At 41.6% G+C, this 72,089-nt stretch overlaps 3 protein-coding genes across 3 annotated transcripts; all 3 read left to right on the forward strand.

Annotated features, from left to right (window-relative positions):
• The first annotated feature begins 4,357 nt into the window (after positions 1-4,357).
• LOC133068872 (PRAME family member 8-like) lies at positions 4,358-7,187 on the forward strand. The gene is made up of 3 exons (XM_061159803.1): positions 4,358-4,644; positions 5,079-5,651; positions 6,614-7,187. Exons 1-3 carry the CDS (start codon positions 4,358-4,360, stop codon positions 7,185-7,187), a joined length of 1,434 nt encoding a protein of 477 aa, XP_061015786.1.
• Positions 7,188-21,745: 14,558 nt separating this feature from the next.
• LOC133068873 (PRAME family member 8-like) lies at positions 21,746-26,863 on the forward strand. Its single transcript, XM_061159804.1, has 3 exons — positions 21,746-22,032; positions 22,437-23,009; positions 26,290-26,863. The coding sequence occupies exons 1-3, from the start codon at positions 21,746-21,748 to the stop codon at positions 26,861-26,863; spliced, it is 1,434 nt and encodes a 477-aa protein (XP_061015787.1).
• An 18,102-nt stretch (positions 26,864-44,965) lies between these two features.
• On the forward strand, positions 44,966-47,412 carry LOC133068874 (PRAME family member 8-like). The gene is made up of 3 exons (XM_061159805.1): positions 44,966-45,252; positions 45,665-46,234; positions 46,839-47,412. Exons 1-3 carry the CDS (start codon positions 44,966-44,968, stop codon positions 47,410-47,412), a joined length of 1,431 nt encoding a protein of 476 aa, XP_061015788.1.
• The last annotated feature ends 24,677 nt before the right edge of the window (positions 47,413-72,089 follow it).

Raw genomic sequence — 72,089 nt, forward strand, 5'->3', positions numbered from 1 at the left:
CCTGGAGGATGGCATCACAATTCACTCCATTATTCTTGCCTGCAGAATCCCATGGGCAGAGGAGCCTGGCAGGCTACAGTCCATAGAGTCGCACAGAGTGGACAGGACTGAAGCGACTTATCGCAATATGTTATATCACATGGTGCTTGTCATTCTCCTTCTGACTCACTTCATCAGTATGATCATCTCTAGGTCCATCCATACTTCTACAAATAGCATTATTTCATTCTTTTAATGGCTGGAAAACATACACATACACACACACCACATCTTCTTTTTTCATTCTTTTGTCGATGAGCAGTTAGGTTGTTTTCATATGTTGGCTATTGTTAATAATGCTGCTATGAACATAGGGGTGTGTGTATCTTTTTTTCTTAAATAATTTTAGTTATTTAGTTATTTTTCGCTACACTGGGTCTTCTTTCTTGTGTGCAGGCTTTCTCTAGTTGCTTTGAGGTGAGGCTATTCTCTTACTGTGGTATGTGGGCTTCTCATTGCAGTGGCTTCTCTTGTTACAGAGTTTGGGCCCTAGAGCCCACAGGCTCCAGTAGCTTCAGTGAGTAGGCTCACTAGTTGTGGCACATGGCCTTAGTTGCTATGCAGCCTGTGGGATCATCCCAGAACAGCAATTGAACCCATGTCCCGCACATCACAAGGAAGATTCTCAACCACTGGACCTCCATGGAAGCTCCATGTATCATTTTGAACTTTAGTTTTGCTTGCAATGCAGAAGACCTGGGTTCATCCCCCAGGTTGGGAAGATCCCCTGGAGAAGGGAAAGGCTACCCACTCCAGTATTCTGGCCTGGAGAATTCCATGGACTTTATAGTCCGTTGAGTCGCAAAGAGTCAGACATGACTGAGTGACTTTCATTTTCACTTTTTGTCTGGTTATATGTTCAAGAGTAGGACTGCTGAATCATACGGTCACTCTATTTTTAGTAACTTGAGGAAACACCATACTGTTTCCCTAGTGGCTATACCAATTTACATGCTCACCAATAGTGTGAGAGGGAAAACAGTTTCTTATAGTAGCTGTGATCCCTTTGAACGATCCCCGGCTTAGACTCTGAAATTTCTGAATTTCCCTAAAATAATGTGAAGCCTTTCCGTCAGTTCTTCTCAATATTTAGGTTGTCTGGAAACTTGGGGGTCCTTCGGATCCCCTCAGCTAAATATTCTTTACATAGAAATTGGCAGATGAATCTATCTGAAAATAACCTTGGTTCACCAGTCAAAGAATGGAGAAAATTTGAGTGAATTTTAGGTGTTCCCTGAAGGTTATCTGAAGTAATGAATGAAAGGTGCCCGCATTGCTGTTCACCCAGCTTGCATTTGATAACAGAGCTATTTATGATTATCATTGTTACTAATCTCACTCTGTTGCAGGTATTTATAAAAGCGATGGATGGCCTGGGACTTAACATATCTATTGAGTAGAATCCAATTCAAACTTTTTTTTTTAATGCAAAGTCCATTTATAATCCTGGGAGAAGTATGGTGAAAGGGATCTTTGTCAAAGTGAACAAGGAGGTGACCACTCTTCAAAGTGTCCTCGCCTTGGTGGCCAGAGGTATATGGGAAAAGTTTGGGCATCAAATAAATGGGATGGGAGAGAGGCGTGGGAAACTCTGAAAGATGGTGAAAGGGTCTCCCTTTATTTCCAAACTTAAACTTCAAAAGATTCTCCCTGTGGTGCAGCCTGGGGTGGGGTCACTCCTGATTGTGGCAGAACCTGAAACACCAATACAAGCTTCTGCATTTATTATGGGAAAGGCATTGTTTTTTTGTTTGTTTGTTTTTACTTTTGCATCTTTTCATTTTTATTTTTATTATGATGATCATTTAATTGTAGTTTTGTGTGTGTGTGTGCTGGGTCTTAACTAAGACCCAATGGGCTTAGTTAACCAGTGGCATATGAGATATTAGTTCCCAAACAGGGATCAAACCGATATTTCTTGCATTGGAAGGAAGATTCATAACCACTGGACCACCAGGGAAGTCGCTAGAAAGGTGCTGGTTTTAATGAAGAGATAAACACATTTTATTTCTGTGCCTTTGATGTTACCCTGATCATCATCTATATTGAACTTGGTTAAGTTTGAAGAATTAGCAATTACCTTTATATAGTTAGAAAGATCAATTCTAAAGGAAATCAAGCCTGAATATTCACTGGAAGGACTGATGCTGAAGCTGAAGTTCCAATACCTTGGCCACCTGATGTGAAGAGCTGGCGCATTGGAAAAGACTCTGATGCTGGCAAAGATTGAGGGCAGGAGGAGAAGAGGGCGACAGAGGATGAGATGGTTGAGTGGCATCGCAAATTCAATGGACATGAGTTTGAGCAGACTCTGGGAGATAGTGAAGGACAGGGAAGCCTAATGTGCTGCAGTTCATGGGGTGACAAAGAGAAGAATACAACACAGTGACTGAACAGTAGCAACAAATCAGAAAGGAGCCAGTAAGATTATTGTTGGCTTCCAAGACCCCTAGAAAATGACTGGGGCTATTTTCCATCTGGAAGGTGTCCTCAGGAAGAAAAAAATTTATGAAAACCTCTCCTGATAGCACGTGTTCCTGGGTGACAGGGTTATTTGCCAGTGACCCACACTTACTTTTCTCTGATGCTTTGTTCTCAAAGAGCTCATAGTGCCCACCTTCAGTGACTGTCAGTGTTGGAAATGTCTGATCCCAGGACTCACACTCCTCCCTTTTCTCACAACTGAGATTTAATCTTTTTGTGTGGCTTTCTGGGCTGATCCCAAATTTCTGGGAGTAAACACCCTCAAAGATGACACTGTCTTTTGTGAGCCACCATCTTTTACTTTCTAAATAGCACCCAGAATAGCATCTTTAAATCTCCCTCTTTCCTAAAAGAAAAATATATATATTTATTTTACATTGTTGTAATCATTCACATGGTCCATCTAGGAATGCCCAGATCCAAACTGTCCTGACACACTCTTATATCTCACTGAAATTTTGACCTGTCCACCTTCAGAGAAGGTTTGGCTTGAGCCTAGAAAATCGCATCCCCCAAAGCTCTTCCTTTGCTACCTGAATAGGCTCAAAATCCCCTGTGTTTCCTACATAACACCTGAGTGAAAAGCTGATACAGGGGTGCATGTATTTTGTTTACTTTGGGAACAACAGGATTGTTTTTATGAAGCTTTGTTAATTGAGAGACATTTTGATAGTTTTGATATGGGCAAAGTTCCCCCAACAATGATGCTTTCAAGTTATGTTTTTTCTTGTTCAATGACTGAAACCAAAAATTCCTTGCCCAACCAAACCCAGGAATATAATTGAGCATATTGGTCAATATCAACCAAGATTTATGGAGTGAATCCATGAATGAGTCTTTGATTCCTTCTCCATCATTCTCTATGTTTCCTGTATGTCTATCTGTTTCAATCACCTAAGGTGGAGAAAAATGAAAATCCAATCAGGATCAATACCAAGGGCTGTCTATAATCTAATCAGGTACCACTTTCTGATTGTGTTAATTAGACAGGGATGATGAGATCAGAAATGTCTATAAAAGTCTCAGCCTCTGAAGAAAGGATGCAGAAAATTCTTGCCCTAGAGTCACTGGCTGGATCTTCCATAGAGTCTGTGGTCTGAGTCCCACACCAACCACAATACACTAGTAGGTTATTGTCAGTACTATTCCTATATGGTGTTAACTGACCTTACAAGTAGCCTGTAACTCCAGATGGCATGGAGAGTTTTTTTTTTAATTATTTCCTTTCAGATGAGATTTCAGGTTTCCATTTACCTCTCAATGTTGTTTTCCCTGAGTGCCAAATATTTTGATTTGTACTGTAGTTGCAATAATTTTTAAATGTCTTTACTAAGAAGATATTTGTAATAAAATGTCTGTAGTATTATCTCTCAAAATTTAAAATACTTCTTTTATGTACGCATGACATTCATGTCATGAGTATTTCTTTCATCTTTACCATCCAGCTTAACTAAGATGCAGACTACTGCTTCACATGACAGTCCTCTTTCCATAGACTTAAGGCTCTAAATGACCGTCTAAAAGTCTTCCCCAAATAAAGTTTGCGGTCAGCTTTCAGGACCTTGGTACCTTTCCCAGTGGGACATGAATTAAGCAAAGCAGCAGATGGATTCAAATGTGCTAGTGGTTGAAATGCTTGTTCTGAATCCAGCAGGGGAGAAGTTGCAGCCCTGTGCTCACTGAGCCCACGGTGTCATATGGGCCAAGGAAGGTACTTTCTCCCTTGCCAGTGCACAGACCTTGGCCTCGAGTAGGTTCTTCTGAGGGGTAGGGAGACAGTCTAATGCCTGTTTACTGACAGTTTACACAGTATTCCTTTTGGCATAGAGTCAGCATGAGTGTACGGACCCCACCCAGCCTCCTGGACCTGGCGGGAATGCACCTGCTGAGGGATGATGACTTGGCCTTTTCTGCTCTGGAACAGCTGCCTGTGGAACTCTTCCCACCCCTCTTCACAGAGGCCTTCAATGGGAGACACACTAACATTCTGAAGGCCATGGTGCAAGCCTGGCCCTTTGTCCGCCTGCCTCTGGGGGGTCTCATTGATCTGCCTCATGTGGGGCCCCTACAAGCAGTGCTGGAAGCCCTTGATGTCCTGCTTATTCAGAAGGTTTGCTCCAGGTGAGTCTGATTCAGGTAACCTGGTAAAATCCTGGGTGTCTCAGAGGAAATACCTGGGGTGAGGAAAACTGGGTGAAAAGAGATGGACCAGAGGGATCTGAAGAAGGCAATGTAGAAGCCTAGAGGCCTTGCCTCACCAAGGGAAACAAGTTTGGGAAGTGTAGGTGTACCTACAAAAATAAAAAGAGCCTAAAAAACATGCCACACCTCCTTACAGTGATGCTAAAAGTTACTAGAAGTGGAGAGCCAGAAAGGAAGGGAGGGAAAAGGGAGATGGAGGAAAGTGAGTCAGAGAGGGAAGAAGGCATGGCAGCAAGTGATGTCAGGAATCTGAAGTTACAGCACAGTAGGGTGTCTGTTTTCAAATTTTCAAGCTGATGTTTCATTCTGGGTGGATTTTAATGCATCCCCACCAATCTCCTTTTTCTCAATAGGAGATGCAAACTGCGGGTGCTAGATTTGCGGGACACTGGTCATAACTTCTGGAGCATGTGGTCTGGAGCCAGTGCTCACAGGTGCACAAGCTCAGGAAGAGCACCAGTGCCTGAGCCCAGGTCAGTGACAAAGCAGCATGTGGCTCCACTGAAGGTTTTTATAGACCTTTCCTTGAAAAAAAGGACCTTGGACAACTTCCCCACCTACCTCCTTAGGTGGGTGGAGCAAAGAAAAGCTTCCATCCACCTGTGTTGTAAGAAGCTGAAGATCTCTGCAATGCCAATGGACAATATTGTGAAGGTCCTGAGCATGGTGCAGCTGGATTGTATCCAGGAGGTGCAAGTGAGTTGCACATGGAATCTGTCCACCCTGGCTACATTTGCTCCTTTCCTGGGCCACATGAGTAATTTGCAGAGGCTCCGTCTCTTCCCCATCCAAGTATCTGCCTTCAGGAAGCAGGAGCACGATCTTGCTGTTCAAATTACCTCCCAGTTCCTGAGGCTGGGCCACCTCCGGGATCTCCATTTGGAGTCTCCCTCCTTCCTTGAAGGCCGCCTGGACCAGATGCTCAGGTGAGTGGGGACCACTGGCTGGGTAACATTGAACATAGCATTAGAATATCAAATGCACTCTCTCCTGAAGTGTAATATCCTGTAACCACACAAATCAATTTGAGGCTAAATTGGTGTAATGGTTCTTGAAAGAGACACTCCACTGTGGAGATACAATTTATTGACGGGAATGGTTAATCTAGCACTGAAGGGATTATGGTTTCTACCTTCAGCAGAGGTGTGTATGTTCAAATCACTTAAAATATAGGAAATAAAGAGGGCACGGAAGTGGGGAAACCACAGCAGACCAGACCAATTCTGAAGAGAAGCTCTATGCTCACCAGATTACTAATCAAAATGAGTCTGTCTTAAATACCCTGTCTGTAAAAGATTTTTATCTTCTGCTCCAGATAAGTTAATTAGAATAAGGGAAAAGTATGATTCTGGAGATGATGTTAATTGAGCTGAGAGAAAAGGATAGTATAAAGTGGTAGAAAAATTAGCAGAGCTGTAAGCCCCTCTAGACAGGCATCACATTTGATGTTGTAGGATCTTGTATGAGTTGCTTCTTTATGCATATCTCCCTAAAGCTTCAGGTGGCCAGAGGTATTGGCCTCTGAAGCCCAACTTTGCACTGAAGGAAGCCTTAGCTGAAACCATTTTCTGTCTGATCACCTAGTACTAAAAATCTGTGTCCAGTTGTCCTCTGAGCACATTCTAGGGCATTCCATTATATTCATTCATCCTCATAAGGAAGTAGAGTATGTTGTAGTCTGCTTGATAAATGAGGGAGAGACCGTTCAGTGTTCTATGAATTGACTCAGACACATAGTGAAGTGGACAAAATTAGCCTAGAGTGATGCTGGGCAATCAATGTATTGACCCTCATCAGAGGGTCAGACTTAACATTAGCCCTGTAAAAACCATTTGTCTATCACATGTATACATTAGTTTTAAGAACTAATTTCTTGGTTTCTCCCCAGGTGCCTGACGACCACCCTGGACAACCTCTCAATAACTAACTGCCAGCTTATGGAATCAGACTTGACCCACCTGTCCCAGTGTCCAAACATCTGTCAACTAAAAAGCCTGGAACTGAATGGTGTCACCCTAACGGACTTTAATCCTGAGCTGCTTCAAGTTCTGCTGGAGAAAGTTGCAGCCACCCTCCAGGAACTGTACTTAGACCAGTGTGGGATCAGGAACTCCCAGTTTGAGGCCATCCTGCCGGCCCTGAGCCGCTGCTCCCAGCTCAGGTCCTTCAGCCTGTGTGGGAACCTCCTCTCCATGGCCGTCATGGAGAAGATGCTACGACAAACCGCTGGGCTTTCCTGTTTAAGTCAGGAGTGGTATCCTGCCCCTCAGGAGAGTTACAGCCCTCAGGGTGTTCCCCTGGATGGCAGGCTTCCCCAGCTTCAGGCTGAGCTGTTGGAGATTCTGAGAGACTTAGGCCAGCCCAGGACTGTCTGGCTTACATTCAGCCCCTGTCCTCACTGTGGTGATGACATATGCACTCACATGGAGCCCATTATATACAGCTGTACTAACCCTGCCTAGGTGGTTGCCTCTATCAGAAGTTTTCTTCTTGGCACTTGGAAACTGAAATCTAGGACATGGGCACATCATGAAGTGAAAACAGAGCTATGGTTTCAAACGTCAGCTCAATGTGAATGGGAAAAGGAAGGGTGATCCAGTGAGGGTGCAGGATTGCAGTGGGAAATGTAGAGTCTGGGAGGTGATGGGACTTTCAGAATGATGGGTTTATAGCATCAGAAAAATGAATCTCATTTTCTGGAGAGAAATTTTGGATGCACATATTTTCATTGTCCCTGAGGGGATGATTGTAAAATAATGGTCAGAAATAAAGAAACTTTCAGTGTACATGGACTCATGCCCTTCATGATATATTATTCTGTTCTCTGTTTCCACCTCAGAAATCTCCAGTGACTGATGGAAGGCAACACACCAAATTGTCTATGATCTGAAACCCTACTATTCCCACTAGTTCTCTATTCCATCATGAGCATCTTTTATCTCTTTACTTACTTCTGTGGCTATTCAGTGGATTGATACACACAATTAAGTGGGAACTACTCAGAGGCCAATGAGCCACTGGAGTGAAGAGTTCTTGGCAGGATCATCACTGCTGGCTCAGGCCGTGGCCCTGGACACGAGCAGTTCTCATGTTCTCCTGGTGGGTTCATAGGTCTCAGTTCCTGGTCTTTCTGTGCTAGGAAAGGGCCTCACTATGCAAGTCAAGGCCCTCAGTTCTGGAAAGCATCATCCACACTGCAGATGAGCCAGAATCCCTTGTCCTCATCAACCCATGCTTTTCATGAGTGTGAGTGGTCCTTCTTGAATTAAACTAGTGTGACCAGTAAAGACATACAATGTCCTTTGATCAAATACTAAAATCACACAGGCATATATCATGGTTTTAGTATTTCTAAACCACATTAAGAAATTATATCCTGGACTTCCCTGGTCGTCCAGTGGTATGAATCTGCTTGCCAATGCAGGGGAAAAGGGACTGGTCCACATGTGCTGGAGCAACTAAGTCCATGGGCCACAACTACTGAGCCTGTGCTCCAGAGCCTGTGAGCCTCAACTACCGAGCTCACATACCTCAACTACTGAAGCCTGTGAGCGCTAGGGCCCTCAGGCCCCAACTACTGAGAGGGCATGCTATAAATACTGAGTCTCACGCACCCAGAGCATGTGCTGCTCAACAAGACAAGCCACAGGTCCATGCACCCAAATGAACAGTAGCCCCCACTCACCACAACCAGAGAAAACTAGGCACAGCAACAAAAACCCAACTCAACCAAAAGTAAAAACTAATTAATTAATTAAAGAAAAATAAATTGTATCCTTTTGTGGGGTAGGTCATGTCATTGAGAGATGGACACTATTCCTATAACACCTATTATCTCTCCCAAATAGGGAAGACTAACACAACATGTTTTATCATCAACTTATCAGCCTATATGAAAGAAACACTTCTTGTATACATCTTATCCCTGATAGTCAACTCTCCCTACCCTCAGTTCCACATCCTCAGATTCAAGAGACTGCAGATGATGTAGTGTTACATTTACTATAGTAAAATATCCACAAATAAGTGGATCTGAGCAGTTCAAAGGCACGATGGTCAAGATTCTTCTGTATATTAGGGGAAGGGGTTCACACCATTAAGAGATGGAGTCCCACAGTCTGCTATCTGCAAGTGAGAGAACAAGCAAATCCAGGTTTATTACTCAGGCCAAGGGTTAGGGCTGAAAACTGGGGGAGCTGATGATGTAACTCAAGGCTAAAGGCCTGAGACCCAGGGGACCACTCGTGTAAGTCCTAGCATCTCATGTCTCAAAAGCCAGAAGCTGCTATGTTCATGGGCAAAAAGAGAAAGAGGGAGAGAAGATGCTGTCTCGTTCCATTCAGGCCCCCAGGAATTGGATGAAGTCCACACACATTAGTGAAGGCAGATGTCTTCACTCAGTTGATGGATTCAAATGCTCATCTCTTTCAGAAATACCATCTCAGAAACAGCTAGAATCAATGCCACATACAATTAACCAACACAGAGACCGTAAAAAAAGGGCACTCAAATGAAGGCTTGTTGCTGAGGATTCTGGGGGCTGTTTTTTGTTGTTGTTGTTTTTGTTTTTGGCTCTGTTGATGGAGTGGACCTTGGGCTGGGGAGATCTTAGGCAAGAGGCACCACTTGTCCATTAAGTGGAGGTAATAATGAAAACACAGCAAATGGAGTTCCTATAGAATCGATGAGATGATGCATGTTGAGACCTTGGCACTGGACCTGGCATGCAGGAGGAGCTCCGTAAATGAGTCCTTTCCTTCTTTCCCTCTACTAGCCCCAGGATTCTTCATTCCTCATGATTACCCTCTATTCCTTCAACAAGAAGGAAAGAAGAAAGGACTCAGCATTTAAATGAGGACACCAATAAATCAGAATTCACCCAAGCTGCTTTAGCAGCCAACACAAGGACAAGCAGTGGGAGGTCATAGGAAAGATTCCACTCCTCTCTAGTGATGGACATACTGAGCCTCAAGACTCTTAGGCTACTGCTGGGAGATCAAACCAGATGACTCCCCTGGTGACTCAATCGTAAACATCCGCCTGCCATTGCAGCAGACACAGTTTCAGTCCTAGCATCAGGACAATCTCTTGGAGCAGAGAATGGCAACCCACTCCACTGTTCTTGCCTAGGAAATCCCATGGACAGAGGAGGCTGGCAGGCTACAGTCCATGGGGTCACAAACAGTCAGACACGGCTTGCCAACTAAACAACAAGTGTAATGAGCTGGTCTGTAGTGTCAACCATCTGTAACATCAACTGTAACGTAAGTGGTCATCAAATTGAATTCACCTATTCCTGTCCGTTTTAGTTCACTTATTCCTAAAGTGTCAATGTTCACTCTTGCCACCTCCTTCCACTACCACATCCAATTTGCCTTGATTCCCGGGCCTAACATTCCAGGTTGATCTTTACAACACTGAACTTAATTTCACCACCAGACATATCAACAACTGAGTGACTTCTCTGCTTTAGCCTACCCTCTTCATTCTTTATGAAACTGTTTCTCTGCTCTTCCCCAGTAACATATTGGACATTTACCAACCTAGAAGATTCAGATTTCCAGAGAATACCAAGGCAAGATAAGAAAGACTTCTTAAGTGAACAATGCAAAGCAATAGAGGAAAACAATAGAATGGGAAAGACTAGACATCTCTTCAAGAAAATTAGAGATACCAAGGAATATTTCATGCAAAGATGTGCAAAATAAAAGACAGAAATGGCAAGAACCTAACAGAAACAGAAGAGATTAAGAAGAGATGGCAAGAATACACAGAAGAACTATACAAAAGAGAAGTCTTAATTATCAGAAAACCACAATGGTGTGGTCATTTGCGTAGAGTCAGACATCCTGGAGTGTGAAGTCAAGTGGGCCTCAAGAATCATTACTATGATCAAAGGTAGTGGAGGTGATGGAACTCCAGCTGAGCTATTTCAAATCGTAAAAAGATGATGCAGTTAAAGTGCTGCCTCAATATGGAATGAAAGGGTTAATAGCTAGGCAGGTCTCCCTAGGGAGGCCAGAGGTCCCCAGGCCTCAGGAGGAGACAAAAGGGCAAGCATCCGATACTTTTTTTCTACATTCCTTTGCTCCAGCTTTAGCCACATAGGAGGCTCCTTTAATTCTGTGTTGCTATGACCTTAATCGGTTCTGCCTGAAAGTAACTTTTTTCCAAACTTGAGCTGTGAACTGCCCAAACAAGTAATACATCCTACTCACAGGAAATGTTTATCTTAAGCTATGTTAATAAAACTATGTATCTTGTTTGGAAGCCTGTTTTCCTTCAAGACTTACACAATATCTCTCCCCCATAGACACCTCCTCCGGAGAGGACTCCCCTTGTGCAGATGTGTATGTTGTGGGAGAGAGCTGCACCTAGTGCAACTCTCTCAGCCTTGAGTTGTTTCTTTTCTCTACGATCAACAGCTTGCTAAGGAGTGTGAGATGCCTTGGTAAAAACTGGCAAGGGGGTACTTGCCCACCCCCTTCTGATGTCTATGTCAGAAGTTTTCTCTATCTTTCTTATACTTTAATAAAACTTTGTTACACAAAAGCTCCCAGTGGTCAAGCCTTGTCTCTGGCCCCAGATCGAAATCCTCTCCTCTTGAGGCCAAGAATCCCCACATCGTTCACAGTTCACAGCCCCAACCATCTTGGGGGCTCGTCCAGGATCCCAAAACAAGGTGTAAGCTTTCATCTATCACCAGCAAATTTGGATAACTCAGCAGGGGCTATAGGACTGGAAAAGGTCGGTTTACATTCCAATCCCAAAGAAAGACAATGCCAAAAATTGTTCAAATTACTGTACAATTGCACTTATTTCACTTGCTAGGAATATTATGCTCAAAATCCTTCAAGCTAGGCTTCAACAGTACATGAACCAAGAACTTGCAGATGTAAAATCTGGATTTAGGAAAGGCAGAGGAAAAGGCAGAGGAATAAGAGATCAAATTGCCAACATTCGTTGGATCATAAAAAGAGCAAGGGAATTCCAGGAAAAAATTGCTTCATTGACTATGCTAAGGCCTTTGACTGTGTGGATCAAAACAAACTGTGGAGAATTCTTAAAGAGACGGGAATACCAAACCCCCTTACCTGCTTCCTGAGAAACATGTATGCAGGTCAAGAAGCAACAATTAGAATTGGACATAGAACAATGGACTGGCTCAAAATTGAGAAAGGTGTATGTCAAGGCTGTATACTGTCACCCGCTTATTTAACTTTTATGCAGAATACATCATGCGAAATGCCGGGCTGGATAAATTACAAGCAGGAATCAAGATTGCAGGAGAAATATCAACAACCTCAGACATGCAGATGATACTACTTTAATGCAGAAAGTGAAGAGGAACTGAAGAGGCTCTTGATAAGGGTAAAAGAAGAGAGTGAAAAGCTGGTTTAAAACTCAACATTCAAAAAACTAAGATCATGGCATCTGATCCCAACACTTCATGGCAAATAGATGGGGAAAAAGTGGAAACAGTGACAGACTTTATTTGCTTGTGCTTCAAAATCACTGTGGTTGGTGACTGCAGCCATGAAATTAAAAGATGCTTGCTCCTTGGAAGAAAAGCAATGACAAATCTAATTAACATATTAAAAAGCAGAGACATCAGTTTGCTCACAAACGTCCATATAGTCATAACTATGGTTTTTCCAATAGTCATGTAAGGATGTGAGAGTTGGACCATAAAAAAGGCTAAACACCAAAAAATTGATGCCTTTGAACTGTGGTGCTGGAGAAGACTCTTAAGAGTCCCTTGGACTGCAAGGAGATCAAACTAGTCAATCCTAAAGGAAATCAACACTGAATGTTCATTGGAAGGACTAATGCTGAAGCTGTAGCTCCAATACTTTGGCCATCTGATGTAAAGCGATGACTCATTGGAAAAGACCCTGATGCTGGGAAAGATTTAGGGAAAGAGGAGAAAGGGGCAACAGAGGATGAGATGATTGAATGGCAACACTGACTCAATGGATATGAGTTTGAGCAAACTCATGGAGATAGTGATTGGCAGGGAAGCCTAGCATGCTGCAGTTCATGGGGTGGCAAAGAGTCAGAAATTGCTTCAACAACAAATAAATGCTTGTTTAGTATAAATAGTTGTGCTGTGATCTATATAAATATAAAAGGTATAAACTGTGTTTACAAATTATAAAGAAAGTTTTAAAGAGTGTATGTGGATATTTTTGAAAAATGTTCAACTTGGTTTGGAATCTCAAAAGAAAAGTATCTTTAAAACTGGTTTTAAAGATCATTCAAAGAGAAGAGTTTTTTCTTTAAAAAATATTTAGAATAATACTATTTCAGAGCTATATTAAAATTGTCCATTTTTCTTTTATAATTTAATTTTAATTGAAGGATAATTACTTTGCAATATTGTGATAGTTATTGCCATACATCAATAGTAATTGATCATAGGTTTTAAAGTAAACTTTAAATTGTAGAGTTTTGTGTTCAAAATAAAACTCAATATAAGGTAAGGGAGTTTCCCTTTAAATCCTGCTCCCAGCACATGCATCACCTGCCCAGTTATCAACATTCCCCACTGGATTGGAATCTTTGTTATAAATGGTGAACCTACATTGACCTATCATTATCACCCAAAGTAGACAGTTTATATTGAGGCTCCATCTTGGTGTTGTGCGTTCTAAGAATTTTGTCAAGTGTATTCTACAACAGATTGTAGGATCACACAAAGTATTTGCTCTGCCTATTTATCTTTCCTCCACCTCTGTAATAAAAAAAATCTGATTATTTCACTGTTCTGAGTTTGCCTTTTGCAAAATGTCATGCAGTTGGACTCTACATATAGTGTGTGTGTGTGTGTATATATATATATATATATATATATGATTATGCAATGAAAAGAAGGGTATCCTACAGTATTCCACAAAAGTGATGGATTTTGAGTGTATTATGCTAAGTGAAATATATCACAGAAAGATAAATACTATATGTTCTCACTTATACATGGAATCTAAAAAATGAAATTTTAATTCCTTTTTCAATGGATGCTTCTTAATCTCTGTCTCTTTACTTCTTCAATTCACTGTAGGTTGGCTCTTGATTTTCAAAAATGGTGATAGTTTTATTTTCATCACTGATCATGGATAACAATCAGATAATAGAAAATGTTCAATATAATACAGGGTTGAGTGGAAATATCATAAAAATTCCCTGAACTTTGTAATCACTGATGCTTTCACCATAATGATCACCCCTGTACAACTCAGCATGCTGATCTAAGACGCTCACAAGTATGATTTACAATATTCTGTTACTGAACCAGTTTCTTCTGCCTGGCCATCAGCAAGCCAAATATCAAAATTCAGAGGTTTGCAGGAGGGAGAAGTTTCATTTACAAGGTAGACAAGAGAGGAGACAGGAGAACAATTTTGAGATCTATCATTTCAAAGTCAAGGGAGCAGGGATATTTATCAGAGAAAAGTATAAGAAGATTGGAAGATCAGGGAAAGGTGAGTGAAGGCAGGAAAAAGGTGTGACAATTGCTGCTCTTTGCGGGCTTCTCTGAGTTACATGCTACTTCATAGGATACATGTTCAGATGAGGTGACTAGCATGATCTGCGGATGAAGGTTTTGGCTCTCTCCTATTGAATGGTCATCCACTGTGCACAGGTACAGGCTTAATTGAATGGTGGATGGTCTTGACTCATTTGAACTGGACAACACTAGATCCATGACCTGAAAAAAATAAATTACCATTACTATAATGACCCATTTCTCAGAGTTGATATCTATAGGGAGGGGTTTAAAGGGTTTTTGTTTGAGGTATGGGAAGTTATCAGCATATGCAAATTGCAGGTACAATGAAAAGAAGTTTGACAGCTGAAGGCAAGATACAAAAGATCTTTATTTTATTTTTATTTATATTTTAAACTAAATGTATTTATTATTTTATTTATATTTTATAAATTATGTATTTATTTTTGGTTGTGCTGGGCCTTCAATGGTCTCTGGATCTTCACTGCTGTGTGTGGCTTTTCTGCAGTTGTGGTGAGCAGGGCTACTCTTAGTTGCGGTGCAGGGGTTCTCACCGTGGTAGCTTCATGCTCTAGATGCACTGTCTTCAGTAGCAGAGGACCCAGGGTGTGGGCTCTAGGAGGCAACAGCTTCAGTAGTCAAGGCACACAGGCTCACTGATTGTGGTGCAGGAGCTTAATTGCCCCTTGGCTTGAGGAATCTTCCCAGACCGGGGATTGAAGCTGTGTCCCCTGCATTGGCAGGGGGATTCTTATCCACTATACCACCAGAGAAGTCCAAGAGGAAGGTTTTAAATAAGCTGTTCCATTCTCTACTGTTCTGAGGCATACCCAAGAACATCTATTAGTTACTACTTCCTGTTAACCCCATGAGGAGGGTTTCATTTACACAAGTGTGAAAGTGAAGTCGCTTCAGTTATGTCCGACCCTTTGTGATCCCATGGGCTGTAGCCCACCGCTCCTCCATCCATGGGACTTTCCAGGCAGGAGTACTGGAGTGGGTTGCCATCTCCTTCTCCAGGGGATCTTCCCAAACCAGGGATCACACCTGGGTCTCCCTCATTGTAGGCCAATGCTTTACCATCTGAGCCATCAGGGAAATCCTACACAAGAATTGGATGCATGTAATTTTCACTTCATAAATTTCTTCTAGGCTTAGTGGATCTGGGAATATAATACATATTTATAAGACATGACTTGTAATAATGAATGAAAGAATGACTATTATATTCCTAAGGAATTTTATGTAGTGGATTACATTATAAAGTTTATCATATGACATGTACTTTAAACCACTATGGACAGCACTAACTTCTCTCTTTTTTCTTTTATTAGTTGGAGGGTAATTACTTCACAACCAGCACCAACTTCTTAATGTGTTCTGTGTAATTTTTTTCATGAGAAAATGATCATGAGCCTACAAAGACCTTTCACTCCTGTACACTCTTTCTATTCCATTCTTAGTCAATTTAGCCTATTATAACAGAATAACATGGACTGAGGGGCTTAAACAAAGAAAATGTATATCTTCTTATTCTGGAGCCTGGATAACTGTGATCAGGAGGCAGTGAGGTCCAGGTGGTGGAGGGAACAAGCTTCCTAGTTTCCTCATTTGGTGGGGAGGCAGGGAGCTCAGGTCTCTTCATCTGGTTCTAAGGGCTCTAACCTGTAATGGAGCTCCAACTCTACCTCCTCATCAAAACTTAGTTACCTCTTAAGCGAGTGAGTGAGTGTTACTCAGTCATGTCCAACTCTTTGTGACCCCATGGACCATAGCCCGTCAGACTCCTCTGCCCATGGCATTCTCCAGGCAAGAATACTGGAGTGGGCTGCCATTTTCTTCTCCAGGGGATCTCCTGGTCGGGAAGATCCCCGACCCAGGGACTGAATTCTGGTCCCCCACATCGCAGGCAGATTCTTTGCTGTCTGAGCCACCAGGAAGCCCAGTTACCTCCAAAGGTAACTTCAAATGCCATCACATTGGGGACTAAGGCTTCTTGATATGGGCTCAAGATGTCGGGTGTGTGTGGTTGTGTATGGGAGGTGGAGTAGGAGATGAAGACTGATGAAACATTGATGATGAAACTGGTGAAACATTCAGTTCATAGCAATTCATCATCATATATAGAGAACAAGACCCCATTGGACCCGTCAACACTCCAATGGCCATCCTCCTCTTTTTGTTTCCCCTGCAGCCATATCCAAGTGTCCTGCAAACTGCCACTGCTATGCTGGCTCTTGTGTCTGTCTACCTCTGTGGGTCTCCAACACAACTGCTCTATCCAAGCCAGGATACAGATTGAGCTCTCTACCTGCTCCTCTTTCCCGCTCCTTTGTCCACTACAACATCATCTCCAAGCAAACATCATAGGGAACAAGAAAGAATTCATCAGATCATGCAAATCTTTCAAAGGATCAACTCTTCATTCCAAGTCCCATGTGACCTCTGTGTTCTCTCCCTGCCCATCATCAGTGACTTGTCTGTTTTCAATTTGGCCACATACTTCACTACATTAGTGTCTGCACAGTCTACCCAGTGCCCTAACACAATCCTTTCAACAGAGAACATCCCTCTTTTGACCAAAATATATTCAGGCTCCTGAACCGTCCTCTAGGATTGTCTGTGGATGCTTTTCTAAAATCCTAGTTTGAGCAAGAATTCTAAGCCAGTTCATTAAGTATTTCTACCATTGATAATTGATCACCCCTGAAAAATCTGATCAAAATTGCTTACTTCCCACCACTGGTATCTGATCATGCTGGGCTGTCTTCACCAAGAAATCTACTAGCAAGAAATCTATTCTGGTTCAGCCAGAATCCCTCCCAAACCTAATGTCTCCTCTCAACAATTTGCCAGCCCAGAAACACACTACTTCTTGGCTGTGAATCCCTACTCATATCTGGTGAATTGTGAGTGAAACCCAGTTACATGACGGGGTATCTTTTCCTCTATTGCCATAGTCCTGAATAAAATTTGTCTTCACCACTAAAACCTATGTCTGTCTCTGATTTTCTTAGACACAATTCCCTCAACAGATTGCTGCTCATTCAGGAAGGTCCTTCAGAATTCCCCTAGATTCCCATAAGTCCTATAATAACCAACTTGGAAACTGACCACTATTGTAGACTTCAGATTAGCCCATGAATTTTCTTCAGAGAATTCAATTTTATTTTTTTTAATTAAGTAATTTATTTTTATTTTGGCTGTGCTGGGTCTTCATTGCTGTGTGTGCTTTCTGAGGTTGGGGTGAATGGGAGATACTCTTCATTGTGGTGCTCAGGTGTCTCATTGTGGTGGCTTCTCTTGTCTTGGAGCACAGGCTCTAGGGTGCACAGGCTTCAGTAGTTGCTTCCCATGGGCTCAGTAGTTGTAGTTCAAGGGCTCTAGGGCACAAACTCAGCAGTTGTGACTCTTGGGCTTAGTTGCCCTATGAGTTTTATGTGAGATCTTCCTGGACCAGGAATCAAATCCGTGATCCTGTATTGCAAGGTGGATTCTTAACCACTGGACCACCAGTGAAGCCCTAGATTATTTTTTTTAATGTTTTTGAAGTATAATTGAATTACAATGTTCTGTTTAATTTCTACTGTCTAGCAAAGTGGTTCAGTTATATACATATATTATTTCATATTTTTCTCCATTATGTTTATCACAGGATAATATAGTAAGACCTTGATGTTTATACATCCTATATATAATAGTTTGCATCTACCAGTCCCAAACTCCCAATTCTTCCCTCCCTCACACTCCTCACCTTCGGCAACTTTAAGTCTACTGGTTCTTTAAATTTGTGACTTGTTTTGTGAAAAATTGAAATTGAAGGTCACTCAGTCTTGTCCAACTCTTTGTGACCCCATGGGCTATATAGTCCATGAAATTCTCCAGGCCAGAATACTGGTGTGGATAGCCTTTCCCTTCTCCAGGGGATCTTCCCAAACCAGGGGTTGAACCCAGGTCTCCCACATTGTGTGCGGATTCTTTATCAGCTGAGCCACAAGGAAAGCCCAAGAATACTGGAGTGGGTAGCCTATGCTTTCTCCAGTGGATCTTCCTGACTCAGGAATTGAACTGGGATCTCCTGCATTGTAGGCAGATTCTTTACCAACTGAGCTATTATTTGTGTCATGTTTTATACTCCACATATAAGTGTTATTGTATAGTATTTGTCTTTCTTGTTCTGATTTACTTCACTTAGTATGGTAATCTCTAGGTCCATCCACATTGCTGCAAATAACATTGTTTCATTATTTTTAATAGCTGGGTAATATTCCATTGTATGTATGAGTGCGTATATATATATACACACACACTTATTTTTTATTCATTCTTCTGTCGATGGACATTTAGGTTCTTTCCATGTCTTGGTTATTGTATACAATGATGCTGTGAATATAGGGGTGCACATAACTTTTTTACTATTAGTTTGTCTGGGTATTTGCCTGGGAGTGGGGATTGCTGGACCAGACAGCAAGTCTATTATTAGTTTTTGGAGGAAACTGCATACTGTTTTCCAAAGTGGCTGCAACAATTTACATTCCCATCAATAGTATAAGAGGCTTCCCTTTTCTTCACACACTCACTAGCATGTATTAAGTAGCTTAAAAGTCCCTTTTGTTTATCTCTGGACTGGAGGTGCTAACTGCAAGGGAATGAAAGGTGAGCCTCTCGCTTCTTTTGGATCTTGCTCCTTTTGGATCTCATGGAAGCTGTAATTCTATAGGAACATCCCAAGCTTAGACTTCTCAAATTCCACATTTCTGCTAACATCAAATGAAGCCTCTCAGACAGTCCTTTCCAATGTTTAGGTTTCCTGGCAACTTGGAAGAGTCCTTCTCATCCCATCAGCTAATTATTCTCTGGACAGAAATGGGTAGATTACTCTACTTAGCAGTGACCTTGGCTCACTAGCCTAGAATGGGGAAAATCTGAGTAATATTTAGGTTTTCCCTGAAGGTTATCTGAAGTAGTACATAAAAAGTGCCGACATGGTGCCTCACTCAATTTGTATTCCATAACAGAGATGTTTATGCTTATCATTGTTACTAATAAAAGGGACTGGTGGCCGGGACTTTAAAACATTTATTGAGTAGAATCCAGTTAAACCCCTTCTTATGCAAAGGCTATTTACCATGGCAGAAATGTGGTGAAAAGGATCTTCCCCAAAGTGGCCAAGAAGGGGAACACCCTTCAAAGAGTCTTCACCTTAGTGGCCAGTAGTATATAAGAATTGTTTGGGCATCAAGTAAATTGGGTGGGAGAGAGGCATGGAAAATTCTTGGAGATAGCAGAAAGGGTCTCCCTTTATGTGTGATCTTAAACTTCAAAGGAGTTTTTGTCTGATGCAGCCTAAAGTGGGAGTCATCCCTGAATTGGTAGAATGTTAAACATCAATAAGAGCTTCTGTATTTAGTGTAGGAAAGGTGCTGGTATTTCTGACAAGGAAAATAGAACTTTATTTCTGTACCTAATGGCATTACCTTGATCAGAATTTGTGTTGAACTTAGCAAAGTTTGAAGTTTGAGGAAACAGTAATTATGTAAATTCACTTGGAAAGGGGCCAATAAAATTACGTTTGGCTTATAAGAACCCTGAAAAATAGTTGGGGAAATTTACCCTCTGGAAAATGTCCTCAGTGAGAAAAATTAACAAACAAACAAGCAAACCTCTCCTGGTAGCAGCTGCCTCTGGATGGCAAGGTTATTTGGGAATGACCCAGGTTTATTTCTTCTCTGACTCCAAGTTCCCAAAGAGCCCACAGTGCCCACTGCCTCTCAGTCTTGGAAAATAAGCCTTGATCACAGGATTCACACTTCATCCTTGTCTCACATCTTAGTTTTAATCTTCTTCTGCAGTTTGTTGTGCTGAGCCCAGCTTTCTGAGGAAAAAACAAAACAAAGCAGTAAGGTGACACTGTCTCTTCTGATCCACTCTCTTTTACTATCTTTTTTAAATTTTATATTTTATTTTTCGTTGCGCTAGGTTTGTTGCTGAGTGAGCATTTCTCTAGTTGAGGCGAGTGGGGGCTACTCTTTAGTTGAGGTACATGGGCTTCTCACTGCTGTGCCCTTTTGTGTTGTAGAGCATGGGCTCCAGAGAGCATCGGTTTCAGTACTTTCAGTTTCCAGTTCAATTGAGTTCAGTTCAGGCGCTCAGTCGTGTCCGACTCTTTGCGACCCCATGGGCTGCAGCATGCCAGGCTTCCCTGTCCATCATCAACTCCCACATCTTGCTCAAACTCATGTCCATTGAGTTGGTGACACCATCCAACCATCTCATCCTCTGTCATCCCAGGCTTTAGGGCAAAGGCTCAGTAGTTGTGGTACATGGGCTTAGTTGCTACTTGACTTGTGGTGCCTTCCCCGACCATGGGTCAAACCCATGTCCCTGCATTGCCATCAGATTCTTTACCACTGAGCCATAGAGAAGCCGTCTTTTACTACCTTAATATCACCTAGAATAATGTCTTTGTGAATCAGTGAATGGGTCCTTGATTATCCAGCAATCCCATCATCCTCTGTCTCCTGAATGTGTATCGGATTCAATCAACTAACCTACAGAAATATGATGATCCAATCGGCACTCGGTAACCTAATCAGGTGTCCTTTACTGATTGGCTTAGTAGTGGGACAGAGGGATGATGGGAATAGAAAGGTGTTTAAAAGTCTGAAGCACTGGAAAAGAGATGCAGAATCTTCCTGCTCTAGAGATACCAACTGGGTTCTCCACAGCATCTGAGATCTGAGCGCCCCACCAGCCCCACCAGAGCAGTAAGTTACCGTCCTCATGAGGACACCCTTTTTTACCCATGATTAAGTCTTGAAGGGTGGCATGTATCTCTGGATGCAGTGAGAGCTTTCAAAAAATTGTTTCTCTCACATGAACACATTTCATGTTTTAGTTTTGCCTAGCAGTGTAGTTTTGCCTCAATCTCAAGCATTTTGATTTGTGCTTTAGTTGATATCAATTTAAAATGACTTTACAAAGGAGGTATTTTTAATGAAAAGCATCCATTTTGGAATTTTATTTCATGAAATTTAATTTAAATATTTTGAACACAATGATATTCATGTTAGAGGTAACTCAGGTTGGAGGCTGTGCTAGTCCACATGACTCTCACTAATGTAGGGCTCAAAGAGATTATTTGAAACTCTTCCCCAAATAAAGTTTGGAGTGAACTCTCGGGCTTCTTGGTATCCACTTTCTAGTGGGACCTGAATCATGCAAAGCAATGGATGTTACTAAACAGGCTAGTGACTGTCTATTTTCTTCATTGGTACTTGTGAGAGGTTTGTTCTGAAACCAGTAAGGAAAGAGTTATAGCTCTGTGCCCATTGAGGCCAGAGTGTCACATGGGCTGACTGAGGCATTTCCACCCCTGCCAGACCAGTGACCTTGGCTCTGAGTAGGTTCTTCTGAAAGGGTGGGAGAATGTCTTAGGTGTGCTTCTGCTTGGCCTGAGATGGGTGCCTTGTGCCCTGGCAGTTTCTACAGGATTCCTTTTCTTGTAGAGTCAAGATGAGTGTCCGGAACCCATCCAGACTCCTGGACCTGGCAGGAAAGCACCTGCTGAGGGATGATGCTTTGGCCTTTTCTGTTCTGGAGGATCTGCCCACAGAGCTCTTCCCACCCCTCTTCATGGAGGCATTCCACGGGAGACACATCGAGACCCTGAAGGCCATGGTGCAAGCCTGGCCCTTTGTCCGCCTGCCTCTGGGAGGCTTGATTGACATGCCTCATATGGGGCCTTTACAAGCAGTGCTGGAAGCACTTGATGGTTTGCTGGCCCAGAAGGTTCGTTCCAGGTGAGTGTGTTTAAGGCACCTTGATAAAATCTTGGATGTCCCAGAGGAGATAGGTGGGTTGAAAACAGGTGGGTGGAAAGGGTTCTGAAAATGGTAATACAGAAACCTTGTTGCTAAAGGAAGTACCTTCTGGAAGTTGAAGAGTGCCTGTAGTGAATGGGAGCTTAGAAGAACATTTCCCACCTCCTCAAAGAGCCTTGATATACTAAAGTGGAGAACCAGAAAGGATAAAAGGGGAAGGGGCATGGAGATAGTGAGGCAGAGAGGGTAGTGAACAAGGCAGCAGATGATATCAGAAATGTTAAGTTACAGCACAGGTGGGCAGGATGTTGTCAAATTGTTAGGCTGTTTTTTTATTCTGTGTGGATTTTGATACATCCTCATCAATTTCCTTGTTCCTCTAGGAAGTGCAAACTACAGGTGCTAGATTTACGGAATACTGGCCAGAACTTCTGGAGCATGTGGTCTGGAGCCAGCAGTTATGAGTGCTCAAGCTCAAGAATGGCACCAGTGGCTGAGCAGAGCTCAATGGCAAAGCAGCACTTGGCTCCACTGAAGATTTTTATAGACCTTTGCCTGAAGAAAAGGACCCTAGGTAACTTTCTCACCTACCTTCTTAGGTGGGTGGAGCAGAGAAAAGCCTCCGTACATCTCTGCTGTAAGAAGCTGAAGATCTCTGCAATGCCAATGGACAATATTGTGAAGGTCCTGAGCATGGTGCAGCTGGACTGTATCCAGGAGGTGCAAGTGAATTGGATTTGGCATCTGTCCACCCTGGCCACATTTGCCTCTCTCCTGGGAAAGATGAGTAATTTGCAGAGACTCCGTCTCTCCCCCATCCACCTGTCTGCCTTCACAGAGCAGGAGCAGGATCACCTCGCCCAAATCACCTCTCAGTTCCTGAGGCTTGGCCACCTCCAGGATCTCCATCTGGACTATCCCTCCTTCCTTGAAGGCTGCCTAGACCAGATGCTCAGGTGGGAGTGGACCACTAGCTGGGTAACATTGAACACAAACCTAGAATGTCAAAAGCATTGTCTCCTTTGTTGCACTCTCTTTAACTGTGATATCCCATAACCACACTAATCTAGGCAGAGAGTTAAACTGGTCTAGTGGCTCTTGTGAGACACCCTGCTGGGGAGGTGCAGAGTATTGACACATACTCTTTGCATCCCAGGGTTTATAATTTCCTCCTTTTGTGGAGGTGTCTATGTTGAAATGATAAAAATAGGTAAGTAAAAAGGACACTGAAGTGGGGAAACTAATCAGATCAGAGCATTCCTGAAGAGAAGCTCCATGTTTACAAGGTTTGTGCCCTCAGTGAACCTCTTCTAAACTCCCTATCAGTTCAGTCACTCAGTCATGTCCGACTCTTTGGGACTACATGAACTGAAGCACACCAGGCCTCCGTGTCCATCACCAACTCCCGGAGTTTACTTAAACTCATGTCCATTGAGTCAGTGATGCCATCAAACCATTTAATTCTCTGCCGTCCCATTCTCTTCCCGCCTTCAACATTTCCCAGCATCAGGGTCTTTTCAAATGAGTCAGTTCTTTGTATCATATGGCCAAAGTAATGGAGTTTCAGCTTCAACATCAGTCCTTTCAATGTATATTCAGTACTGATTTCTTTTAGGATGGACTGGTTGGATCTCCTTGGAGTCCAAGGGACTTTCAAGTGTCTTCTCCAACACCACAGTTCAAGAGCATCAATTCTTAGCACTCAGCTTTCTTTATAGTCCAACTCTCACATCCATACATGACTACTGGAAAAACCATAGCTTTGTTGGCAAAGTAATGTCTCGGCTTTTTAATATGCTGTCTAGGTTGGTCATAACTTTCCTTCCAAGGACCAAAGAGCAAATGTCTTTTAATTTCATGGCTACAGTCACCATCTGCAGTGATTTTGGAGCCCCAAAAAATAAAGTCTGTCACTGTTTCCACTGTTTCCCCATCTATTTGCCATGAAGTGATGGGACCGGATGCCATGATCTTGGTTTTCTGAATGTTGAACTTTAAGCCAACTTTTTCACCCTCCTCTTTCACTTTCATCAAGAGGCTTTTTAGTTCCTCTTCACTCTCTGCCATAAGGGTGGTGCCATCTGCATATCTGAGGTTATTGATATTTCTCCTGGCAATCTTGATTCCAGCTTGTGCTTCTTCCAGCCCAGTGTTTCTCATGATGTACTCTGCATATAAGTTAAATAAGCAGGGTGACAATATGTACTTAATGTACTCCTTTTCCTATTTGGAACCAGTCTGTTGTTCCATGTCCAGTTCTAACTGTTGCTTCCTGACCTGCATACAGGTTTCTCAAGAGGCAGATCAGGTGGTCTGGTATTCCCATCTCTTTCATAATTTTCCAGTTTGTTGTGATCCACACAGTCAAAGGCTTTGGCATAGTCAATAAAGCAGAAGTAGATGTTTCTCTGGAACTCTCTTGCCTTTTCAGTGATCCAGCAGATGCTGGCAATTTGATCTCTGGTTCCTCTGCCTTTTCTAAAACCAGCTTGAACATCTGGAAGTTCACAGTTCACGTATTGCTGAAGCCCAGCTTGGAGAATTTTGAGCATTACTTCACTGGTGTGTGAGACAAGGGTAATTGTGTGGTAGTTTGAGCATTGTTTGGCATTGCCTTTCTTTGGAATTGGAATAAAAACTGACCTTTTCCAGTCCTGTGGCCACTGCTGTGTTTTCCAAATTTGCTGGCATATCACGTGCAGCACTTTCACAGCATCATCTTTTAGGATTTGAAATAGTTCAACTGGAATCCCATCACCTCCACTAGCTTTGTTCATAGTGATGCTTCCTAAGGCCCTCCTGACTTTGCATTCCAGGATGTCTGGTTCTAGGTGAGTGATCACACAATCGTGATTATCTGGGTCATGAAGATCTTTTTTTTTATGGTTCATTTTATTTATTTTTATTAGTTGGAGGCTAATTACTTTACAATATTGTAGTGATTTTTGCCACACATTGACATGAATCATCCATGGATTTACATGTGTTCCCCATCCCAATCCCTCCTCCCACCTCCCTCTCCATCCCATCCCTCTGGGTCTTCCCAGTGCACCAGCCCTGAGCACCCATCTCATGCATCCAGCCTGGGCCGGTGATCTGTTTCACCCTTGATAGTACACTTGTTTCAATGCTATTCTCTCAGAACATCCCACCCTCGCCTTCTCCCACAGAGTCCAAAAGTCTGTTCTGTACATCTGTGTCTCTTTTTCTGTTTTGCATATAGGGTTATCATTACCATCTTTCTAAATTCCATAAATATGTGTTAGTATACTGTATTGGTTTTTATCTTTCTGGCTTACTTCACTCTGTATAATAGGCTCCAGTTTCATCCATCTCATTAGAACTGATTCAAATGAATTCTTTTTAATGGCTGAGTAATATTCCATAGTGTATATGTACCACAGCTTCTTTATCCATTCGTTTGCTGATGGGCATCTAGGTTGCTTCCATGTCCTGGCTATTATAAACAGTGCTGCGATGAACATTGGGGTACATGTGTCATGAAGATCTTTTTTGTATAGTTCTTCTGTGTATTCATGCCATGTCTTCTTAATATCTTCTGCTTCTGTTAGGTCCATATCATTTCTGTCCTTTATTGTGCCCAACTTTTCATGAAATGATCCCTTGGTATCCCTGTCTATAATATGGTGTTTTGTGCTCCAGATACGTTAACTGAACTGTTTGTTAACTGAATTGAGAGAAAAGTATAATAAAAAGTGATAGAAAGTCAGTAGATGATGCAGGGATATAAGTGAGCCCCTCTAGAAGGCAACATAAGTTGGTTCCTTATGTATGTCTCCCTAGGACCTCACTTGGTCAGAGACAGAGGCATATGGAGCCCAAACTTGGACTGAAGGAAGCCTTCTATGAAGTTATTTTTAAATCTCATCACCCAACACTAATATTAAGTGATGTCTACACTTGAAAGAGACTCTTCCTGGCTCTCCTCATAGCATATTCTTATGCATTCCAGTATCTTCATTCATCCCCATAAGGAAGTAGAGTATGTTGTACTCTGCTTGATAGATGAGGAGAGAGTGCTCTCTAGATTCTGTGAGGTGACTCAGTCTCACAGTGAAGGTGATAGGACTTAGCCTACAATGAGATGGACAATCAGTGTACTGACCCTCAAGAGTTGGCCTGACTAATGTTAGTTCCATAGAGGCCATTTGTCTATCACCAGTATGCAACCTGGCACTTCAGTTTCCAAGAACTAATTGTTTGGTTTCTCCCCAGGTGCCTGAAGTCCCACTTGGACAACCTGTCAATAACCAACTGCTGGCTTACAGAATCAGATTTGACCCACCTGTCCCAGAGCCCAAACATCAGTCAGCTAAAGGGCCTGGATCTGAGTGGTATCACCATGACTGACTTTAATCCTGAGCTCCTCCGCGTTCTGCTGGAGAAAGTTGCAGCCACACTCCAGGAACTAGACTTAGATCTGTGTGGGATCAAGGACTCCCAGCTAGAGGCCATCTTGCCTGCCCTAAGTCGCTGCTCCCGGCTCAGGTACTTCAGCCTGTGTCAGAACTTCCTGTCCATGGCTGTTATGGAGAAGCTGCTGCGACACACCACTGGACTGCCCTGCTTAACACAAGAGCGTTATCCTGCCCCTCAGGAGAGTTACAGATCTCAGGGTGTTCTCCTGGAAGCGAGACTTGCCCAGCTTCGGGCTCAGCTGTTGGAGATTCTGAAAGACTTAGGACGTCCCAGGGTCATCTGGATTAGTCCCAGCCCCTGTCTTCGCTGTGGTGAGAACATATGCTATCATCTGGAGCCCATTATATACAGCTGTACTGCCTCTGCTTAGAGAATTGCCACTATTAAAAGCTTTCTTCTGGGCACTTGGAAACTGAAATCTAGAACATGAGGACATCATGAAGGGAAAAGAGAGCTGTGATTTCAGACATCTTCTCAATGTGAATGGGAAAAGGAAAGGCGATAGTGGAGGGGGGATTCAGTATCGCAGGAGGAAATGTAGACTCTGGAAGGGATGGAACTTTCAGGGACATGGGCTTCTAGAATCTGAAATATGAACCTAGGTGAATACACGCTTGAGCCCCACATGTTGCAGTTATCCCTGAGGGAGATGGATGTACAGAAATGGTCAAGAATAAAGATATCTTCCTGGTGACCTAAATAGGAAGAAAATTTTAAATGAGAGTAGATACATGTATAGATATGATTCACTTTGTTGTATAGCAAGAAACTAATGGGACATTATAAAGCAATCCTACTCCAATAAAAATTAATTAAAAATAAAGAGATGCTTATTGAAAACCAACTGCTGTTCTCCATGATATATTATTACATGTCCTAATTATTTCCAGTTAGTGATTTAAAAAAAAAAAAGCACTGTGTTGTCCATGATTCAAAACCTTACATTCCCGAAATTTCTTTATTCTGTCTTGGACATCTCTTACCTCCTTGCTTATTTCTTTGGCTGTTCAGTGGGTTAATACACACAAAGGGGAACATACTCAGTGTCTGGCAAACAAGTGGAGTGAAGAGCTCTTTGCAGGGCTTTCACTACTGACTCAGGCCATGACCTTGACATGGGTATTCTTCATACTTCTATCAGTTGGTGTATAAGTTGCAGTTCCTTGTCTTTTTATGTGCTTCACTGCCACAAACACGGGACCCCACTTCTGCAAGATGTTTTCCATTCTACCAATAAATGATACTGGTTCTCACCATTCCATACCTATCACGGGTAGGTAGTGGTCCTTATGGATATAATCAAGTTGTGACCAGACAAGCAAATTCTTTTTAGAAAAGTATTAAATTAGCAAAAACATTTAACATGGATCTATTATTTGAATACCACATTCAAGAATTATACATTTTTGTTAATTGGTCATATCAGAATACATAATTCCCATCATAAGTCCAGTCCCTCTCTATCAGAAAAATTAAGGATAGCTTGTCTGGACATCAGAACATCCAAATGTATCACAAATGTATGTTATGTGTTACATATAACTCTTAGTCAGCTCTCCCTATCCTCTGTTCATCCTTCTGAGATTCAACCCAACTACATATTGTGTAGAACTAAATTTACTGTTAAAAAAAAACCCTCATCTAAGTGACCCCAAGCAGTTCAACCACGTGTTGTTCAGGATTCACCTGATACATAGACACATACATAGTTTGAGAAGAGGCCGACATGATTACAGAGACTCAGCAGTCCCACTATCTGCTATCTGTTGCCTGAAGAACTGGGAAAGGCTGTGATATAATTCAGACCCAGTCTTAAGGTCTAAAAGCAGGGGAAGTGATGGTGTAGCTCTGAGTCAAGGCTAAAAGCCTGGGAACCAGGGAACCATTTGTGTATGTCCTGTAGTTTCAAGGTTCATGAGCCAGAAGCCCTGGTATTCATGACCTAGAAGAGAGGGAGAGCAGTAGCCCTCATTCCATTCAGGCCCCAGAGGATAAGACGATGCCCACCCACACTGGTGAGGGCTGATCTCTTGACTCTATATACTGATTTCAATGCGAATCTCTTCCAGGAATAACCTTACAGATTCTCCCAGAATTAATGTTTGACCTGAGATCTGGGCATCTCATCTCACAGTGACATTGACACATAAATTTAACCCTCGCAGTGTGTCTAAACAAAATGCAGCCTAATAAAATGCAGCCAATCTCTGCTAAGGATTCAGTGGTTGCAATTGTTTATTCTGAGAAGGAAGGGGATATAGGGCTGGGAGGGCCTTAGGCAGAGCTTTGGTTCCCCCTACAATGAATATAATGATGCACACAGAGTTTATGGGAATTTTTTTTTCTATGTACAGTAGATGAAAGTTTTATTAGACTGCAGAATGTTGTTTCATGGAAATTAAGAAAAACATGTTTCACACAAGACATTTTGCCATGAAGTGAAGTAAAGTTGCTCAGTCGTGTCCGACTCTTTTTGACCCCGTGGACTGTAGCCTACTAGGCTCCTTGGTCCATGGGATTTTCCAGGCAAGAGTACTGGAGTGGGTTGCCATTTCCTTCTCCAGGTATTTTTAATAGGATCCAGTGAAATATTGCTTGTTGACAGCTTGGCTCTGGAGTTGTTGAGCAAGAATTCCAAGATGCTTTTTTCTTTTGTTTGCAATCTTCTCCCTACTGGTGAATAGCATTAAGTCTTCAACCTTTGTATTTACCTCTATTACTCACAATAGGGAGGAAAGCAAAATCCAGAGACAGAAATTTGACTTAAATATTGCATGTGATCACCAATGAATCAGGATTCACCCAAGCTGTTCCAGTAGCCAGTGCAGAGGGGCTGGGGGTCGAAGGGCATAGGAGTGGACTATGGGCATATCACTGGACTCATCTCCAGTGATAGACATTCTGAGCCTCAGGTTTTCTAGGCCACCTGCTGGTAGATCAGACCAGAGAATAGAAATCAATTTTGTAATCAGGACTGTATACTCAAGAATTTTTAATAAATCTTGCTATCCTGGGACTTCTCTGTTCCCAACTGAGTTCCCAAATGAACTTCTTTGTTCCATGGTCCCAAAGCAGGGAGCCTGGATTCAATCACTGTCAGGAAACTAGATCTCACATACTGCAGCTCAGTGTTCTGACGCCACAACTAAAAACCCCTCAGGCTTCCCAGATGATTCAGTGGCAAGAATCTGCCTGCCAACGTAAGAGACAGAGGAGACATGGGTTTGATCACTGGGTTGGGAAGAACCCCTGGAGAAAGATATGGCAACCCGCTCCAGTATTCTTGACTGGAAAATTTCAAGGATAGAAGAGCATGGTGGGCTACAGTCCATGGGGTCCCAAGTTTTGGGCACAACTCAGCACCCATACACACACAAACATACACACATACACAGGGACACAAGGGAGATCGAAGATGTTGTAGGCTGGACTAAGACCCAGCCTTAGTTTGACCCAGCCAAATAATTAAACAAATAAATATTTTTTTTTAATGTGCTCTCCTGTAAATGACACTTGAGTATAAATACTTCCACAGCAGTTTATATACAACATTTCTCTAAAGGTTATTGAGGTAATACAGTATTTTGAAGAAATCATGTGGGAAATTTAAAAACATTTTACAGCTGCAAGAAACAAATTAGATTTTAAAACTGATTTTAACCATAAATAAGCAAGAATTTATTCTTTTAAAAAATATGTTCAGTTCAGTTCAGTTCAGTCACTCAGTTGTGTCCAATTCTTTGTGACCCCTTGGACCATAGCACGGAGGCCTCCCTGTCCATCACCAACTCCTGGAGTTTACTCAAACTCATGTCCATTGAGTCAGTAATGCCATCCAATCATCTCATACTCTGTCCTCCCCTTCCCCTCCTGCCTTCAATCTTTCCCAGCATCAGGGTCTTTTCAAATGAGTCAGCTCTTTGCATCAGGTGGCCAAAGTATTGGAGTTTCAGCTTCAACATCAGTCCTTACAATGAACACCCAGGACTGATCTTTGGGATGGACTGGTTGGATCTCCTTGCAGTCCAAGGGACTCTCAAGAGTCTTCTCCAACACCACAGTCTAAAAGCATTGGTTCTTCAGCACTCAGCTTTCTTTTTAGTCCAACTGTCACATCCGTATCACTACTGGAAAAACCATAGCTTTGACTAGACGGACCTTTGTTGGCAAAGTAGTGTCTCTGCTTTTTAATATGCTGTCTAGGTTGGTCATAACTTTCCTGCCAAGGAGTAAGTGTCTTTTAATTTCATGGCTGAAATCACCATCTGCAGTGATTTTGGAGCCCCCAAAAATAGTCTGACACTGTTTCCACTGTCTCCCCATCTATTTGCCATGAAGTGATGAGACCGGATGCCATGATCTTAGTTTTCTGAATGTTGAGTTTTAAGCCAACTTTTTCACTCTCTTCATTCACTTTCATCAAGAGGCTCTTTAGTTCTTCTTCACTTTCTGCCATAAGGGTGGTGTCATCTGCATATCTGAGGTTATTGACATTTCTCCTGGCAATCTTGATTCCAGCTTGTGCTTCATCCAGCCCAGCATTTCTCATGATGTATTCTGCACAGAAGTTAAATAAGCAGGGTGATAATATACATCCTTGACCTACTCCTTTCCCTATTTGGAACCAGCCTGTTGTTCCATGTCCAGTTCTAAATGTTGCTTCCTGACCTGTATACAGGTTTCTCAAAAGACAGCTCAGGTGGTCTGGTATTCTCTTTAAGAATTTTCCACAGTTTATTGTGATCCACACAGTCGAAGGCTTTGGCATAGTCAATAAAGCATAAATAGATATTTTTTTGGAACTCTCTTGCTTTTTCAATGATCCAGTGGATGTTGGCAATTTGATCTCTGGTTCTTCTGCCTTCTCTAAAATCAGCTTGAACATCTGAAAGTTCGTGGTTCATGTATTGCTGAAGACTGGCTTGGAGAATTTTGAGCTTTACTTTACTAGCGTGTGAGATGAGGGCAATTGTGTGATAGTTTGAGCATTGTTTGGCGTTGCCTTTCTTTGGGATTGGAATGAAAACTGACCTTTTCCAGTCCTGTGGCCATTGTTGAGTTTTCCAAATTTGCTGGCATATTGAATGCAGCACTTACACAGCATCATCTTTTAGAATTTGAAATAGCTCAACTGGAATTCCATCTCCTTCACTAGCTTTGTTCGTAGTGATGTTTCCTAAGGACCACTTGACTTCACATTTCAGGATGTCTGGCTCTAGGTGAGTGATCACACCATCATGATTATCTGGGTCATGAAGATCTTTTTTGTACCGTTCTTCTGTGTATTCTTGCCACCTCTTCTTAATATCTTCTGCTTCTCTTAGGTCCATACCATTTCTGTCCTTTATTGAGTCCGTCTTTGCATGAATTGTTCCCTTGGTGTCTCTAATCTTCTTGAAGAGATCTCTAGTCTTTCCCATTCTATTGTCTTCCTCTCTTTCTTTGCACTGATCACTGAGGAAGGCTTTCTTATCTCTCCTTGCTATTCTTTGGAACTCTGCGTTCAAATGGGTATATCTTTCCTTTTCTCCTTTGTTTTTTGCTTCTCTTCTTTTCACAGATATTTGTAAGGCCTCCTCAGACAGCCATTTTGCTTTTTTGTATTCCTTTTTCTTGGGGATGGTCTTGATCCCTGTCTCCTGTACAATGTCATGAGCCTCCATCCATAGTTCATCAGACACTCTGTCTATCAGATCTAGTCCCTTAAATCTATTTCTCACTTCCACTGTATAATCATAAGGGATTTGATTTAGGTCATACCTGAGTGGTCTAGTGGTTTTCCCTACTTTCTTCAATTTAAGCCTGAATTTCAAGTCAAGGCTAAAGGCCTGAGAACCAGAGCACCAATTATGTATGGCCTGGAGTTTCCAGGTTCAGGATCCAGAAACGCCAGTATTCATGGCCAAAGAGAGAGGGAGAGCAGTAGCCCTTGTTCCATTCAGGCCCCCACAGGATAAGGTGATGCCCACCCACACTGGTGAGGGCTAATCTCTTACTCAGTCTACTGATTCCATGCTAATCTCCTCCAAGAATTCCTTTGAAGAGTCTCCCAGAATTAGTGTTTGACCTGAGACCTGGGCATCTCATCTCAGTGAAATTGACACATAAACATAACCTTCACAGTGCCTCTAAACAAAATGCAGCCAAATAAAGTTTCCCTGCTAAGGATTTAGAGGCTGCAATTGTTTATTCTGGGGAGGAAGTGGATATAGGGCTGGGATTATAGACTTAGGCAGAGTTTTGTTTCCCGCACAATGAAGATAATGATGCACACATCATTTTATGTGTTTATGGGACTTTTAGTAGGATTCAGTGAGATACTGTTTATTGAGATCTTGGCTCTGGAGTTGTTGAGCTGCTGCTGCTGCTAAGTCGCTTCAGTCGTGTCCCACTCTGTGCGACCCCATAGATGGCAGCCTACCAGGCTCCCCCGTCCCTGGGATTCTCCAGGCAAGAACACTGGAGTGGGTTGCCATTTCCTTCTCCAATGCATGAAAGTGAAAAGTGAAAGTGAAGTCACTCAGTCGTGTGTGACTCTTAGCGACCCCATGGACTGCAGCCCACCAGGCTCCTCCGTCCATGGGATTTTCCAGGCAAGAGTACTGGAGTGGGGTGCCACTGCCTTCTCCGAGTTGTTGAGCAAGAGCTCCTTATTATGTAAGACCTCCACAGTGCTTTTTTTCCCCCCAGTCTTCTCCCTCCTAAGTGAATAGCCTAAGTCTTTATCCTGCTATTCTCACAACAGGGAAGAAAGCAAAATCCAGGGACTGAAATTGGACTCACATATTACATGTGGTCCCCAATGAATCAGGATTCACCTAAGCTGTTCCAGTAGCCAGTGCAGGGGAGCTGGGGGTGGGAGGAAATAAGAGAGACTGGATTCATCTTCAGTGACAGACATTCTGAGCTGTAGGTCTCCTAGGCCACCTGCTAGTTGATCAGACCAGAGGATAGAAATCAATTTTCTAATCAAGACTGTATACTTTAGAATTTTTAATGAATCTTGCTATCCTGGAACTTCCCTGGTGGTCCAGTGGGTATGACTCCATGCTCCCAATGCAGGGGGCCTGGGTTGAATCACTGGTCAGGGAACTAGATCCCATATCCTGTAACTAAGTGCTCATATGCCACAAATAAAAGATCCCTCAGGGGCACAAGGGAGATCAAAGGTCCCTCACACATGATTAAGACCCAGCACAGCCAAATAATCAAAATAATAAATATGCTGAAAAAATTGGGCTGTCCTGTAAATGCTACTTGAGTACAAATATTTGCACAGTGATGTAAACCTCCAATCCAGCAGATGTCGCCATTCCCCAGGATGATTGTGAGGAGCTGGGGGAATGCAAGAAGCAGTCATCTGCCACCAACTAAGGTAAACAAGAAAAGAGGAATTGGTTCCAGAGAGCTGAGATACATATGAAAGGAATGAATTCAGTGAGCCAAGAGGCTTGCATCTTCCTATACATAGAAAGCTGAATTCCCTAACTTGGTATCTGTTTGTTGTTTTTCTAACCTCACAGTAATCTTTGATGTTCAGACTGCCGGCTTCCTTTGTTACAAACTTGTATATAGCCTGACTCCCCCTCCCACCTCCTTGAAGCAGTTTTCTCAAAGTTTCTGAGATACTGTCTCCTGGCTGCTGGTGTTGCGAAGTCTCTTCAGTCGTGTCCGACTCTGTGCGACCCCATTGACAGCAGCCCACCAGGCTCCGCCATCCCTGGAATTCTCCAGGCAAGAACACTGGAGTGGGTTGCCATTTCCTGTCTCCTGGGCTTGGGTTCTAAACACTCCCACCAAATAAAATAACTCTCTACTTTCACGTGGTGACTAACATTTTAGTCTATTGTTTTCATCTAACGCCTGGAACTCGGGTGAGTGGGGACAGGGCACTGTGGATTGGGAAAATGTCTTGGAAGAGCATGTAAAATGACAAGAAATGCACAACCTAAAACATAACAAATATGTTTTATTCGTTGACTTTACAGAAGATTATAACAGGAAAGGTGGCTTCTCAGATTGCTCTGAGGAACTGTTCAAAAACTGTAAGGGTGGGAGAAAAGTTATGCAGTGGAGCCAGAGTCCATGATGTCATTTCTTGAAAAAAACAAAAAAATTCAGAAAATTTCAAAAGATTACTGCATATGATAAAAATGATACATCTCAAATTAATGATTTTCATGCCTTTTAAAAATTGTTATTTATGTTTATAATTATATTTATTTATTTACTTTTTTTTTTCTTTTTTGGCTGTGCTTGTTTTTCCTTGCTGAGGGCAGCCTTTCACTTGTTGTGGTGAGCAGGGTCTATTCTCTAGTTGAAATGCATTGGCTTCTCATTTTGCTGGCTTCTCTCATTGCAGGGCATGGGCTCCAAGACCTGTGGGCTTCAGCAGTCTTGGATCCCATGCTCTAGTTGAGTGCTCAGTAGTTGTGGGGCATGGGTTTAGTTGCTCCATAGCACGTGGAATCTTTCCAGACCAGGTATCCAACCTGTATCCCTTGCACCAACAGGTAAATTCTTAACCACTGGACCACCAGTTAAGTTCCTTTTCATCCTTTTTTTATGTATGAAAAGAGGTAAGAGTCTGGTCTTTTTGAACTTACCCATATGATATGCATCTTAACTACTTCAGAACACCATCCTGTTTTCTCCTCCTTGAATTCCCCTTGCGGCATACTGTCTTAGGAGGGTGGGGGGCTGCTGGGTTAATGCTTTTTGGCCACAGCATTCTTTGTTTACTGAAATAGCCAGTGAAATATTTGTTCTCAAGGAAAAGCTTAAGAGAAGAGCAGAAGTGGAGTGAGTTCAGTCACTCAGTCATTTCTGAGCTCTGATTTCTGAAGTCTGATTGAGGTCTGAGCAGTCCCTCAACCCCATCTGAGCTGGTAAATTATCAGCATTAGCTAACATGTTCTGCCAATGCCAAGCAAGTATTGAGTGGTGAAACAAAGTCTGACATGTCAGAAAGAGTTTTCCTATTTGTTTTCTTTCGGTTAAAAAAATTTCAGGCTTTCTTTTGCATCAAAGTATAGCTTTGCCTTCATCCTAAATATTTTGATTTTGGCTTTGGCTTAAATAATTTAAATGTCTCATCAAGCAGTTTTTCTTGTTAATAAAAGACATATAACTGTTTGAAATTCTGTATCCTGACATTTAAAGTTTTTACTCTATGCACAAATGGCATTCCTTTTAAAGGTACCTCCTAAAATCTTCCCAACAAAGTTAAGTTTGGGAACCGCGGATGGAAGCTGTGTTCCACATGAACGTCTGTCCCCATAATTTGGGCTGAATGTGACACTTTAAATGTTTTCACCCAAGAGAAAGGGAGTCAACTTGTTCAGTCTCCTAATATAAACGTGCAAGAGGGAAATACATTAAGCAAACAATGGAAGGAAATGGAGGAGCTACTCGATGCCTTTCCTTCTTCTTGGTACTTGTAAGATTCTTGCTCTAGTGCCAGAAGGGGCAGAGCTATGGCTTAGTGCCCACCAAATCTAGCCTGGAAGCCTGACAAACTGACTTTCTCCCTTTCTGGTTCATCATTTCCAAGGTGATGACTTTGGCTCTGATTTGATTTCCCTGAAGGATGGGGAGAGAGACCAACCTTATGGGTATGACTGACCTGAGAAGGAGGCTTTGTTCCCTTGCATTTTCACAGGATTCCATTAAGAGAAGAGTCGGGATGAGTGCTCACAACCCGCCCAGACTTGTGAACTTGGCAGCAATGAGCCTGTTGAGAGATGAGGCCTTGGCCATCTGCTCTTTGGAGTATCTGCCCCTGGAGCTCTACCCACCACTATTCATGGCCGCCTTCTCTCTCAGATGCAGTGAGACCCTGATGGCCATGGTGCAAGCCTGGCCCTTTGCCTACCTGCCTCTAGAGGGGCTGATGAAGAGGCCTCACCAAGAAACCTTAGAAGCAGTGCTGGATGGACTTGACGTCCTGCTGGCCCAGGAGGTTCACCCCAGGTGAGTCTGATCCAGGTAGCCTGGCAAGGTCTTGGGTGTCCTGGAAAGGACTGCTGGTGTCAGGGAGAGTGAATGACCAAAGGGTGGACCAGAGACTTCTGAAAAAGCTCAGAAACCTTGAGCACTGCTGAGATCACATTGGGAAATACCTTGCAAAAGTGTATAAGGAAGGATGGAAGAGAAAAGGGAGCTGGAGGAAAGTGAGCAAGAGAGGACAGAGAAAAGACAGAAGGTGATATCAGGATTGTGAAGTAAAAGCAAAGATGTGAAGTTAGAATGTTGCCTAAATTCTGAGGCTGTAGTTTCATTCACTGTGTATTTTAAAGAATCTCACCCGATCTTCTGTTTCCCCATAGGAAGTGCAAACTGTGGGTGCTGGACTTGAGAAATACTGGCCAGGACTTCTGGAACATGTGGTCTGGAGACATGTACCATGTGTTCTCAAGCTCACTGATGGCATCAGTGGCTAAGGACATGTCAAGGACAAAGCATCCCTTGGCTTCCTTGGAGATGTACATAAATCTGTGGCTCAAGAAAAAGACCTTGGGCAAATTCCTCAGCTACCTCTTCAGGTGGGAGGAACAGCGAAAAGGCTCCATATACCTGTGCTGTAAGAAGATGAGATTGTTTCAAGGTCCAAGGAAAATATTAAGAAAGTTCTCAGTATGGTGAAGCTGGACTGTATCCAGGAGGTGGAATTGAATTTCACCCAGAAGCTGTCCACCCTGGCCAAACTTGCTTCTCTCCTGGGCAAGAAGAGCAATGTTCAGAGACTCCTTCTCTCCCTCATTCATGGGTCTGTTGCTGAGGAATAGGCCCATCAGGCTCTTCTGCAATTTACCTCTCAGATCCTCAGGCTGCAGCACTATCTCCGTATGGAAGGTCCAGCTTTCCTCGAAGGCCGCCTGAACCAGATGCTCAAGTAGGAGAACAGCACTGATTGAATAACAGTGAACACAATAGTAAAATATCAAATGCATTGTCTCATTTGCTGCTCTACTGTGACCTGTGGTAACACATAAGCGGAGCAATCAAGGTGTGAGAAAACTGGTCTAGAAGCTCTGGAAGGGATTTCAGGTTAGGAAGCTACAAATTAGGGGGCATAGATGTAGTGCAGGCATGTATGTGATTTCTTCTTTGAGAAGAGATATCTCTGTTCTGATGACAGGTTAGTGAAGTTAGCATTGACAAGGAAAAACCACATCAGACCTGAGCATTTCTAAAAAGAAACTCTGGTAATTAATCCATGAACACAATGAGCCTGTCTTAAATTCCCAGCCATAAAGGTCGTCTCACGTTTCATATAATGTAAGTAAGTATTATACAGGAAATGCATGATTCTGGAGGTGATGGTAATGAAGCAGAGAAAAAAGGAGAGTGAACAGTGATAGAAAGTTTGTAGATGATGCCCGGGTGGGAGTTGCTGAAGTCTGGCAGCCCCAGGGCATGGTGTGGGGTCTTACTGTTTCTATACGTCTTCCACGTGTCTCACCTGGCCAGAGATACAGGCATCTGGAGCCCAAACATGGACTGAAGGGATCTGAATTAAAAGCCTGTGTATCTCATTTCCCGGTACTAAAATTAAGTGGTGTCCACCCTTGATGGAGACTCTGTCTCAGGCTCTGTTCTGAGCATTTTCTTGTGCATTCCATTATCTTCATTCATCCTCCTAAGGAAGTGGAATATGTTGTACTCTGCCTGATATATGAGTAAAAAGAGCTTTCAAGGTTCTTTTAGCTTCATCTAGTCACACATGAAAATGGTAGAAAGAGACTGGACATGCTGGATATTGAGTACTATCAGATGGTAATAGCAACCCTGGCTGTGTGCCAATCGTTTACCTCTCATGTGGAGGTCATTTGTAACTCTGGTTTCCCAGATCTATTGTGTTTTTTTTTTTCCTCCAGATGCCTGAAGACTGCGTTGGACAACATCTTTATGACCAGCTGCCTGCTTATAGAATCAAACTTGACCCATCTGTCCCAGTGTCCAAACATCTATCAGCTAAAGGGCCTGAATCTGAGTGGTATTACTCTGACCAACTTTAGTCCCGAGCTCCTCCAAGTTCTGCTGCAGAAAGTTGCAGGCAGTCTTGAAGAACTGGACTTAAATGTGTGTGGGATCATGGACTCCCACCTGAAGGCTATTCTGCCTGCCCTGAGCCACTGCTCTCAGCTCAGAGTCCTCAGCATGTGTGGAAACCTTGTCTCCATGGCCATTCTGGAGAGTCTCCTGCATCATACTCATAGGTTACCTGCTTTAAGTCTAGAGATTTATCCTGCCCCTCAGGAGAGTTACAGTTCTCAGAGTATTCTTCACTAGGAGAGTCTTATCCAGCTAAAGACTGAGCTTTGGGAGATTCTTACGTATTTAGGACATCCCAGGAACATTTGGGTTAGCCCCAGCCCCTGTCCTCACTGTGGTGAGGACGTATGTGATCATCTGAATCCCAATACATGATGCTATAATGCCCTGCCTAGCTGGTTGCTTCTATCAGAAGGATTTAGTTTGAGACATAAGTGTTTGAGTTATTTTGGTGTGTGCAGTTGTAGAAATCATCAGAATTAAAGAGACCTTCCGTGTAAATTAATAAATGCTGTCCATGATATTATTCTGATTTCTGTGTTTACATCTCACGGATCTCTAGTTACTGATGGGGGTCAGGGAAGCACTCTGTTGCCTATGATCTGAAACCATCATTCTCTAGTTGTTTTTTTCCTCTTGATTTCCTTAGTTCTGTGGATTAATACAAACAACAAAGGAAACATACTCAGGGGTCCTCAACAACACATCCTTGTCATGGGTGGGTAGTGACATGTAAATTCCTATGAAAAAAATACTAAAATCATACAGGTAAGAAGCATGGTTTTATCATGTTTATATCACATTTCAAAAGTATATCTTTTGAAGGCTGTGTGTGTGTGTTAGTCCTTCAGTCATGTCTGACTCTTTGTGACCCCATGGACTGTTGGTTGCCAGGCTCCTCTGTCCATGGAATTCTCCAGGCAAGAATACTGAAGTGGGTTGCCATTTCCTTCTACAGAGAATCTTCCCAACCCAGAGATCGAACCCGAGTCTCCTGCATTACAGGCAGATTCCTTACCATCTGAGCCATCAGGAAAGTCCCTTTGAAGTCTAGGTCATGTCAATAAAAATTTCACTTTATTCCCATAACACGTATTGGTCTTCCCTATTGAGGAAGATTAGTATAGTATGTTTTGACTTTGGTATATCAGGATGTATAATAAAATGACTGTAATATACAACATATAACTTATACTTGGCCACCTGTTTCCTCTGCTCCCCACTATCCCATTCAACCAGATGTTGATATCTGTTTGTTACAGATCCGTTATAACATATTTATTAAAATTCTCTGGATCTCCTGTCTTATTAGTCTGTTATAATGCTGAAAATACTTTCCCTTGTTCCTTCTTCTCATATCTAGATTTGCACTATTACAAATATTCTCTATATGGCTGTAGATGTGATTGATGGTCTCAAGGCGTTTAGCTATGTCAGAAGTCTGGATTCATATTGGTTAGTGCAGGAGACGTTAATTTTATGAAGTAGAAAGACTATAGGACATATAGCTCGTTACATTGATAAATTCATAATAAAGAGAGACACAAGACATAAACAATTTGAAAAAAAGTTAGAACGAATTGAACAATGTTTAGTAAAATGAGTTGTCATCCAGTGTAGTAATACATCAAGCCCACAGGGGAGTTAGCTGGAGAAGCCAAATACTAGAGAATCAGGTAGAAAAAGATAAATGCCTCCATTGTTTACAGAGACATACTTTATGTACTTGTTGCAGGTCATATTAAGAGTAAAAAGAAAAGCTTTGTGGAAAACAAAGTTTATTATTAGCATGCATGAGCACCATTGTGCTGAAGTTGGAAGCATAAATAAGGCTTTTGAAACCAGTTTTTATTTGCTTGTTTGTTTCATTTGTTTAAAATAAGGTACATCTTAGGTTAGTCATCACATGGATACCTTTTTATCCACTTTCTAGTTTTTTCTTTTTCTTATAGGTACCAAAAAGTGGCTTTTTATATAAGTTCTCTAGGGGTGGGAGAAAGGTTCACGAGGGAGGAAATAAATGTATGCCATGGCTGGCTCATGTTACTGGACAGCAGAAACCAAGACAGCATTGTAAAAATATTATTCCCCAAACTAAAAACAAGTTTTTAAAAAGTGAGATCATATTCTTTGCAACTAATGGAATCTTGAAACAGTAGCATTTGTACAAAAATAAAATTTATATTTTCAAAAGTGAATCAATCTTTTTTAAATAGTTCTCTAAAATTTTCCAATTTAGAAGTTTCTTCAATTTAAGGATTTATTGATGAGTAGTATTTTAATAACACTTTACACTGATAAAGATGCAACAGGCATTCCCACAGGACAGTGCAAATAATGTACCCTTCATAAGCTCTAGAAATATTGCTCCCCAAAAATAGTCTAAGAAAGTGAAAAAGTCTTTTATATAAGTTGATGAAACAAAGGTTAAGGTGACAAAGGTCTCTGAAAGTTGGCACAGCCAAAAAGCTGCTCAGTCAGATGTACAACATACATGTACCTTCCTAATGGCAATGACCAAGATATCAATACTCAGGGGAAAAAACAAACAAACAAATAAAAAAACTCCTAAGATGAGGTAGAACAATTACATCTCAAAGAAACAGGGAGATAAATGCAAGCTACTCCTAAAAGGACTTTTGTTTAAGTTTAGAATTCTGAAAAAATATTTCATCAAGCTGGCTTTTCCTAACTCTGTGTTCAAAATTATCAAATTTAGAATGTCAAAAGAGCCCCATTTGGTCTTCTGGTGTCATAGTCCTGAATAAAGTTTATCTTGAACACATAAACCTGTGTCTGTCTCAGATTTTCTTTGGCACAACTCCCACAGCTGATGACTGCTTGGGCAGAAAAGGTCCTTCTGAATATCCCCAGATTCCCACATACCAGAGAATGACCAACTTGGAGTCTGGCCACTGTTGTAGATTTCCATATCAGCCCAGGAGCTTTCTTCAGAGAATTATTATTTTTTTATTTTTATCTGATTGATGATTGTTTTACAATATTGGTAAAGAAAACATGGCAGAACCCTGTATGACATAAATCATAGCAAAATCCTTTATGACCTATCTCCTAGAATAACGGAAATTAAAACAAAAATAAATAAGTGGGACCTAATTAAAGTTAAATTAAACTTTCTTTTGCACAGCAAAGAAAACCATAAACAAGGTGCAGAGAATTATTTTTTAATTAATTAACTTTTATTTTTGGCTGGGCTAGGTCTTCATGGCCATGTGGGCTTTCCCTAGTTGTGGTGAATGGGGGCTGCTCTGCTCTTAGTTGCGGTGCTTGGGCTTCTCACTGTGGTGACGTCTCTTGTTTTGGAGAACAGTCTCTAGGGCACACAGTCTTAAGTAGTTGCTGCCCATAGGCTCTAGTTGCAGTTCAAGGGCTCTAGAGTTCAGGTTCAGTAGTTGTGGCTCATGGGCTTAGTTGCCCTGTGGCAGGCAAGCTCTTCCTGGGCCAGGGATTGAACCGGTGTCCCCTGGGTTATAAGGTGGATTCCTAACCACTGGACTGCCACAGAAGCCCCAGGTTCTCAAGCAAATTTTATTGAATAAAATTTCAATAAAAATCTTATTTTATTTTGTTTTTAATTATATAAGATTGTTGTGTTTAATTTTTACTGTAGAGCAAGGTGACTCAGTTACACACATATGTATTCTTTTCCATTATGTTTATGTTTAAAATGTCACCTGAGTAGAATCCAGTTTAATCTTATTTTATGCAAAGGCCATTTATATACATGAGAGAAATATGGTGAAAGTGATCTTCCCCAAAGTGACCAAGACAGAGAACACCCTTCAGAGTGTCTTCACCTTGGTGGCCACAGGTGTATAAGAATTATTCAGGTGTCAAATAACTGGGGTGGGTGAGAGGCATGAAAAATTCTTACAGAAGAAAGGTTGTCCATTTATGTGTGACCTTAAACATCAAAGAAATCTTTGTATGATGTATCACAAAGTGGGAGTCACCCCTGACTGTGGTAAAACATTGAACATCAATGAGCTTCTGTGTTTAGTGCAGAAAAAGTGTTGGTATTTATGAAGAAACAAACAGAAGTTTATTTATGTGCCTAATCGTGTCACCTTGATCAGAAGCTGTGTGGAACTTAGCTAGGTCTGAGGAAAAAATAATGATCTATACACTTGAAAAGGGGCCAGTGAAATTATGGTATTTTGACTTATAAGACCCCTGAAAAATGACTGGGGAAATTTGACATCTAGAAAGTGTCCTCAGTGAGGGGGAAAAAAACAAAACTTAAAGAAAACCTCACCTGGTAGCACTTGCCTCTGGATGACAGAGTTATTTTGGACTGAGCCAGGTTTGTTTCTTCTCTGGCTCCAAGTTCTCAAAGAACCCACAGTGCCCACCTTCAGGGCCTTCAGTCTTGGAAGTGCCTGATCCCAGTATTCCACCCCTTCCACTGCTTACATCTTAGATTTAATCTTTTCTTGCAGTTGGTTATGCTGATCTCAACTTTCTGGGGAAAAAAACACCATAAAGATGATAGTGTCTCCTCTGAGTCACTCTCTTTTCCTACTTTTTTTTCTTAAAATTTATTGTGTTTCTTTTTGAGGCCTTGGGTCTTCATTGCTGTTTGTGCTTTTCTCCAGCTGGGGCGAGTGGGGGCCGTTCTCTAGTTGTGGTGCATGGGCTTCTTATTGAGGTGGCTTCTCTTGTTGTGGAGCAAAGGCTCTAGAGTACGTGAGTTTCAGTAGTTTCACCTCCCAGGATTTAGAGCACAGGCTCAATAGTTGTGGCAAACGGACTTAGTCGCCCCATGTCATGTGGGATCTTCCCAGACCAAGGGTTGAACTTTTGTCTCCTGCATTAGCAGTCAGATTCTTTACCACAGAGCCACAGGGAAGCCCTCTTTTACTATCTTAATATCACACTGAGCAATGTCTTTAAATTTCCCTGTTTCCCAAAATATAAAAATAAAAAAGAAGCCTTTATTTTACATTGTTGGGATCATTCACATGGTCCCTTTACGAATGCCCAGCTCCAAACTGTCCAAAGCCACTCTTATCCTCACCTTTAGAGAAGACTTGGCTTAAGTCTGGAAAACCAACCACATCCCCAAAAGCTCTTCCCCTGCTGCCTGAATAGGTTCACAGTCTCCTGTGTTTCCTACATAACACCTGAGTGAATAGCTCATACAGGTATGAATATTTTGTTTTCTTAGGTAGTTTATGAAGCTGTTTTAATTTTGACTTGACCAAAATTCCCCCAACAATGATTCTGATTCTGTCAACTTCTGTACTTTCTTGTCAAATGGCAGAAATCAACAATCCCTTTGCTATTTGACCCCCAAGAATACAACCGTCCATATCGGAAGAATTCAGACAATGTTTGTGAAGTCAATCAGTGATGGGTCCTTGATCATCTGACCACCCCATCAGTCTCTGTTTGGCTGTGTGTATATGATTCAATCAAGAAACCTAGAGAAATATGATGATCCAATCAGTGCTCTATAATCCAATCAGATATCCCTTTCTGACTGGATTAGCAGTGGGACAAAGGGATTATGGGACAAGAAAGGTGTATAAAAGCCTGAAGCACTGGAGAAGAGATACAGAATCTTCCTGCTCTGGAGAAACCGACTGATTTCTTCACAGTGTCTGAGATCTGAGCACCCCATCAGCCACACCAGACCAGTAAGTTACCTCCCTCATATAAGAATAACATTTCCTTCCCCATGGTTAGCCAATCTTCAAGACTGAGTTGTATTTCTGGATGACAGGGAGAGTTTTCAAAAGATTGTTTCTTTCTGATGAACCCATTTCAGGTTTTAGTTTTGCCTCTCAGTGAAGTTTTGCATGAATCTAAAGCATTTTGACTGATGCTTTAGCTGGTATCATTTTTTAATGTCTTTACCCAACAGATATTTAAAATATCTGTTTGGAGTTTTGTTTCATGAAATATCAAATACACATTTTTTACACTGATGGCATTCATGTTAGGGGTAACTGAGGATGGAGGCTGTGTGGGTCCACATGACCTTCCTGTTCCCATAAATTTAGGGCTCTAAGTGATGGTCTGACATATCCCACTCATAAAGATTGGAATGAGCTTTCAGGCCTCTTGTTATCCACTTCCAAGTGGGACATGAATGAAGTGAAGCAGTGGATGGAAATGAAATGGCTAGTGGTTCCCTTTCCTCCTCACTGGTACTTGTGAGAGGTTTGTTCTGAATCCAGTAGGGAAAGAGTTATTACTTTGTGCCCCCTGAAGCCTGAATGTCATATGGTCTATTTGAGGCACTTCCACACCTGCCAGAGCAGTGACCTCAGTCCTGAGTAGATTTCTCTGAAGGGTTGGGAGATGGTCTTAGATGTGTTCCTATTTGGCTTGATATGGATGCTTTGTCCCTTGGCAGCTTCCAGAGGATTCCTTTTGAAGCAGAGTCAGGATGAGTGTCCTGACCCCACCCAGAGTTTTGGACATGGCTGGAATGCACCTGCTCAGGGAAGATGCCTTGGTCTGTTCTGCTCTGGAGTTGCTGCCCACAGAGCTCTTCCCATGCCTCTTCATGGATGCCTTCCATGGGAAACATATCAAGACCCTGAAGGCCATGGTGCAAGCCTGGCCCTTTGTCTGCCTGCCTCTGGGGGGCCTCATTGATCTGCCTCATGTGGGGCCCCTACAAGCAGTGCTGGAAGCACTTGATGTCCTGCTTGTCCAGAAGGTTCGTTCCAGGTGAGTCAGATCCAGCTAGCTTGATAGGGTTCTGGGCATCCTGGAAGAGACATCTGGGGTGGACTAAGTAGAGGGCCAATGGATGGGCCAGGGGGTTCTGAGGATGGCAATGAAGAAGCTCAGAGGCCTTGGTTCACCAAGGGAAATACTTTACTGATGTATAAATGTGCTTAAAATGCAGCAGTGATTGAAAGAACATGCCCATCTCCTTCCTATGATGCTTAATAGAAGTGGAGAGCTAAAAAGAAGAGGAGAAAGCGATTTGGAGGAAAAAGGCAGAGGAGGGCAAGGCAGCAGGTGATGAGATATGTGAAGTAAAAGCACATGTGCACAGTCTTCTGTGAAATTCTGAGACTGTGGTTGCATTCTGTGTGGATTTTAATGCATCCCTATTAATCTTCTGTCTTTATAGGCGGTGCAAACTGCAAGCGCTAGATTTACGGAATACTGGCCAGAACTTCTGGAGCATGTGGCCTGGAGCCAGCACCCATGGGTTCTCAAGCTTAGGAATGGCACCAGTGGCTGAGCAGAGCTCAAGGATCCACCAGCCCTTGGCTCCCCTTAAGGTATACATAGAGCTTTGCCTGAAGAAAAGGACCCTGGATAACTTCCTTACCTACCTCCTCAGGTGGGTGAAGCAGAGAAAAGCTTCCATACACCTCTGCTGTAAGAAGCTGACCATCTTTGCAATGCCTGTGGAAAATATCATGAAGGTCCTGAATATGGTGCAGCTGGACTGTATCCAGGAGGTGCAAGTGAATTGGATTTGGCATCTGTCCGCCCTGGCCAAGTTTGCTCCTCTCCTGGGTCAGATGAGCAACATGCAGAGACTCAATCTCTCCCGCATTCACGTATCTGCCCACGAGGAGCAGGAGCAGAAAGTTGTCCAATTTACCTCTCAGTTTCTCAAGCTGCACCATCTCCAGGATCTCTCTCTGCATGCTCCTTCCTTCTTTGAAGGCTGCCTGGACCAGATGCTCAGGTGAGTGTGGAACACTGGCTGGAAACAGCGAACACATCACTGGCATGTTAAGCACACTGGGTCCTTTGATGCTCTATCTTGAGCTGTGGTATCACTTTACTACTGAAATCAAGGTAGAAGAACAAACAGGGACACCACACTAGATAGCTATGGATGGGATGGTTTGGATCCAATGAGGATAGACATGGGTTCTTCATTAGGAAATTCTGTGTAATTTGACTTACGGAAATAGGTAAGTGAAAGAAGCATTTAAGAAGGGAAACCACCTCAGACCAGAGCAATTTTAAAGAGACAGTCCGGGAATTAACACACAAACTTGTCTCAAATTGCCAGTTCCTATAAGGTTGTCTTTTCCAGATAAGTTAGTTAATATTTAAGAAATGCATGATTCTTAGAGGATAGTAGTGGGGCATGACCACCAATCATACAAAGCTTCAGCTTGTTATAGGTGATGCAGAGATGAAATGTCAGGCTAAATGGAGACTGGTCACTTTGAGTACTGACCTGCAGGAGACACTTAGTAGGACCTTGTCTTTGGGCAAAACACCTGCCCAAGACAGCTGCCACCCAGGTTTCTCAGACATAATCACTTTTTTCTCCCCAGTTGCCTGAGGACCCCCTTGGACCACCTGGCAATAACTAACTGCCAGCTTACAGAATCAGACCTGATCTATCTGTCCCAGTGCCTGAACATCTGTCAGCTCAAAGGCCTGGATCTGAGTGGGGTCACCATGACTGACTTTAGTCCTGAGATCCTCCACGTTCTTCTGGAGCAAGTTGCAGCCACCCTCCAGGAACTGAACTTAGAGCAATGTGGGATCCCAGAATCCCAACTTGAGTTCATCCTGCCTATTCTGAGCTGCTGTTCCCAGCTCAGGACCTTCAGTCTGTGTGGGAATGTCCTCTCTATGGCCATCATGGAGAAGCTGCTGAGTCACACCACTGGGCTGATCAACTTAAGTGAGGAGTTTTACCCTGCCCCTCAGGAGAGTTACAGCCCTCATGGAGCCCTCCACTTGGGCCAAATGGCCCAGCTTCAGGATAAACTCATTAAGATTATGCGGGATTTAGGACATCCAAGAGCCATCTGGCTTAGCTCCAGCCCATGTCCTCGCTGGGGCAATAAGACATTCTATCCTGAGGATCCCTTTCTGTGCCACTGTTACATGTCTGCCTAGTTGGATGCACCTGCCAAAGCTTTCTTCTGGGCACTTGGAAACTAAAATATGGGGAATAGATGCATCATAAAAGGAAAACTGATCCATGGTTTTGGACATCGACTCAGTATGAATGGGAAAAGGAAAGATGATACAGTGGAGATGCAGGATTGCAAGGGGAAATGGAGACTCTGGAGGTATTTGGACATTCAGAGACATGGGTTTATAACATCTTAAAAATGAATTAATTTTCTGGAGGTAAATGTTGTATGCATATGTGGCATTATCCTTGATTGGAAATTGTAAATAAATGGTCACAAATAAAGAAACCCTCTGGTGCCATTCTGATATATTATTGTTTTTTATGTGCTTTCACCTCAGGAACTCCAGTTACTCATGAAAGAAAACGCACAGAATTGTGTATGATCAGAAACCCCACTATTCCCACTAGTTCTCTAGTTGGCAAGGACATCTGTTACCTCCTTACTGATTTCTGTGCCTATTCAGTGGGTTACTGCACCCAACAAGGAGAACATACTCAGTGGCCAATGAGTTACTGGAGTAAAGAACTTTAGACCAGATACTCACTGCTCTTTCAGGCCATGACTCTGGATGTGAGGTGTTCTCATGGTTCTCCTGGTGGGTCCACAGGTCTCAATTCCTGGCCTTTCTGTGCTGGGAAAGGACTTCACTACACAAGTGAAGACCCTCCATTGTGAAGGACATCACTCACATTGTAGATTGGCCCTGTCCTTGCCAATCTATGCCTGTCATGGAGTGTGTAATTGTCTCCTTGAATTAAAGTAGTTGTGACCAGCAAAGATATACAGTTTTCTTTGCTGTTTTTTAGTCACTAAGTAGCATACAACTCTTTGTGACCCCTTGGATTGTAGCCTGCCAAACTCCTCCGTCCATGGGATTCCCCAGACAAAAATATGGAGTGAGTTGCCACATCCTTCTCCAGGAGGTCTTCCTGAGAGGGATAAAATCCACATTTCCTGCATTAGTAGGCTGATTCTTTACCACTAAGTCACCAATACTAAAATCATACAGACATATAACATAGTTTTAGTATTTCTAAACCACCTTAAGAGAGTGTATCCTTTTGTGGAAGTAGATCATGTCATTGAGAGATTGACATTATTCCTGTAAAACCTACTATCTCTTCCCATCAGGGAAAACTATTAGCATTTTTTATCATCAACATATCACCCTGATCTAAAAAATAATTCTTATATACATCTTGTAGCTCACAGTCCACTCTATCACCCTCACTTCCACATCCTCAGATTTAAGCACCTGCAGGTGGGGTAGTGCCACATTTACTATAGAAAAATGTCCAGGAGTAAGAGGATCTGAGCAGTCAAATGGCATATTGTTCTAGAGTGTTCTGTATATATGTAGATATGTATTAGAAGCTAGTATTGTGGGAATGGGTTCAAAGGGCCTACAGATATAGAGAAGTTCCATGGTCTGCTCTCTCTAAGCAACAGAACCAGGAAATCCAGTTTTATATCTCAGGCCCATCTTTAGGGCTGAAAACGGGGGAACTGGTAGTGTATTTCAAGTGTGAGGCTAAAGGCTTGAGAACCAGGGGAACATTCATGTAAGTCCTGGAGTCTCAAGTCTTAAGATCCAGAAACTGCTATGCTCATGGACAAGAAGAGAGAGGGAAGAAGATGGTATCTTATTCCATTCAGGCCCCCAGGAATTGGATGAAGCCCAGCCACATAGGTGAGGGCAGATTTCTTCACTCATTTTATGGGTTTAAATGCTGCTCTCATCCTGAAACACCATCTCAGGAACACCCACTCAAGGTCACATCAATTTAATCACATTGAGACCATAAACAAAGAGCACCCAAATGAAGGCTCCTGCTGAGTACTAAAGGATTCAAAGATTGTTGGCTTTGGGGATGGAGTAGATATTGATATTGGACTGAGGAATCTTAGACAAGAGACTCTGCTTCTCCATAAAATGGAAATAATGATACACAGTGTATGGGTTTCCTGTAAATTCAATGAGATGAAAAATGTTGAGGCCTCGGTACTGGAGCTGACATACAGTAGGAGCTCAATAAATGAGTCCTTTCCTTCTTTTCCTTGCTAGAAGACAAACTCAGGATTCTGTGCAAACCCATGGACTATACAGCCCATGGAATTCTCCTGGCCAGAATCCTGGAGTGGGTAGCCTAATCCCTTCTCCAGGGGATCTTCCTGACCTAGGAATCAAAACAGGGTCTCCTGTATTGCAGGCAGATTCTTTATCAACTGAGCTATTAGGGAAGCCCCTCTTCATTACTCAGGCTTCCTCTATGTTCCTGTAACAGGAAGGAAAGGAGGGCTCAGCATTTACATGAGACCTTGAATGAATCAGGATTTCCCCAAGCTGAGTTAGTAGCCAGCACAGGGAGGGAGAAGGGGAAGGGGAGGTCATAGAAAAGAGTCCACTTCTCTATAGTGATAGACATTCTGAGCCTCAGGATTCCTAGGCCACCTGCTGGAAGATCAGACTAGTGACATGTTGCAAGCAGGTGTTGCAAACTAATGTTGCAAGTAGGTTTGTCAGCTTAAGCATCCTATAAGCATCTGCTGTAATATAAATGCTAATTTAATATACATTTTTGTACTGTGATTTATATAAATATAGGAGATATACATTGTCTTTTAACATTATAAAGAAAATTTAGTGCTTTGAAAGAATGCATGTGGATATTTTTTAAGTGTTTAATTTGATTTGGATTCTCAAAGAAAAATATCTTTAAAACTGATTTTCAAGATCATTCAAAAAATACTTTCTTCTTAAAAAATATTAGAATAAGAGAATTTCAGAAATGGATTATGAGTCTACTTTTTAAAGTAGACTTTATACTGAAGAGCAGTTTTGTGTTCCAAGTAAAGTAGAGGACAAGGTACAGAGAGTTTCTACTTAAATCCTCCCTCCACATTCATTGCCTCCCCAGCTATCAACATTCCCCATTAGATTGGTATATTTGTTATAAGTGATGAACCTACATTGACATATCATCATCACCCAAGGCAGAGAGTTTATGTGAAGGTTCCCCCTTAATGTTGTGCATTCTATGACTTCTATCAAGTATATAATTAATGCCGGGAGCTGTTATGGGAGGTCCTGCCCGTGACGAGGTCATGAAGAAAATACCAGGCAGGCAAGGTCGTCCGGGACCCCATCCATGACGAGGTCACGAGGAAAAAACCTGACAGGCAAGGCCGTCTAGGATAAGGGACCCTCCAGGTTGGCCTCGGCCTCCACCCCACCCTGTATCCTCCCTGCTTTTCTGCTGTTGTTCTTGTTTGCCCTGCTGCGGATTCTTGTGTTGCCTGCCGAGAGCTCTCCTGCTCCTCTTTCACTGAATGAGGACCAACTTAAAACCCTAATTAATAAATCTTCTGGACGCTGGTACCCTATGAAGGGGCCAGGGATGAAGGAAATGCTTCAGTTAAAACCCTTTAGCTGGCATTCTGCCTTGTTTGATAAATGTGTGCTCTCATTGCACAAAATGCTCATGATTGTTCTAAACATCCTAAGCACAGTATGCTAACAAAAGAAACTATTAAGCATAGGTCCTTCCGCGGAGTGAGAAAAACCCCACAAATATTATAGCCACATATACGCCTAATAGAAAATAGTTTAGATAGAGATTAGCTGGTGACTTCTTGTAGGTAATTAACTTTTAGACTAAGAGCCTGTATTGTGCCATATCTGCTGTTTTTGCAATCCTTTGCATTTCTGTTCTGTGAAAATGTAATCCTATCTAGTTCCCTTGGAGATGACACCTAATAGAAAGAAAATAGATTAACCACAAAAAAGACAGGGTCAGCTACTGAAGTTGCTTAAAGTTGCACCAGGTGCAAGGCATAAATTGTCAACAGGCCTGAAAGCCAAAAGATATTATACATAGAGATTAACCATAAAAAGGGCCCTAATAGGCACAGAGCCCTTTGGTGGGTGAGGAAGCCCTATTAGAGAATACAAAAAATATTGTTTTAAAAGTGGTTATTAGATCAATGTTTGATTGATGTTAATGTGCTGAGGTTGTGCAGTGGAAACTATTGTTAATATAGTTAAAGATATAGTAAAATAAGAGCTTAGCCCTGGTGTAAAAACAATAAGATAATTGTTAATTTTAACCAGGAGTGCTAAACAGGGGCTGCCTCACCAGAGCCGCAGAGTCTTTGTGTGTTAAACTTTTTAGATAAATTTAGCTGAGAATTTCTGCAAAAAGACTGTCTTTTATGTTAACAGGATTGTATTTCTATTATGTTACAACTTGCTGTACCATGAGACTGTCACTTTTCTGTTTTCTGCTAAGCTCAAGGCCAGAAGATAATGTACAAAAAAATCTATGGGAAAAGACTCTCATAAACAAAAGATATACAGAGCACACCTGGTTTCGTGGAGGACAAGCTGATGTAATGTTAAACTAAGTCTGTGTGCTTATCTGCCCCTTAGAAATGTACCAACTTAGGGTATAAAGGCGATGGTGAAAAATAAAGCAACTGCCAGACTCTACTGCACATTCCTGGTCTGGTCTCTCTCTCTCTCTCTCCCTCTGTCTCCCCCCAGCAGACTTGGCCCTATCAAGGCCAGTCCTACGTGTCTCTCTCTCGCCAACGCCGTTCATCCTGAAGGTTCCCCTGAATCCTGCTGGGGCTGGACCTCGGCAATATAATAACATTGTAGAGTCCCACAAAGTAATTGCTCTGCCTATTTTCCTTACTCCACCTCAGTCCAGTTCAGTTCAGTCTCTCAGTCATGTCTGACTCTTTGCGACCCCATGGACTGTAGCACGCCAGGCTTCCCTGTTCCCGGAGCTTACACAAACTCCTGTCCATCAAGTCAGTGATGCCATCCAACCATCTCATCCTCTGTCGTCCCCTTCTCCTCCCACCTTCAATCTTTTCCAGTATCAGGGTCTTTTCAAATGAGTCAGTTCTTTGCAGCAGGTGGCCAAAGTATTGGAGCTTCAGCTTCAGCATTAGTCCTTCCAATGAATATTCAGGACTGATTTCCTTTAAGATTCACTGGTTGGATCTCCTTGCTGTCCAATGGACTCTCAGGAGTCTTCTTCAACACCACAGTTCAAAAACATCTATTCTTTGGCGCTCAGCTTTCTTTATAGTCCAACTCTCACATCCATACATGACTATTGGAAATGTCATGTATGATATATACAATGTGTGATATATACAATGCCTTGATATCATTTCATTGTATATATCACAGTTCCTTGGTTCTTTCATCTACTAAAGGACATCTTGGTTCCTTTCAAGTTTCAGCAATGAGGAATAAAGCTGCTGTAAACTTCCATGTGCACGTGTTTGCAGGGACAGAATGTTTCAACTCATTTGAAAGGGGCAAAATTGCTGGATTGTAATTATGTATTAAATATGTATTAAAATTATTTTTTTTCTTAAATCCAAAGTTAGACAGCTATTGTCCAATAAATGGTAGGGAACAGTGTCCCTGTGTTCCCATAACTGACCATGGAGACTGGCAAGGCAGGTAATGGTTATAAATGCATGGTTCATGGAAAACTTTATCATTAATTTACGGTCAAATATTTTTTTTTACTAAAATGCCAATTAGGGGTAAATCAATGCTAGTCAGCTGTCCTTAACAGAAATATAAACATACAGAAGAAATAACTCTTCTGATCAATATATATGTCCATGAAATTTATTTATATAAGAAAATTCCAGTTGTTTTCTATGCTTTTCTTAGTTTTTTTCCCAAATAATAAGAAAAATCCATCCTAATACTTCAGATAGAAGAAGCATCTCCCCTGAACTCCTTCCTCAGAAGTGTGTGTGTGTGTGTGTGTGTGTGTGTGTGTGTGTGTAAAATACATATATATGCATATATTATTATGTCATGAAAAGAAGGCTACCCTACCATATTCCACAAAACAGGATGGATTTTGAGGGCATTATGCTAAGTGAAATATGTTAGAGAGAGATAATTTGTAAAATCTAAATAACTGAACTCAACTAAATCAATTATTTGTAAAATCTAAATAACTGAACTCCTCTTTTCCTTTCTTCATGCAAGCTTCTTAACCTCTGTCCCTTTATTTTTCCAATTCATTGTATGCTTGCTCTTAATTTTCTGAAAGAATGATGCCTTTATTTTCAACACTGGTCATGGAAAAAAAATGTGATAATAGAGAATATTCAATAAAATATTGAAAGTTGAGTGGGAAAATAATAAAAACTCCCAGAACTTTGCAATCATGAGTGCTTTTATCATAATGATACCCTCTGGATATTTCAGCCTACTGATCTAAGATGTTCCAAATATGAACCAGAATATTTTGTTACTGAACCAGTTCATTTTGCCTGATCGTCAGCAAGCCAAACACCAAGAGTCCAAGGTTTGTAGCAGACAGAGGGCTTATTTGCAATGCAGATAAGAAAGGAGACAGGAGGACAGTTTTGAGATCTATCACTTCAAAGACAAGGGAGCAGGGTTATTTATGGTAGAAAAGTATAGGGAGGTTGGAGGAGCTGGGAGAGGTGAGTGAAGGAAGGATAAATGTGAGACAGTCACTGTTCTTTGCAGGCTTCCCTGAGTTATACACTACTTCATGGGATATATGTTCAGATGATGATGACTTTAGCATGATCTGCCAATGGATATTTGGGCTTTTTCATGTCAAATGGTCCTTTACTATACACAGGTGCAGGCTTAATAAAATGATGGATGGTCTTGACTGGTTTGAACTGGGCAAGAATAGATCCATGACTTGAAAAAGATAAATTACCATTACTATAGTGATCCATTTCTCAGAGATGATATCTATTGGGGGTGGTTAAAAGGGTTTTTTAAATATATTGCCTGAAGTATGGTAAGATTTCAGCATATGCAAATTGCAGGTGCAATGAAAGGCAAGATTGACAGCTGAAGTCAAGTTACAAAGGGAGTTTTTATTTACATTTTTGAAATTATTTATTTATTTTTGATTGTGCTGGGTCTGCAATGGTCTCTGCATTCTCATTGCTATGCACGGGTTTCTCTCTATTTGCAATGAGCAGGGGCTACTCTTAGCGGTGGTGCACAGGCTTCCCATTGTGGTGGCTTCTGTTGCTGAGCACATGCTCTAGGCTGATTGTCTTCAGCAGAACCAGGGCCCAGTAGTTGGAGCATGTGGGCTCCAGGAGGCAAGGGCTTCAGTAGCTGAGGCACACAGACCCAGTGATTGTGGTGCAAGAGCTTAGTTGCCCCTTTGCTTGAGGAATCTTCCCAGACCAGGGAGTGAAGCTGTGTCCCCTGCATTGGCAGGTGGATTCTTATCTACTGTATCACTAAGGAAGTCCAAGAGGAGGATTTTAAACAAGGTATTCCATTGTCTTCAAGAATTTCTAAAAAAAAAAAAAAAAGAATTTCTATTAGTTACTAGTTTCTGTTAACCCTATGAGGAGGGTTTCAGTGACACAAATATTGGATCTATGAAGCTTCCACTTGGTAAATTTCATCTAGGCTTAGCAAAAATGGGATATAATAAACATTTGTAAGACATGATCTGAAATAGCAAATAAAAGAATGATATAATCACATTGAATTTTATGTAAGAGTGGATTGCATTTTCAATTCATGTATATCTGATTCAATAAGCTAATCTGGAGAAAAATGAAGATACAATCACAATCAATCCAATGGATGTTCTATAATCTAATCAGGAATCACTTCCTGGTTGTTAGTAGTGGGAAAAGAGATGATGGATTAGAGAGGTGTATAAAAGTCTCAAGCACTGAAGAAGAGAGGCAAAATCGTCCTGTTCTGGAGACACTAGCAGGACTCTCCACCGGCTCTGAAGTCTGAGCTGCCTTGCCAGACATAAGAGCAGTAAGTTTCCAACCTCATATAAGATCACTCTTTTCTTTCCCTTTGCTAGCTACTTTTGAAAGTTAGCTATAAGAACTAACTCTAACAAACTCTCCCCAGAGGGTCTGGAGAGTTTTTAAAAAGTAATTTCTTTTAGATGAACACATTTTTTTATTTGATTTTACCTCTCAATGTAACCTAACCTCAATTCCAAACTTTTTGATTAATGATTTGCCTAGTGTCATTTTTAAATACCTTAATTGAGCAGATAATCTTAACAAAAATATATCTTTGTAATTTTATTTATTGAAATTTAAAATACATATTTTGTGCATAATTGGAATTTATGTTAGAGGTTTCTCATTCATCTTCACCAGCCAGATTAACTGGGGTAACTGAGGAGGATGTAGCCTGTATTGGTTTACAAGACACTCTGCTTCCCATAGTTTGGGGCTGTAAGCGATGGTCTGAATGTTTTCCCCTAAATAGCAATTGGAGTCAGGTTTCAAGCTCCTCAGTACCCACTTTCAGGGAGGATATGAATTAAGCAAAGTAGAGGTTGGGCCTGAATGAGCTTGTAGTTGCTTTTCCTTCTCACTAGTATTTGTGATTTGCTAGTTCTGGATTCAGTAGGGAAAATATTATAGCTTTGAGTTCACTGAGACCAGAGGGTAATCAAGGTTAAGTGAAGTGATTGTACCCCTGCCAGCACAGTGACTTTTGCCCTGAGTGGGTTCCTCTGAAGGGTTGGAAGACAGTCTAAGATATGCTTGTGTTTGGCCTGAAATGGAGGCCTTGTTCTCTGGGATTTCCACAGGAGGTCCTTTTAGAACAGAGTCAGGATGAGGGTCACAATACCACCCAGACTCCTGGACTCAACAGGATCAAGCCTGCTAAGGGATGAGGCCTCAGCCATTTCTTCTCTGGAAGAGCTGCCCTCAGAGCTCTTCCCTCCCCTCTTCATTGAAGCCTTCCATGCAAGACCCACTGGGACACTGAAGGCCATGGTGCAAGCTGGGCCCTTTGTTTGCCTGCCTCGGGGTTGGGTGGGGGGCTCACTGACCTGCCTCATGGGGGGGGCCCTGCAGGCAGTACTGGAAGCACTTGATGTCTTGTTTGATGAGAAGGTTCATCCCAAGTGAGTTAGGTCCAGTTAGCCTGAGGGTCCTGGGCATCCCAGAAGAGACATCTGCAGTGGGCTAAGTGAATAGCCAATGGATGATTCTGAAGATGGCAGTGAAGAAGCTCAGAGCCAGTGGTTCACTATAGGAACTGCCTTCTGGAAGCATTAAGTGTCTATGATGCAGGGCAACCTGAAAGAACATGCCACACCTCCTTAAAGTTACTTGAAGCAGAGAATCAGAAAGGAGGGGAAGGGAAAGGGAGAGGGAAGAAAGTCAGTCAGAGAGGCAGGAGTCAAGACAGCAGCAGGTGATGTCATGCATCTGAAGTCAGCACATGCAGGCAGTGTATTGTCCAATTGTAAGGCAGGTTCTTCATTTTATTTGGATTTTAAAGCATCCCCACCAATCTCCTTTTTCCCTGGAGGAGGTGCAAAATGCAGGTGCTCGATTTAAGGAACACTGGCCAGCACTTCCGGAGCATGTGGTCTGGAGCCAGCACTCCCAGGAGCACAAGCTCAGGAAGAGCATCAGTGCCTGAGCCCAGGACAATGACAAAGCAGCACTTGGCTCTACTGAGGGTTTTCATAGACCTTTTCCTGAAGAAGAGGATCTTGGAAAACTTCATCACCTATCTGTTAGATGGGAGGAACAGAGACAAGCATCCATACACCTATGCTGTAAAAAGCTGAATATTGTTTCAGTGACAGTGAAAAATATTGTGAAGGTCCTGAATATGGTGTGGTTGGACTATATCCAGGAGGTGCAAATGAATTGCACCTGACATCTGTCCAGCCTTGCCAAGTGTGCTCTATTCTTGGGCCAGAGGAGTAATGTGCAGAGTCTCCATGTCACCAACATCCACCAGTCTACTTTTGAGAAGCAGGAGCAGGATCATGTTGTCCAAATTACCTCTTGGTTCCTGAGGATGGGCCACCTCCGGGATCTCCATCTGAATTCTCCCTCCTTCCTTGAAGGGTGCCTGGACCAGATTCTCAGAAGAGATGGACCACTGGCTGTAACACTGAACTCACTAAACATTGAAAACACGAGAATGCCAAATGCACTTCTTCCTTAACTGCCTACCCTGAAATGAGATATCCCATTACTTCCAGAGACGAGGTTGGGGGCTAAACTGGATAGCAGTCTTGAAAGGGACACCCTGCTAGGGAGGTACAGATTATACACTGGGATGTTTTGATCTAGCGACGGGGAACTTTTGATTTCTCCTTATGAATTGGTGCCTATGTTCAATTGACTTAGAAAACTAGCTAAGTAAAGAGGACACTGAAGTAGGGAAACCACATCAGACCTGAAAAGGCTATTTGCTCACATTGTGTTTGTGCATACGATGAACTTGTCTTAAATTCCCTGTCTGTAAAATATTGTGTCATGCTCCAGAGCACATAATTAATATACAGGAAAATAATGATTGTGAAGTTAAGATAATGGATCAGAGCCTAAAGAATAGTAAAAAGTAATAGGTTCTGTAAGGTAATGCAAGGATATAAGTGAGTCCATGCAGACTGGCAACCCTAGTTGATGTTGTGGGATCTTGGGCAGGTGGGTTCTTTATGCATTTCTCTCTAGAGCCTCAACCGGCCAGAGATATAGCCATCTGAAGCCGAAGTAAAGACTGGAGGAATCTGGATGAAATTATTTTTATCTCATCTCCCAGTACTAAGTAAAGAGTCTTTCCTGCACGAATAGACAACCTAACTTTACATCTAAAGCAACTGGAAAAAGAAGAACAAAAAAGCCCCAAAATTAGTAGAAGGAAAGAAATCATAAAGATCTGAGGAGAAGTAAATGAAAAAGAAATGATAGAAACAATAGAAAAGATTAATAAAACTAAAAGCTGGTTCTTTGAGAAGATAAACAAAATTGTCCAGACTCATCAAGAAAAAAAGACAGAAGAATCAAATCAAAAAAATTAGAAATGAAAAAAGAGAGATTACAACAGACAATGCAGACATACAAAGGATTATAAAGACTATATGAGCAACTATATGGCAATAAAATGGATAACCTGGAAGAAATGGACAGATACTTAGAAAAGTTCAACATTCCAAGACTGAACCAGGAAGAAATAGAAATTATGAACAACCCAATTACAAGCACTGAAATTGAAGCTGTGATCAAAAATCTCTCAAAAAACAAAAGCCCAGGACCAGATGGCTTCACAGGAGAATTCTATCAAACATTTAGAGAAGAGCTACTGCCTATTCTTCTAAAACTCTTTCAAAAAATTGCAGAGGAAGGAACACTTCCAAACTCATTCTATGAGGTCACCATCACCCTGATGCCAAAACCAGACAAAGACAACCCCAAAAGAGAAAACTACAGGCCAATATCACTGATGAACATAGATGTAAAAATTCTCAACAAAATTTTAGCAAACAGAATTCAGCAACACATCAAAAAACTCATACACCATGATCAAGTTGGGTTTATTCCAGGGATACAAGGATTCTTCAATATATGCAAATCAATCAAAGTGATGCACCATATTAACAAATTGAAAGATAAAAACCATATGATAGTAGATGCAGAAAAAGCCCTTGACAAAATTCAGCACCCATTTATGGTTAAAACTCTTGCAAAAATGGGCATAGAGGGAACCTACCTCAACATAGTAAAGGCCATATGTGATAAGCCTACAGCAAACATTATCCTCAATGGTGAAAATCTGAAAGCATTCCCCCTAAGATAAGAAACAAGAGAAGGGTATCTTTCTTTCACCGCTTTCACCACTATTATTCAACATAGTTCTGGAAGTCCTAGCTACAGCAATCAGAGAAGAAAAGGAAATAAAAGGAATCCAGATAGGAAAAGAAGAAGTAAAGCTCTCACAGTTTTCAGATGACATGATAGTGTACAGAGAAAACCCTAAAGATAGTATCAGAAAATTACTACAGCTAATCAGTGAATTTAACAAAGTTGCAGGATACAAAATCAATACACAGAAATCACTTGCACTTCTATATACTAACAATGAAACATCAGAAAGAGAAATTAAGGAATCAATCCCATTCACCATTGCAACAGAAAAAATAAAATATCTAGGAATAAACTTACCTAAGGAGACAAAAGATCTGTTCACAGGGAATTGTAAGACACTGATGAAAGAAATCAAAGATGACATAAACAGATGGAGAGATATTCCATGTCCTTGGGTAGGAAGACTCAAATTGTGAAATGACTATACTATCAAATGCAATCTACAGATTCAATGCGATCTCTATCAAATTACCAATGGCATTTTTCACAGAAATAGAACAAAAAGTTCACAATTCATATGGAAATGCAAAAGACCCTGAATAGCCAAAGCAGTCTTGAGAAAGAAGAATGGAGCTGGAGGAATCAACCTTCCTGACTTCAGATTATACTACAAAGATACAGTCATCAAGAAAGTATGGTACTGGCACAAAAGAAAATATAGACCAATGGAACAAGATAGAAAGTCTAGAAATAAACCTATGCATCTACGGGTACCTTATTTTTGACAAAGGAGGCAAAAATATACAGTGGGGCAAAGATAGTCTCTTCAATAAATGGTGCTGGGAAAACTCGACAGCAACATGTAAAAGAATGAAATTAGAACACTTTCTAACACCATACACAAAGATAAACTCAAAATGGATTAAAGACCTAAATGTAAGACCAAAAACTATAAAACTCTTAGAGGAAAACATAGGCAGAACACGCAATCACATAAATCAAAGCAAGATCTTCTATGACCCACCTCCTATAGTAATGGAAATAAAAACAAAAGTAAACAAGTGTGACCTGATTAAACTTAAAAGCTTTTGCACAGCAAAGGAAACTATAATCAAGGTGAAAAGACAACCCTCAGAATGGGAGGAAATAATAGCAAATGAAACAACTGACAAAGGATTAATTTCCAAAATATACAAGCAGCTCATACAACTCAATTTTGAAAAGCAAACAACCCAATCAAAAAGTGGGGAAAAGAGCTAAACAGACATTTCTCCAAAGCAGAAATACAGATAGCTAATAAACAGATGAAAAAATGCTCAACATCTCTCATTATTAGAGAAAGGCAAATCAAAACAACAATGGGATATCACCTCACACTAGTCAGAATGGCCATCATCAAAAAGTCTACAAACACTGGAGAGGGTGTGGAAGGGAATGTTCTTGCACTGTCAGTGGGAATGTAAATTGATATAGCCACTATGAAATATGATATGGAGATACCTCAAAAAACTAGGAATAAAACCACCATTTGACCCAGCAATCCCACTCCTAGACATATACCCTGAAGAAACCAAAACTGAAGAAGAGACATGTATCCCATTGTTCATTGCAGCACTATTTACAATAGCTAGAACATGGAAGCAACCTGCTGCTGCTGCTGCTAATTCGCTTCAGTTGTGTCCGACTCGGTGTGACCCCTTAGATGGCAGCCCACCAGGCTCCACCATCCCTGGGATTCTCCAGGCAAGAACACTAGAGTGGGCTGCCATTTCCTTCTCCAATGCATGAAAGTGAAAAGTGAAAGTGAAGTCGCTCAGTCGTGTCCGACTCTCCACAACCCCATGGACTGCAGCCTACCAAGCTCCTCTGCCCATTGAATTTTCCAGGCAAGAGTACTGGAGTGGGTTGCCATTGCCTTCTCCTGGAAGCAACCTAGATGTCCATCAAGAGATGAATGGATAAAAAAAAAAAAAAAAAAGAGATGAATGGATAAAGAAGTTGTGATACATATACAGAATGGAATATTGCTCAACCATGAAAAGGAAGGCATTTGAGTCAGTTCTAATGAAGTGGATGAACCCATAACCTATTATACAGAGTGAAGTAAGTCAGAAAGAGAAAGATAAATTTTGTATTCTAACACGTATATACAGAATCTAGATAAATGATACTTAAGAATTTATTTACAGGCAGCAATGGAGAAACAAACATAGAGAATAGACTTATGGACATGGAAAGAGGGGAGGAAAGGGTGAGGTGTATGGAAACAGTAACATGGAAACTTACATTACCACATGTAAAATAAATAGCCAGCAGGATTTACTGTATGGCCCAGGAAACTCAAACAGGGGCTCCGTATCAATCTAAAGGAGTGGGGTTGGGAGGGAGGTTCAAAAGGGACGGGCTATATGTATACCTATGGCTGATTCATGTTGAGGTTTGACAGAAAACAACAAAATTCTGTAAAGTAATTATCCTTCACTTAAAAAATAAATAAATTATTTTTTAAAAAAAGAAATACTTTCTGTTAAAAAAAAAAAAAAAAAAAAGAATCTCCCTGCAATGCAGGAGACCCATCAATCCCTGGGTTGGGAAGATCCCCTAGAGAAGGGAATGGAAACCCACTCCAGTATTCTTGCCTGGAGAATTCCATGGACAGAGGAGCATGACAGGCTATAGTCCACGGGGTTGCAAAGAGTCAGACACGACTGAGTGACTAACACACCCAGTACTAAAGTTAAGGATGGCCACATTTGATTGTGACTCTCTCTACTTCTTCTCTGAGCATACTCTAGTGCATTCTGTCATCTTCATTCATTCTCATAAGGAAGTGGAGTATGTTCATTCTGCTTGATTTTTTGAGGAAGAGAGCTTTCAAGATTCTGTAAAGTGACTCAGTAACACAGTGAAGGTGATAGGACTCAGCCTATAATGAGACTGGTCAATCAATGTATTGGTCCACATCCAATGGTCAGACTAATTTTGTAGTAATCCTTTGTCTCTCACCTCCAGCTCACCTGGTACTTCAATTTCCAAGTACTGACTGCTGACCCCCCCACCTCCACCCAAGTGCCTGAAAACACCACCTTGGACAACCTCTTAATAATTTACTGCCAGCTTACAGAATCAGACTGGATCCATCTGTCCCAGTGTCTGAACATCAGTCAGCTCAAAGGCCTGGATCTGAGTGGTGTCACCATGACAGATTTTAGTCTTGAACTCTTCCCAGTTCTTCTCGAGAAAGTTGCAGCCAGTCTCCAGAAGTTGGACTTAAAGCTGTATGGGATCAGGGACTCCCAGTTTGAGACCCTCCTGCCAGCCCTGAACTGCTGCTCCCAGCCCAGGTCCTTCAGTCTAAGTGGGAGCTTACCGTACATGGCCATCTTGCAGAAGATGCTGCAACACCCACTGGGCTGCCCTGTTTAAGCCACAAGTGATAGCCTGCCCCTCAAGAGAGTGTCAACCCTCAGGGTGTTCTCCTGGAAGGGAGACTTTCCCAGCTTCAGGCTGAGCTGTTTGAGATTCTGAGAGACTTAGGATGTCCCAGAAGCATCTGGATTACCCTCAGCCCCTGTCCACATAATGGTGATCACATATTCGATCACACAGAGCCCATCTTATACAGCTGTAATATTCACACATAGTTATTGCCTCTATCAAAATCTTTTGTCTGGGCACTTGGGGGACATCTGACATCTAGGGCATGGGGACATTATGAAGGAAAACCCAACCATGGTTTCTGATATCTGCTCAATGAGGATGGGAAAAGAAAAGGTGATCCAGTGTGATACAGAGCTGCACTGGATATGGAGGCTCTGGAAGGTGATGGGACATTTTGGAATATGGTTTATACAATCAAATATGAACCTATATTTTTGGAGGTGAATATGGGCTTGAGATCCACATGTTGGAGCGATCCCTCAGTAGGTGTTTGTAAAGCAATGATCAGAAATAAAGAGACCCTCAATGAAACCAGACTGCTGCCTTCCATGATATATTACTGTTTCACCAGCTTATACCTCAGCAATCTCCAGTTTCTGATGAAAATTTTTTTTAAAAGCACTGGATTATCTATCATCCAAAACCTTACCATTCCTGCAAGTTCTTTGTTCTTTCTGGGGTACCTCTTACCTTTTTGCTTATTTCCTGGGCTAATTAGTGGGTTAATACATACAAAGGGAAACATACAGTATCCAATGAGCCATTGGAGTGAAGAACCCTTAGCAGTGCCTTCAATGATATCAAGCCATGACTAGATACATGATAATTCCTCATAGTCCTCCTGGTGGGTCCATGAGTCTCAGTTCCTGGCCTTTGTGTTTCTGGGAAAGGGCTCCATCATACAAGTCAAGGCCCCAGTTCTGGAAGGGGTCATCACACTGCAAGTATACCCATTTATTGTTCTCACCAACTCATAGCAGTCATGAGTAGGTAGTCATCTTTCTTGTACTAAAAAAAAATTTTTCCCATTAAAACCATCAAAATTCTTTTAGGAAAATGCTAAAATAACAGAGACATGTGACACGGTTTTAGTATTTCTGAGTCACATTAAAAAGTCATACATTTTGGTGGTAGGTGGTGGTGTTGAGGGAACGATATTACTTATATAAGACTTGATGAGTCTTATTAGGAAAGACTGGTATAGCATGTTTTATCACCACATATCAGGGGATATCAAAATGCACCTCTTATATACCACTTTTAACTCATAGTTGACTCTCCCTATTCTCAATTGTATATTCCACTAGTCAACACCAACTGCAGGGCCAAGCTTTCATAATTTCTACTACATTCCAATGCTTTAACCCTTCCTACCTAGTTGGAACTCATAGAAGCTGGGGTCCTATTGAAACATCCCTAGGTTGGACTCTGCTATTTGCCCATTTCCACTGATTTCAGGTGAAGTTTGTCAGTCAGTCCTTACTAACATAGTTAGTTATCAGTTATCAGCTAGTTGTCAGTTACCTGACAACTCGGGGGCCCTTCTGAACCCCTTACCCAAGAAAACCTACAAATTATTTATAGTGTGCAAGTGGGCAAGTTCCTCTCCCAAGTCCAGCCTTGAATCCACCAACTTAAATTTTTGTAAAAGAGCAGTAAACTTTACATTTTCTGTGAAGGTTACTTGGGGTAGTGGAAAAAAGAGCTGACACCATCTAGTTTTGTGTTCAATAAACAGATGTTTACCATTATCATTGTTACTAATCTCACCCTATTGCAGATTATTAATAAAAGTTTTGGGTGGCCTGGGAGTTAAAACATCTACTGAGTGCAATTCAGTTTAACCCAAGTTTATGCAAAGGCCCTACCAGGGGTAGAAATGCAGTCAAAGGCCAGAAAGTTATCAAGATGAAGAACACTCTTCAAAGAACCCTAGTCTCGGTGACCAGTGGTATATCAGAATTGTTTGGGCAACACATTGAATAAGGGTGAGGAGAGAGATGCGTGGGAAATCCTATGGATAGAGGAAGGATCTCACTTTCTCTGTGCCCTGAACTTCAAAAATCTCCACCTGATCCAGCCCAGAGTGGGAGACATCAATGAACATATTGAAATCATTAAATATCAAATACAGCTTCAGAATTTTGTATAGGAAAAGTGTTGGCATTTGTGAACAGTGCTTAATATGAAGGGAAAATAAAATTCTATCTCTGTGCCTATCGGTGTCATCTTGATCAGAATCCGTGTTGAACTGACCTAAGTTTGAGAACATGGTAATTATCAAAATATACTTTGTAAAGGGGCCAAGGGGATTATGGTTCCACATCCCAGGTCCCTGGAAAGTGCCTGGGGCTATTTGCCCTCTGGGAAGCATCCTCCATGGAAAGAACCTAGAAAACAACTTCTAGTAGTGGCTGTCATGATGATGACTTATGTGTGACTGAAAGTGAAAGTGAAAGCTGTTCAGTCGTGCCCAACTCTTGGCAACCCCATAAACTATATGGTCCTTGGAATTCTCTAGGCCAGAATACTGGAGTGGATAGCCTTTCCCTTCTCCAGGGGATCTTCCCAGCCCAGGAAATGAACTGGGGTCTCCTGCATTGCAGGCAGATTCTTTACCAACTGAGCTATCAGGGAAGCCCTATGTGTGATGGACCTATGTTTAATTATCTGCCTGGGTCCAAGTTCCTAAAGAGCCCACCTCCCCTCCATCAGTGGCTCTCAGACTTGGATCTGCCTCACTTCCCAGGGCTGGTCACCTCTCCCTCTGCTCACATTCTCAAATTTAGTCTTTCAAATGATCCCATCTTTCTGGGAAGAAACACCCTTAAAAGTGACACTGTCTCCTGTTGGCCACACCCTTTAGTTCTAAACTCCACTCAGAGAAAAATCTTTGAATCTCTCTCCTACTCAATGAGGGGAAATATACCCATATTTTACACTGTCTTCAGTCATTCACAGGGTCACTGTAGGAATGCCCAGCAATAGGCTGCCCCATCCCACAGATAGCTTATGGTGAATCGTGCTGCCGGATTCGAGGTCTCTGAAGGAGAAGATTTAAATCCTGGACCAAAGAGAGTCTCAGTCACTCAGAGCTTTTTTTTTTTTTTTTTCCCTCAGTTTTATTTATTTACTTTACAATATTGTATTGGTTTTGCCATACATTGACATGAATCCGCCATGGTTGTACATGTGTTCCCCATCCTGAACCCCTCTCCCACCTCCCTCCCTATCCTATCCCTCTGGGTCATCCCAGTGCACCAGCCGCAAGCATCCTGTATCATGCACTGAACCTGGACTGGCGATTCGTTTCACATGTGATAATTTACATGTTTCAATGCCATTCTCCTATATCATCCCACTCTCACCCTCTCCCACAGAGTCCAAAAGACTGTTCTATACATCGGTGTCTCTTTTGCTATCTCACATACAGGGTTATCATTACCATCTTTCTAAATTCCGTATATATGCATTAGTATACTGTATTGGTGTTTTTCTTTCTGGCTTATTTCACTCTGTATAATAGGCTCCAGTTTCATCCACCTCATTAGAACTGATTCAAATGTATTCGTTTTAATGGCTGAGTAACATTCCATTGTGTATAGGTACCACAGCTTTCTTATCCATTCGTCTGCTGATGGACATTTAGGTTGATTCCATGTCCTGGCTATTATAAATAGTGCTGCGATGAACATTGGGGTGCACGTGTCTCTTTCAATTCTGGTTTCCTCGGTGTGTATGCCCAACAGTGGGATTGCTGGGTCATATGGCAGTTCTATTTCCAGTTTTTTAAGGAATCTCCACACTGTTCTCCATAGTGGCTGAACTAGTTTGCATTCCCACCAACAGTGTAAGAGGGTTCCCTTTTCTCCATACCCTCTCCAGCATTTATTGCTTGTAGACATTTGAATAGCAGCCATTCTGATTGGCATGAAATGGTACCTCATTGTGGTTTTGATTTGCATTTCTCTGATAATGAGTGATGTTGAGTATCTTTTCATGTGTTTGCTAGCCATCTGTATGTCTTCTTTGGAGAAATGTATGTTTAGTTCTTTGGCTCACTTTTTGATTGGGTCGGGTTTTTTTGTTTTTTTTTGGGGGGGGGGTTGTTTTTTTTTTTTTTCTGGAATTGAGTTGCAGGGGTTGCTTGTATATTTTTTAGATTAATTATTTGTCCATTGCTTCATTTGCTATTATTTTTTCCCATTCTGAAGGCTGTCTTTTCACCTTGCTTATAGTTTTCTTTGTTGTGCAAAAGCTTTTAATTTTAGTTAGGCTCCATTTGTTTATTTTTGTTTTTATTTCTAATATTCTGGGAGGTGGGTCACAGAGGATCCTGCTGTGGTTTATGTCGGAGAGTGTTTTGCCTATGTTTTCCTCTAGGAGTTTTATAGTTTCTGGCCTTATGTTTAGATCTTTACTCCATTTTGAGTTTATTTTTGTGTATGGTGCCAAAAAGAGTTCTAGTTTCATTCTTTTACAAGTGGATGACCAGTTTTCCCAGCACCACTTGTTAAAGAGATTGTCTTTTCTCCATTGTATATTCTTGCCTCATTTGTCAAAGATAAGGTGTCCATAGGTGCGTGGATTTATCTCTGGGCTTTCTATTTTGCTCCATTGATCTATATTTCTGTTTTTGTGCCAGTACCATACTGTCTTGATGACTGTGGCTTTGTAGTAGAGACTGAAGTCAGGCAGGTTGATTCCTCCAGTTACATTCTTCTTTCTCAAGATTGCTTTGGCTATTTGAGGTTTTTTGTATTTCCATACAAATTGTGAAATTATTTGTTCTAGTTCTGTGAAAAATACCGTTGGTAGCTTGATAGGGATTGCATTGAATCTATAGATGCTATAGATACTATACTATATAGTATAGTAGTATACTCATTTTCACTATATTGATTCTTCTGATCCATGAACACGGTATATTTCTCCATCTATTTGTGTCCTCTTTGATTTCTTTCACCAGTGTTTTATAGTTTTCTATATATAGGTCTTTTGTTTCTTTAGGTAGATATATTCCTAAGTATTTTATTCTTTTCATTGCAATGGTGAATGGAATTGTTTCTTTAATTTCTCTTTCTGTTTTCTCATTGTTAGTGTATAGGAATGCAAGGGATTTCTGTGTGTTGATTTTATATCCTGCAACTTTACTATATTCAGTGATTAGCTCTAGTAATTTTCTGGTGGAGTCTTTAGGGTTTTCTTTGTAGAGGATCATGTCATCTGCAAACAGTGAGAGTTTTACTTCTTCTTTTCCAATCTGGATTCCTTTTATTTCTTTTTCTGCTCTGATTGCTACATTAACAAATTGAAAAATAAAAACCATATGATTATCTCAATAGATGCAGAGAAAACCTTTGATGAAATTCAACATCCATTTATGATAAAAACCCTCCAGAAAGCAGGAATATAAGGAACATACCTCAACATAATAAAAGCTATATATGACAAACCCACAGCAAACATTATCCTCTATGGTGAAAAATTGAAAGCATTCCCTTAAAGTCAGGAACAAGACAAGGGTGCCCACTCTCACCACTACTATTCAACATAGTTTTGGAAGTTTTGGTCACTCAGAGCTTTGTGTAGGTTTTATTTAAAGTGAGTGACCAAAAAAAAGCTTATGACATAGACACCAGGAGAGGGCAGCAAAGTACCTGCCTCACTAGTTTAAGCCCACAGAGTCGGACACGACTGAAGCGACTTAGCAGCAGCAGCAGCATATACTTTTCACCTAGCTGCTGAGAATAGATTAAAAGAATACCTCAAGGTTATAAGAGTTCCAGCAGACCCTTTCCCAAGGCATACATCCTGAGATAAGTTCCGCACAAGATTAGCCAGGGAGAACTTTCCGGGCAAGGTCTCTGGGCAAGATATACTGTTGCTGCGTATTCAGGGGTGTAGGTCTTGAGAAACAGGTTCCCAGGCAAGATTTGTTACAACTACAAATAATTAACATAGAGCCTAAGAAAAGCATTTCCATGAGTAAGACATTGTGTTGTGTGATCATAAATTCTGGACCTAAAGAATGGCCAGTTCTCGGACAAGATACATTGTTGCACAAGGTTTCAGTAAAGCAAGGGCAAAAAATGTTCACCTCCTCCTTTAAAGGGCCTTGGGCTCCCTGCCTAAGCTTTAACTCTTTCATGACCCTCACTGATCACTGTGAATTTGACCTGATCTCCATCAGAGAAGCCGTGACTTAAGCCTGAAGAACCAGCCACATCCCCAGGAGACTGCCCTTGCTCCCTGAATAGGCTCCTGATCTGCTGTTATTCCAACATTACACAGGAGCGGCAACTTGATACATGGAGAAATCTATTTTGTATTCTTTGGGATAGCACCACTGCCCTTGCAAATCTGTCTTATTTCTAGGACATTTTGATAGTTTTGATATGCCCAAAGATCCCCCAGGAATGATGCTTTAAGGTTTTTCTTTTTCTGTCCAATGTCAGGACCAAATTAATCTCTCCTTGATCACACCCTACTACAACTGTCTGTATTAATGAATTCAATCAGTGTTTGTAGGGGTAAATCTAAGAGTGTGTTTTGACTTCCCCTCCAACATAATTATTTACTAAAATGAAAATCTGATTCAATCAATCTGGAGAAAGGCAAATATAAGAATTAACCTGCTGGATATTCTGGAATCTAACCAAGTATCACTTTCCAATTGGAAGTTACTCACAGAAAAGGGGAAGAAATGATTAGAAAGTCCTAAAAAAGCCTCAGGCACCAAAGCACAGATGTAGAGTCATTGCCTGGGTTCTATAGGGGGTTTTAAGTTGGAGCACTCTGCCAATCACAGCAGAGCTGGTGAGTTTCTGATCTCAGATAAAAACATCCTCATCTTACTCATGGCCAGTGGATCTTGAATGGTGGCAAACAATTCGGGATAGCAGAAAAAGTCATCTTTTTTCTTTTTTCCAGATGAACAGTTTTAAGGCTTTGATTTTGCATCTGAGTGTAGTTTTGCCTTATTTCCAAGCCTTTTGTGTGTGCTTGGTTTATATCATTTTTAATTGGCTTAAGCAGGAAGACATTCTTTTTAATAAAAAAAAAAAAAAAAAGAAGAAGAAGAAGAAGAACACCTGGCTGTTTGGAATTTTATTTCCTGACATTTGAAGTATTTAGTTTCTGCACTTTTATCCTAGCTCATACACTTTGTGATTTCACTAGCTAGACTTTCTAAATAAAAGCTTAAAATAACAGTCCATATGCTATTTTTAAAGAATGGAGTCTTTGTTCTGAATATGAACTATTCCTTCCACTAAACCTCTTTCCAAAGTAGTAATTCTAATATTTGTAAAGAAAGAATGCATAGAAATGTATATCTCAAAGTTCTTCAGCTCAGACTCCCACATTTTAATAATAGTCTTTGATACATGGCTTTTACAATTTCTTATGTAAAAATTTTAAAGTGAAAACAAATCTTTTCCTGCCAGTTTGTGATCCTGATCCCTTCTGGGAGGAAACACTCAAAGTTGACTTTTTAGTCACTCCCCATAATTTCTAAACACAACCCAAACAAAGGTTTTTAAATCTTCCTCTCTCCAAGGAGGAAAAAAAACTACATCTTACATGATTTGGGTTATTCACTTTGTCCCTCCAGAAATGCCCAGCTCCAACTATTCCTGAGGATGGTGACTGCAACCATGATATTCCTTATTCCTTGAAAAGAAAGTGATGCAAAACTAGACAGCATATCAAAAAGCAGAGATACCACTTTGCTGACAAAGGTCCATCTAGTGTCGAGTCAGAGCTGTGGTTTTTCCAGTAATCATGTACAGATGTGAGAGTTGGGCCATGAAAAAGACTGTGTGCTGAAGAACTTATGCTTTCGAACTGTGGTGCTGGGGAAGACTCTTAAAGAGTCCCTTGAACAGCAAGATCAATCAATTAATTCTAAAGGAAATCAACCCTGAATATTCATTGGAAAGACTGATGCTGAAGCTGAAGTTCTAATACTTTGGCCACCAGATACAAAGAACTGACTCATTGAAAAAGACCCTGAAGCTGGGAAAGACTGACAGCAAAAGAAGTGAGCAGTGGAAGATGAGATGGTTAGGTAGTATCTCTGACTCAATGGACATGAATTTGAGCAAACCCTGGGACACAGTGAAGGGCAGAGGAACCTGGCATGCTGAGTCCATGGAGGTGCAAAGAGTCAGACAGGACATAGCAATTGAATAACAACAACAAAATTACCCAGCCCCCACCCTTATTTCTCAATGTGATTTTCACGTGATCTCCTTCAGAGAAGTCTTGACTTAAGATTGGTAAACCAATCACATATCCTCCCCAAAACACTTCCTTTTGCTTCCTGAATAGGCTCCTGATCTCCCATGTGTCATACACAACATCTAAGTGACCCTTGATAGATAAATGTGTGTATTTTGTTTCTTTCCAGAACAACACTACTGTCTTCACGAAGTGGTTTTAATTCTGGGACATTTGGGTAATTTTTTCCTGGCCATAGATCCCCAAACAATGATGCTTTAAAGTGTTGTTTTTCCTATTCACTGTCACAAATCAATAATTCCTTCCCTGTCTCCTACCCACACTGCTACTGTTAGTATTGGTAAAACCCAGTCAGTACTTATGGAGTGAATCAAAGAACCAGCCTTTGACTCCAATGAGATATATAAACCTATTTTATATGAATCAAAGTGAAAGCAAATGGCTCAGTTCTGTCCTACTCTTTGTGACCTCATGGAGTCCATGGAATTCTCCAGGCCAGAATATTGGGGTGGGCAGCTGTTCTCTTCTCTAGGGGATCTTCCCAAATCAGGGATTGAACCCAGGTCTCCCACATTGCAGGCAGATTCTTTACCAGCTGAGCCACAAGGGAAGCCCAGGAATACTGGAGTGGGTAGCCTATCCTTTCGGATCTTCCCAACCCAGGAATCAAACCAGATTCTTTACCAACTGAGCTATCAGGGAAACCCTTGACTCCAATACCCCTCCCTCATTCTTTATCTTTCCTGAATGAAATCTGATCCAACCCATTCCTCTGAAGATTGAAAAAGATCCAATCTGTATTAATCCAAAGGACAGTCTAGAGTCTAACCAGGTGTCACTTTCTGATTAACAGTTAGTAGCTGGAAAGAAGGAAGATGTGATTTAAAAGGTCTATAAAAGAATCAGTTACCAAAGGAGAGAAGCAGAATCTTCAGGCTCCAGAGTCACCACCTTTGTACTCCATGAGGTCTGAGGTCTGGGTAGCCTGCCAACCACATCAGAGTTGGTAAGTTACAGACATAACTAAGGACACCCTCATTGTACCCATGGTCAACTTGTCTTGAATGGTGGCATGCACCTCAGGATGGAAGGAGAGTTTTTAAAAAATATTTCTTGAGACTTCCCTGGGAGACCAGCTGTTAAGACTCTGCATTTCCACTGCAGGGGGTATGGTTTCAATCCTTGGTCCAGAAACTAAGATTCTGCATGCCACATGGTCCCCCCAAAATAGATAAATAAATAAAAATTAATTAAAATTATTTATTTTCTGATGTGCTGATTTAAGGTTTTTATTTTGCTTCTTCTGTGGTTTTACCTTAATCCCAA

Source organism: Dama dama, chromosome 14 (assembly GCF_033118175.1).
Source record: "Dama dama isolate Ldn47 chromosome 14, ASM3311817v1, whole genome shotgun sequence".
Lineage (NCBI taxonomy): Eukaryota > Metazoa > Chordata > Mammalia > Artiodactyla > Cervidae > Dama > Dama dama.

Bases quoted from the DNA above. Each gene is read 5' to 3' on its own strand.
- LOC133068872 (XM_061159803.1), top strand. From the start codon at position 4,358: ATGAGTGTACGGACCCCACCCAGCCTCCTGGACCTGGCGGGAATGCAC. The intron at 4,645-5,078 runs GTGAGTCTGATT...TTTTCTCAATAG, and splicing joins ATTCAGAAGGTTTGCTCCAG to GAGATGCAAACTGCGGGTGC. The intron at 5,652-6,613 runs GTGAGTGGGGAC...GTTTCTCCCCAG, and splicing joins CGCCTGGACCAGATGCTCAG to GTGCCTGACGACCACCCTGG.
- LOC133068873 (XM_061159804.1), top strand. From the start codon at position 21,746: ATGAGTGTCCGGAACCCATCCAGACTCCTGGACCTGGCAGGAAAGCAC. The intron at 22,033-22,436 runs GTGAGTGTGTTT...TTGTTCCTCTAG, and splicing joins GCCCAGAAGGTTCGTTCCAG to GAAGTGCAAACTACAGGTGC. The intron at 23,010-26,289 runs GTGGGAGTGGAC...GTTTCTCCCCAG, and splicing joins TGCCTAGACCAGATGCTCAG to GTGCCTGAAGTCCCACTTGG.
- LOC133068874 (XM_061159805.1), top strand. From the start codon at position 44,966: ATGAGTGTCCTGACCCCACCCAGAGTTTTGGACATGGCTGGAATGCAC. The intron at 45,253-45,664 runs GTGAGTCAGATC...CTGTCTTTATAG, and splicing joins GTCCAGAAGGTTCGTTCCAG to GCGGTGCAAACTGCAAGCGC. The intron at 46,235-46,838 runs GTGAGTGTGGAA...TTTTCTCCCCAG, and splicing joins TGCCTGGACCAGATGCTCAG to TTGCCTGAGGACCCCCTTGG.